The 67396-nt window shown below is 46.9% G+C and overlaps 2 protein-coding genes across 2 annotated transcripts in view; one reads left to right on the top strand and one right to left on the bottom strand.

Annotated features, from left to right (window-relative positions):
• Positions 1-9824: 9824 nt before the first annotated feature.
• On the bottom strand, positions 9825-39712 carry anp32e (acidic (leucine-rich) nuclear phosphoprotein 32 family, member E). Its single transcript, XM_080182721.1, has 7 exons — positions 39441-39712; positions 23514-23663; positions 22206-22328; positions 18568-18721; positions 17133-17290; positions 15380-15440; positions 9825-13201 (listed from the first exon to the last, which is right to left on the bottom strand). Exons 1-7 carry the CDS (start codon positions 39492-39494, stop codon positions 13134-13136), a joined length of 768 nt encoding a protein of 255 aa, XP_080038847.1. The 5' UTR covers positions 39495-39712; the 3' UTR covers positions 9825-13133.
• Positions 39713-59010: 19298 nt separating this feature from the next.
• The window catches only part of itga10 (integrin, alpha 10), a 102673-nt gene continuing 94287 nt past the window's right edge, over positions 59011-67396 (top strand). Inside the window, 1 exon segment of the mRNA XM_080182728.1 lies at positions 59011-59660. Within this exon segment, the coding sequence (XP_080038854.1) occupies positions 59609-59660 (52 nt within the window). The 5' untranslated portion in view covers positions 59011-59608.

The raw sequence follows: 67396 nt of genomic DNA, 5'->3' as shown, positions 1-67396 counted from the left end.
TAAATTAGAGACTGAATTTAATAAAGGCTGGAAAATAAAATTGGATATGTATATTTTTAAAATGTTGATTTAAAACTAAAAACTTGCAGTTGGATTAAATAAATTGGGGGTTGAGTGAGAGAAAAACAGCCTCACCTCAGATGGGACTCGAACCCACAATCCCTGGCTTAGGAGGCCAGTGCGTTGTCCATTAGCTAGTGGCGTTTACTACTAAATAAACCTGTTGGACCTTAACCTGGTGTTGTGAGACTTGTTACTGTGTTTACCCCAGTCCAACACCGGCATCTCCACATGGTAAATGTGGTCACCAGACTATAAGAAGTGATGGGAATTGCCATATACTGCAGGCTGTGTAAAACATGAGGCTGAGCTCCACAGTCTTACATAAGAACTAGGAGCAGGAGTGGGCCATCTGGCCCCTCGGACCTGCTCCGTCATTCAGTAAGATCATGGCTGATCTTTTCATGGACGCAGCTCCACTTCCCCGTCTTACTTTTCGTTAAAAGACTCTTACCTTAAATTCCTGCCAATTCTTTTAAGTCTTTTTTTACGTTAGAACTGGTACCTTTCCTTACTGTAGCTTTGAATTTGAGATAAACAACTCACCCGCTACTTACCATTCAGCTCTTTCCCTTGTAGCCTCTACTCCTCCAGCCAGGCAAGACCATTCTGTGAAGATTAAAAAGTTAGAAAGCGAAAGAGTACATCTTTCCTCTCAGCACCAAATTCCCACTGTACTCCAGATTCCCAAAATACACATGCTCACTCACTCTGGCTGTGTCTCACTCGGGATGTGCCCTCTCCCAACTGCTTGTGAACGAACCTAGATCTTACATTGAGTGATTTGGCATCCACAGGTTCAACACCCTCTGAATGAAGAAACGTGTCATTTCAGTTCAATATGGCCTACCCTGCATCCCGAGATCACGACCTCTTGTTCTAGGACAGCACGGTGGTTAGCACTGCTGCCTCACGGTGCCAGGGACCCGGGTTTGATTCCCAGCTCGGGTCACTGTCTATGCAGAGTCTACACATTCTCCCCCGTGTCTGCATGGGTTTCCTCTGGGTGCTCCGGTTTCCTCCCACAGTCCGAAAGATGTGCTGGTTAGAGTGCGTTGGCCGTGCTAAATTCTCCCTCAGTGTAACCCAAACAGGCGCCAGAGTGTGGCGACTAGGGGATTTTCACAGTAACTTCATTGCAGTGTTAATGTCAGCCTACATGTGACGCTATGAATAAACTAAACTAGATAGGGGAAACATCATGCAAATTTGATATGTTTGAATAAATCCTCCGATTGTAACTACTACCTGTAATTTCCATGCACATTTATCCCTCTGTATCTTCCCGTTAGAGTTGACCCAGTCATGTAATGGTGCCACTACCGTTTCTTAGCTCCATCAAATAGATTCTGTTCTTGATCCCTATGGGACATGCTCTTCCTCCACTACTGTAACATATTTCTCAATCAGTACTGCCACCCCTCTTCCTTTTTCCTTCCTCTGATAGAAAAAGACAGAGAGATAGATAGGAGACAGCTAGATACAGAGAGAGAGAGAGATAAGAGACAGAAACAGAGAGATAGAGAAAATTAGTGGGAGGCAGGTTGGAGTGAATGAACAGACTGATAGTTGAGTGCATTGGAGGATGGAAAGCAAGAGGTCTGTGAGAACTGGGCTGATGTGTGAAAGCGATTAGTCTCGATGTCAATGGCTGCATGTTAGGATTAGGGAGGAAGAGAAAAATCAGCAGTGTTGGAGGGAAGTTAGATTTGAGAGAGAAGGGTGTTAGTTGTGGAGAGAGAGCAGCTGTCGACAGTCATTGCTGTACGATTTACTCACCATCGGTCTTTCTGAGCTAGGTTTCAGAGTTGTGTCTGCAGATCTCTCACGGCGGAAGGAGAACAGGTTTTTGGTCAGTTCTTGATTTGGGCCTTTGCTAAGCTGGCGAGGAGCAAATGGGATGGAGGAAACAGCTGGACAGTTGCGGGGAAACGTTAATATCGGAGTCAAGAGAGATTTACATTCATACAGTGTTTATATCCAATTCAAAGTCTCAGTAAGTGAGACATTCCAGATCCAAGCTGACAAGACAGGCTCACCACTTCCTGTCTTGGGGCTTGATCTACATGATCCAAGCTGATTGGAGCAGGGATTGCACCTTCTCCAAGGCTTGATCTCATTTGCACCTTAGCCAAAAAGCTGAGATGCCACTTTAAAAAAATTGCTTCAAATGAAGCCTCAGTGTAACCTCATGACTTCAATCAAGTGCAGGACAACAAAACTACACTTGATTGTAGCCAAAAAACCGAGGAGCGAAATGTCAGACCCCATACAGTGTTTTCATTGCTTTCTTCTAATTCCTACTCGCTCAGGTAGCACTGCCTTAGAGGCAGTACTGCAATTGGGAACTCAGGATTGTAGGGATTCTTTAAGAAGTAAAACAAAGGGTGACACAGTGGGTTAGCGCTGCTGCCTCACAGCGCCAGGGACCCTGGTTCGATTCCCAGCAGCACGGTGACACAGTGGGTTAGCGCTGCTGCCTCACAGCGCCAGGGACCCGGGTTCGATTCGCAGCAGCACGGTGACACAGTGGGTTAGCACTGCTGCCTCGCAGCGCCAGGGACCCGCGTTCAATTCCCAGCAGCACGGTGACACAGTGGGTTAGCACTGCTGCCTCACAACGCCAGGGACCTGGGTTCGATTCCCAGCAGCACGGTGACACAGTGGGTTAGCGCTGCTGCCTCGCAGCGCCAGGGACCCGCGTTCAATTCCCAGCAGCACGGTGACACAGTGGGTTAGCACTGCTGCCTCACAACGCCAGGGACCTGGGTTCGATTCCCAGCAGCACGGTGACACAGTGGGTTAGCACTGCTGTCTCACAGCGCCAGGGACCTGGGTTCGATTCCCAGCAGCACGGTGACACAGTGGGTTAGCGCTGCTGTCTCACAGTGCCAGGGATCCGGGTTCGATTCCCAGCAGCAAGGTGACACAGTGGGTTAGCGCTGCTGTCTCACAGCGCCAGGGACTCGGGTTCGATTCCCAGCAGCACGGTGGCACAGTGGGTTAACGCTGCTGTCTCACAGCGCCAGGGACCCGGGTTCGATTCCCAGCAGCACGGTGACACAGTGGGTTAGCACTGCTGTCTCACAGCGCCAGGGTCCCGGGTTCGATTCCCCGGCAGCAAGGTGACACAGTGGGTTAGCGCTGCTGTCTCACAGCGCCAGGGACTCGGGTTCGATTCCCAGCAGCACGGTGGCACAGTGGGTTAACGCTGCTGTCTCACAGCGCCAGGGACCCGGGTTCGATTCCCAGCAGCACGGTGACACAGTGGGTTAGCGCTGCTGCCTCACAGCGCCAGGGTCCCGGGTTCGATTCCCAGCAGCACGGTGACACAGTGGGTTAGCGCTGCTGTCTCACAGCGCCAGGGACCCGGGTTCGATTCCCAGCAGCACGGTGACACAGTGGGTTAGCGCTGCTGTCTCACAGCGCCAGTGACCCGGGTTCGATTCCCAGCAGCACGGTGACACAGTGGGTTAGCGCTGCTGTCTCACAGCGCCAGGGACCCGGGTTCGATTCCCAGCAGCACGGTGACACAGTGGGTTAGCGCTGCTGTCTCACAGCGCCAGGGACCCGGGTTCGATTCCCAGCAGCACGGTGACACAGTGGGTTAGCGCTGCTGTCTCACAGCGCCAGGGACCCGGGTTCGATTCCCAGCAGCACGGTGACACAGTGGGTTAGCGCTGCTGTCTCACAGCGCCAGGGACCCGGGTTCGATTCCCAGCAGCACGGTGACACAGTGGGTTAGCGCTGCTGTCTCACAGCGCCAGGGACCCGGGTTCGATTCCCAGCAGCACGGTGGCACAGTGGGTTAGCGCTGCTGCCTCACAGCGCCAGGGACCCGGGTTCGATTCCCAGCAGCACGGTGGCACAGTGGGTTAGCGCTGCTGTCTCACAGCGCCAGGGACCCGGGTTCGATTCCCAGCAGCACGGTGACACAGTGGGATAGCGTTGCTGTCTCACAGCGCCAGGGACCCGGGTTCGATTTCCAGCAGCACGGTGACACAGTGGGTTAGCACTGCTGCCTCACAGTGCCAGGGACCCGGGTTCGATTCCCAGGGGCACGGTGACACAGTGGGTTAGCACTGCTGTCTCACAGCGCCAGGGACCCAGGTTCGATTCAGATGTTGGATCTCAAATCTGCACATTCTCCTCATGTCTGTACAGGTTTCCTCTGGGTGCACCGGTTTCCTCCCAAAGTCCAAAAGGTGTGCTGATTAGGTGGATTGGCTCTGCTAAATTAACCCTTAATGTCCAAAGATGTGTAAATTAGGCGGATTGCCCATGCCGAATTGCCCCTTAGTGTCAGGGGGACAAGCAGAGTAAATATGTGGGGTTATGGGGATAGGGCCTGGGTGGGATTATTGTTGGTACAGACTCGATGGGCTGAATGGCCTCCTTCTGCACTGTAGGTATTCTATTCTCTTCTATTTGATTGGGAGAGAGAGAGACAGTCAAGCCCAATCCTTGTCTGACATTCACACATTTAGGAGCAGGTATCACTGGACAGAGATCAGGATCAAATATCCTTGTTTGGTTTACAGCCATTGGATGCTGAATCAATTTACTGTGCCCACCAACATAGGGTAGATCAGCAGTACAAACATCAAAAAATAGCACCAGACGGTGGTGTGTGATGCAGACACAGTGCTGTATAGTTTTGACCCCTTTTCAATCATTCCCCACACCTCCTTTATTCAGAACGATTCCCTAATGTATTAGGATCCTGACATTTTTCCGTTCCATTTCAAAGACAGTGGGCACAATCTTACCAGTTCACCACGTCAGCTTAAACAACGTGGCAAACAGGGAAGACAGCGTGGGAGGATGGGCACAAATCAGATTACTATCATCCCAGCCCTGGTTGCACCCAGAAAGGAGTGGGGCATGTCAGGGGTCTGCTCAGTTACTTGTCAGGAGGGTCCTGATGTCTCAGTGCCCCTGGACCGGTGTTGGAGTGAGGTGGGGAGGCGACAGTGTCACTGATGATGGGGGATGGGGGAAGGGGGTTGGAGTGGGAGGAGGTTTCTCTGTTCAGTAGGAGAATTTAGTAGAGCCAGTGCACCCTAAACAGTGTGCCTTTCTCTAGGAGGAAACCGGAGCACCCAGAGGAAACCCTTGCAGACATGGGGAGAATGTGCAAACACCACACAGACCCTGCACAATGGCACCCAAGCGCTCTGATGCTGGATTTCCTGGTGTACTTAGGCAGTGCCCCACCCGCCAGCACAAATCTCCCAGCTGTCAGAAAATCTTAAGAGGGCTGGAAGATTGCAGCACCGAGTTTGCCCAAAAGACTGCCGTGGAACACTCCCTTTTCCACACGGTTATCACACTTAGAATTTCAATCATCCATGGAGTTCTTTAAAAAAATCATTCACAGGACATGGCTAGACCCGCATTTTTACTGCCTATCCCTAGTTGACCGTAAGAAGGTGGCTCACAATCACCCTCTCGAACCATCGCAGTCTATGTGGTGTAGACACACTCACAATCCTGTTAAGGAGGGAGTTCCAGGGTTTTGACCTAGTGACAGTAAAGGATTGCCGATATAGCTCCAAGTCAGGATGATGTGTGGGTTGGCGGAGGACTTGCAGGTGGTGGTGTTCCCATGTATCAGCTACCTTTGTCCTTCTAGGTGGTGAAGGTCACAGGTTTTGAAGGTGCTGTTGAAGGAACCTGATTGAGTTGCCACAGTGCATCTTGAAGATGTTACACACTGCTGCTATTGTGCGTTGGTGTGCAGGAAGTCAATGCTGAAGATGGCGGATGGGGTGTCGACCAAACAGGCTGCTTTGTCCAGGATGGTGTTGAACTTCTTACTGTTAGAACTGCACTCATTAGTGAGGAGTATTCCATCACACCTTGTGCCTTGTAGGTATTAGACAACGCTTTGGGGAATCAGGGGTGGTGCAGGGTGCAGTGGTTAGCACTGCTGCCTCACAGCTCCAGGGACCCGGGTTCAGTTACAGCCTTGGGTGACAGTGTGGAGTTTGTATATTCTCCCTGAGTCTGCGTGGGTTTCCTCCATGTGCTCTGGTTTTCTCCCACAGTCCAAAGATGTGTAGGTTCGGTAGATTAGCCATGGTGGAGTTATGGGGATAGGGCCTGGGTAAGATACTCTGTCAGAGGGTCATGCTGACTTGATGGGCTGAATGGTCTCTTCTGCACCGTAGGTACTCAGCACAGAATTTCCAGCCGTGAATCTGCTCTTGGAGCTACTTCATACGGCTAATCCAGTTCCGTTTCTGATGAATGGTGACACCACAGGATGTCAATAGTGGGGATTCAGTGATGGTAATGGCGTTGAGGGGAGATGGTTCAATTCTCTCTACTTGCCATTTATCAGCCCAAGCCTGACTTTGCTGAACATGGACACAGACTGCGTCAGCGTCAGCGGAGTGGAGAATGATACTGGGCAACGTGTAATCATGAGTGAACATCCCCATTTCTGACCTGAAGATGGTTGAACCTCGAATACCACCCTGAGTAACTCTTGCGGACAGATCCTGGGACTGAGATTGACTGCCAACAAAGATAGTCATCTTCTTTTGTGCTAGGTATGCCCCCAACCAGTGCAGAGCTTTCACCCAAACCTCTAACAGTTGTTGCCCTTTCCTCTCTCTCTCTCTCTCTTTGGAACATTAAGCCTGTACCCACTCTAGCTTCTTCTTGAAGGTCTGAGTGGTCATCTACCTTAATTTTCATTTTCAATTCACCAGGGCCAGATCCCTTTCCAATGGCTTGAATTACTAATCTCTCAGTTGAGCATCTTCATCTTGCGTTGTCCATGCTCTCTTTAGCAACTGTAAATCTAAACATAGTGATCACTGTTTCATATATAGTTCTCCCATTGAAACTTGCTCCAGCATTGTTCTTTTCCTTTCTGGATCAAAGTTTAAATAGTACAGAATAGGCCCTTCAGCCCATCGGCTCTGTGCTGACTCCCACCACCCTTTGAGTGAAAGATTTTCCTCAAATCCTCTCTAAACCTCCTGCCCCTTACCTTAAAATAATGCTCCCCTCATAATTGACCCTTCCACTACGAGAGACTTACTATCCATCCTATCTAGACCCCTCAATCATGTCACCCCCCCTCCCCCTCTGCCTTCTCTGCTGTAAAGACAATAACTAGCCTCTCTTCCTAGCTCAAATACCCCAACCCAGGAGCCATCCTGCTAAATCTGGAGATTGTGGATCAAGGAATTTCTCCTCTACATATTTCACAAAGTCCTGTCCCACTTTGCTTCCTGCACTGGTTCCCCAATCCCTCCATCAGTCTGTATTAAGAGAATTCAGGCCCCCATCTCCCCCTGCTAGCTTGCTCACAGATTCCCTCCCCATTGTTTGATGTTAATGAAAGGACAATTTGCTAACCAGTAAATGATGGAGAGAGAGGGAGAAGAGGGAAGGAAGGAAAGGGGGAAAGAGAAGGGAGGGAGCGAGGTAGGGAGGGAGAGAGGTAGGGAAGGAAGGAGGGGGAGAAGAAGGGAGAGAGGGAGTAATTTTAAAGGGCAGGACTTACCACAGAGAGATAAAGCCAAGCAAGTGAAGGTAAAAGCAGAGTTGCCATCTGTGTGGGCAGTTTTCATCTTTCTGGAGAGAGCAGTATTGCAGAGAGAGGTGTGTGTGTCAGTGGGAGGGAGGATGCTGTTTAAAGGGGCGGGGGGGGTTGTTAAGGGAAGTTGCTGTTTAAGGGGAGGATGTTGTTTAGTGGCAGGGCTGTGTTGTTTAAGGGGATAGTGTTACTCCTCTATCTGCTCCATGCTGCCCTCTCCCAGCCTCTGGACAGTCGGTTGCCCCGGGAGTTTGAATGATACCCGCGCGCGGGGCACACCGGGACTTGTAGTTCAACCGCACCGCCGCAGGAGGCCGCCAGGGCGCCGCTGGACTACAACTCCCGGCGGGCCCCGCGCTCCAGCCCCAGTAGATTGTCCCCTGAGTACACTACAATGCACTGTCCCAGAGTGAGTACACTGCACTGTCCCAGAGAGTGACCACAGACTGTCCCAGTGTGAGTACACTGCACTGTCCCAGAGAGTGACCACAGACTGTCCCAGTGTGAGTACACTGCAATGCACTGTCCCAGAGTGTAACCAGACTGTCCCAGTGTGAGTACACTGCAGTGTCCTGTCCCAGTGTGACCACACTGCAATGCACTGTCCCAGAGTGTAACCACAGACTGTCCCAGTTGAGCACACTGCACTGTCCTGTCCCATCCCAGTGTGAGTGCAGCCGACCCCATCTCAGTGCAGACGACCATTTCCCTTACTGCCTAATGTGTCCATTGCCCAGTCTCAGTACACAGCAGACTGGATTTCCTTCTCCTTATTGACCACTGCCCCCAGCCTCAGTGTTCACTGCCCTTGCCCCCCCTCCTTAGTGCCTATCTTCAATGCCCACTGCAGACTGGCATTTCCCTCATTATCCACTGCCTCGCATCAAACCTCAGTGCACTGCACATTGCATTTCTGTTCCCTTATTGTCCACTGCCCATCCTCAGGGAAGTGGCTCTGAGGTGGTGGAGGTCTCGTGGTATTGTCACTGGATTAGTAATAGAGACCCAGTTTATTGGTCTGGGGACCTGGGTTCGAATCCCACCATGGCAGATAGTGAAATCTGAATCCAAGAAAAATCTGGAATTAAAAGTCTAATGATGACCATGAAACCATTGTCAATTGTCAGAAAAACCCATCTGGTTCACTAATGTCCTATAGGGAAGAAAATCTGTCATCCTTAACCTGGTCTGGCCTACACATGACTCCAGAGCCACAGCAACGTGGTTGAATCTGAAATGCCCTCTGAAATGGCAGGCAGTTAGGGATGGGCAATAAATGGGGTGGCACAATGGTTAGCACTGCTGTCTCAGTGCCAGAATTCCAGCCTCAGGTCACTGTTTGGAATTTACACGTTCTCCCCATATTTGCATGGGTTTCCTCCGGCTGCTCCATTTTCCTCCCACAGTCCAAAGATGTGCAGGTTAGGTCAATTGGCCGTGCTAAATTGATCCTAGTGTCAGGGGATTAGTAGGGTAAATATACGGTTGTAGGAATAGGGCTTGGGTGGGTTTATGGTCAATGCAGACTTGATGGGCCTAATGGCCTCCTTCTATACTGTAGGGATTCTGTGATTTCTTCCTGACACTGAAATGCTAGCCCAGCCACCGACACCAACATCACCTGAATGGATAAAAGAAATTTCCCTTAATGCCTGTCCTCAATATTCTGCAGAATGGATGTCATTCCCTTACTGCCCAGCTTTGCACCATGACCAAACTCCCAATCTCAGCATACACACTGCCCCGTTACACACAGCCCGATCTCAGCGTACACACTGCCCCGTTACACACAGCCCGATCTCAGCGTACACACTGCCCCGTTACACACAGCCCGATCTCAGCGTACACACTGCCCCGTTACACACAGCCCGATCTCAGCGTACACACTGCCCCGTTACACACAGCCCGATCTCAGCGTACACACTGCCCCGTTACACACAGCCCGATCTCAGCGTACACACTGCCCCGTTACACACAGCCCGATCTCAGCGTACACACTGCCCCGTTACACACAGCCCGATCTCAGTGTACACACTGCCTCATCCCCATTCTACTACAGACTGGATTTCATTTCCTAACGGCCCAGCACTTGAACAGACCAATGATGAAAGGTCAATGATCTGACCATCCTCTGTCCAGACGTGCACACTGCCAGCTACATTCTCCTTTGCCATAGAAGCAAACGCCACAAAATACACACAGGTGAGTCTTTATTGAAACGTTTGGAACTTTATTTTGTGCAACTTTTAATTTATAAAAACCAGCATCAAGTTTACAGCACAAAACAAACCCAGAGCTGTTCCCAGGAATCTCTACCAATGGCCAAAGTGATCACCTCCCTTCTCCCCCCCCCCCCCCCCCCCCCCGAGTTAAAATGGGATGGGGAAACAGAGAGAGAGGAAGGTTCAGTGGATTACTGTAAGGCAGGAAAAAAGTTATAAATCTGGATGAGTACTAAAGGCTTTTTAAAAAAAAAGTTTCACAAATCTTGTCGCTGACATTAGTCATCACCGGAGCAAAGAGAAAAGGATTTTGGGGGCCAGTATGAAATGGGGAACATTTTCAGCAGTGAGGAAATGGGGGAATGATACACGTCCTGGGAATATCCCTAGAAAAAGCAATTTGAGAAACATTCAGGGACCACCGCAGCGTAACTGCTCTGGTTTAGATATATATGCTGAAGCAGAACATTGCTTCAAATTCGTTATTCCAAATTTAAAAATCCTACAATGGCTTCATCCAAATACAGTATATTCTAAAACCAAAAATAAAAAAAAACTATTCTTCCAAATACAACTTAAACACAAAAGAGGGAGGGGGACTTCTTTAAAAAGCAGACCAAACAGACTATTTACAAAGTGTCCTTTTAAAAACAGGAGTGTGTTACAGTCAGAGCACAGTCAGAATTTATTTATGGAGGACTGGTGGGGTCAGGGGTGGGGTGGGAAAAAGTTAGGAAAGGCTAGGGCTGTCCCCTGGAACAACGGACAGAATAACACCTGCACTCCCCGTCACAAAGCAGCCGCTGGACTCATCCTGGCCAGAGGGGGGAGGAAATAGAAACAAAGGCCTCAGTCGTGATGGAGGAAGTCAGACCTTCCTTCAGCCAATTAGGCTAATACTCAAGAGCAGAACTACTATCCAGATTACTTACCTCAGCGTTCGCTGTCTGTAGGGTCAAAAGAAAAAAGAACAAACACCCAAACCCTGGCCACACTGCAGAAGATGTGGATGTGCCGGCGTTGGACTGGGGTAAGCACAGTAAGAAGTCTCACAACACCAGGTTAAAGTCTAACCTTCTGACCACATTGCAGAAATCAGTGCGACAAGATCACATCATTCCTGTCAGGTGGGTGAAAAGGTTACAGACCCAGTGTGTTAACTGTTTCTCTTGCTCTCTCTCCAGGGGACACCGTCAGACCCATGTGGGGTGGGGGCTATTTCCAATATTTTGTTTTTATTTCAGATTTCCAGCATCCGCAGTACTTTGCATTTTGTCCCTTCACCTGGACAAAAGGGGCAACAGAAATCGTCTCGACTTCTCTCGGTTGATCAGAGCTCGATTCCCAAGGGACTTCTTCGATCTCGAGCGCACGGGAAAATAAATTCTGAAAATGCTCGTTTAAAAGGTATTTCTAAAAACCACAAGATCTACGAATACAAAACCCACCCCTACTGGTGAATAACTGTCTGCACCTATCAAAGAATTCTCAGCAAGGGTTTTACAGTTAAAAATGCATTTTACTGATAGGAGTTGAAGGGAGATGCTTGCACTGGTGCTTGTAATCTACATAAAACACAGCACTTGCAAAAAATTACACCCAGTTAACTGTACATCTTAACCCAGTGTAAAATCCAGTTCCATTCAAATAATAGTTTAGTTGAATGTTGCAGAGTATAATGGCATGCTCTTAGCCCTTTTCTTCCCCCTCCTTCTAGCCCCACCTTTACCAGTCCTCCCCCCCAAAAATAGGTTGAGAAGTTCTCTGATGTAGTTCAAATGCTGTATGGTCATTAAAATAAAAACCTTCAGAAATAAAATGAAGTGAGGGTCACATGGTGTAGCACAGAGCAGATTCCCCTCGGCCTCTTGGAGCAACTCTTGCACCCAACCTCCGAAACAAAACCTCCCCAGGATCATCTCCAGTGTTCAGGCTCTCTGTCTGGGAGACCTTGTATAAAAAGAAAAAGTTCAAAACTCAAGCCAGCAGGAAAACGTTGGAGGGATCTCGTACAGATGCTCTCTAACTGATGTGGGCCACTCTGAATCTCATCTGTTGAGTTGACCTTGGTATCTGGGGAATAGTTTCCGGTCTCACATTTAAAACTTTAGAATTATCTGGGACGTGTGCAGTTGGAGAAGGATGAATTCTTGGCAATATTCTGGTTGCCACCCCTTTACCCCCAATTCCAACTGCAAGCACAGAACACAACTGCAAGTTCACCCAAGAGACAGGCGTTAGTGTCCCAAACCTGGGAGCAGCACAACGAGACTCTCAAAATTTCTCTACACTGTGTAGAAACAAGAAAATCATCTCAGAATAAGCTGAAAGCCCAAGTACACTGTAAAAATTTCCATCATCAAATTTCCTGCATCCACATTATTCTGGAAGCTTCCAGAGGCTGAGGGGACATCTAATAGAAGTCTATAAAATTATGGGAGGCAGGGATAGGGTTGACACTCAGAATTTCTTTCCCAGAGTTAAAATGTTTAATACTTGGGGGGGCACTTAAGGTGAGAGGGGAGAAAAGTTCAAAGGATATGCGAGGGGCAAGTTTTTTTTATATACAGACTGATAGGTGTCAGGAACGCACTGCCAGGGGTTGCGGTGGAGGCAGATGTGATAGGGGGCTTTTAGACAAGCCTGTGAGTATGTAAGGAACAGAGGGATACGAACCAAGGGTAGGCAGAAAGGATTAGTTTAACTTGGTGTCCTATTCGGCACAACACTGTGGGCCGAAGGGCTTGTTCTTGTGTTGTACTGTTCTATGTTTCCCTGTGTAAGCTATCACGGTATAATTCCAGTATCGACAGCAGGGCTGCAGTACCTCCACTGATGGCCAGAAACATTTATGGTTCTTTCACAGCAGGTTTGGGCACTGGAATTTAGGACAAAAAGAAAATAAGACACTGTAGAATTTAAAAATAAAAACTTCTCGTCCTGTCCTGCCACCCCTCCCAAAGCATGCAGCATCGTAAGGAGATAATCAGACTTGGAGACCCGCACGCACTGAGTAAAAGTACAACAAACCTCGCAACGAGATTCCCATGGAACGGAATTACAAAAAAAAATTACCAATAAAGGGCTAGACAAGTGTATCTGGAACATTGCCAGTAAAACTGGAATGGTTTAAAGTATAAAATAACTTCCTTCGCCCAGGACTCCTCTACCCCACCCCACCAATTCCCTTCTCCCCCTTCAACTCCCATTGTGACAGTTACCATCTAAAAGAATAGCAAGAATGCGACAGAGTTGTATTGTAATGAAACAGGAGTTTGGTCACACTTTTGAGGGAACTACTCATCCTCCTCGCCTTCGTCTTCTGCCTCTCTTTTTCGCTTCTGTCCTTGAGCGACCGTTTCTTCTGCAGAGAAAGGGGACAAAGAAAAGCAACTCTCAGAAGCTGCATCCTTCAGACTTGCATGCGCCCCCCCCGCCCAAACAAACCTCAGTAACACTAAATCACAAACTCATTAGTGTCCCTCGTCTGTAGCCAGTTATCATAGAATCCTACAGTGCAGAAAGAGGCCATTCAGCCAATCACGTCAGCACAGACTACAATCCCACCCTATCCCCATAATCCCACACATTTACCCTAGCTAGTTCCCCTGACACTGAGGGACAATTTAGCACAGCCAATCCACCCTAACATGCGTGTCTTTTGGTGTGTGAGAGGAAACAAGAGCAGCTGGAGAAAACCTATGCAGACATGGGAAGAACATGCAGACCCTGCACAGACAGTGACCCAAGCTTTTCCTCAAATCCCCCCCTAAACCTCCTGCCCCTTGTGACCGACCCTTTAACGGAAGAATCAGATGAACTAAACAAGTGCCGATATTTGTACCAGTCTCAGAGGTTGGTTAGAAGATTCTTGAAACTTCATTGTTTCACAGGTATATAGTTCAGGAAGTCTGAAATTAGCCGACCTGCAGCTGGCAGGAAGCACAAGGTGCGATACGAGTTTACGGTCACCCATTTTGTCTAACATTAACAAAAATTTCACATGATAAAGTAACTGGCTTGTACACAGAGTCAAAAGGTTTACAGCATGGAAACAGGCCCTTCAATCCAACATATCCATGCCGCCCTTTTTTTTTAAAACCTCCAAGATAATCTCAACTGCCTGTGTTTGACCCATATCCCTCTATACCTATCTTACCCATGTAACGGTCTAAACGCTTTTTAAAAAGACAAAACTGTACCCATGTCTACTACTGTCTCCGGCAGCTCATTCCAGACACTCACCACCCTCTGTGTGAAATAATTGCCCCTCTGGACCCTTTTGTATCTCTCCCCTCTCACCTTAAACCTCTGCCCTCTAGTTTTAGACTCCCCTACCTTTGGGAAAAGATATTGACTATCTCGCTGATCTGTGCCCCTCATTATTTTATAGACCTCTATAAGATCACCCCTCAGCCTCCTATGCTCCAGAGAAAAAAGTCCCAGTCTATCCAGTCTCTCCTCATAACTCAAACCATCAAGTCCTGGTAGCATCCTAGTAAATCTTTTCTGCACTCTTTCTATAATAGGGTGACCAGAACTGTACACAGTATTCCATGCGTGCCTTACCAACATCTTGTACAACTTCAACAAGACGTCCCAACTCCTGTATTCAATGTTCTGACCGATGTGTAAATAATCAGTTAATGTATTCCCTTCAATTTATCCGTGCAGGCTTGGAGGGCTGAACGGCCTGTTCCTGTGTTGTAATTTTCTTTGTTCTATATACAGCTCACAGTAGGTGAAGTAATGAAGACAATTACACTTCAACAGGTATAAAAAGCTACCCTAATTACCCTGGCTAGCTGGTTAGTTTAAACTCTAAGCAGTGCCTTTCTAACTGATGTGTGGCAGCAGTGATGGTGAACAGTACTGGAAATTGTCCTGGAGACTGCACAAATGCTTAACAGGGACAGGATGGAGTCAGTTTGGGAAATACAGGGTTATTATGGAGCAGGGGGTGATGGGATTTATTGGCTAGCTTTAGCCAAGAGCCAACACAGGTATATAACCATAGAAAAGTTACAGCAGAGAAGGAAGCCATTCAGCCCGTTTTGGCCATTCCAGACTGAGGAACCCTGGTGTCCTTTCCATTCCATTCCCACCTTCCTACACCTGGCCCATAGCCCTGTAGCTTACAGCACTTAAAAGGTGCAGATTCCAGATACTTTAAAAAGACTTAAGGGCCTCTGCCTCCACCAATCAGGCAGTGGGTTCCAGACTCCCACCACCCTGTGTATAGAAGTTCTTCCTCATGTCCCTTCTATGTTCATCTTGAATCCATGTCTCCTGGTTCTAGGATTTTCCAGCAAGGGAGATAATCTTATCCTGTCCAGTCCATCTCTTTTCTTCAATCACATCATCCCTCAGCGTTCTTTGTTCCAAGGAAAATAACCCCAGCCTATTCAATCTTACGTCACAGCTACACTTTCCTGGTCCGTCTAACATCCCTGTAAAGTTGGTGGGCTGAATGGACTGTTGATGCAGAGCACACGATGCATTCACATCACCTGGAACAGCTCTGTACAGATATAAATCTTACCTTGTTCATCCGCCTCCTCTTCCTCTCCTTCATGTACGTAATCATCATCATCCTCATCATCCTGTAAGAAACACAGCCTGCATTTATATATGCCACTCATAACCTCAGCAAGTTCCAAAGTGCTTTGTAACTAAATACTTTTGGAAGGGTAGTCACTGTTGTAACGTAGGAAACGTGGCAATGGGCAGCACAGTGAGTTAGCACTACTGTCTTACAGTGCCAGGGACCCGGGTTCGATTCCCAGCAGCATGGTGACACAGTGAGTTAGCACTACTGTCTCACAGCGCCAGGGACCCGGGTTAGATTTCCAGCAGCACAGTGACACAGTGGGTTAGCACTGCTGCCTCACAGCACCAGGGACCCAGGTTCGATTCCCGGCTTGGGTCACTGTGCAACCTCCACATACACATTCTCCCTGTGGATTTCCTCCAGGTGCTCCGGTTTCCTTCCACAGTCCAAAAGATGTGCTGGTTGGGGTGCATTGGCCATGCTAAATTTTCCCTCAATGTACCCAAACAGGTGATGGGTAACCTGCATCAGGAGGGTGTGGATTTGAGCATACAGTCCAGGCCAAGACTGGAATTCAGTACAAGGGAACACCACATGATTGGAGGCGTCATTTATTAAGTGAAATATTAAACCAAGTTCTGCAGCTTCAGACAGCTTTTTCCCAAAAATCTATTTGCATGTATTCAAAGAAAAATAATAGTAACTAGTATCTGAGCTGGTTATTTATCGCATTCCTGCTTGTGGGATTTTAAAAGTTAAAGCTTTTATTTATTAGTCACAAGTAAGGCTGTGTCCTGACAGTGCCAGGGACCCGGGTTCAATTGCCAGCTTGGGTCACTGTCTGTGTGGAGTCTGCACATTCTCCCCGTGCCTGCACGGGTTTCCTCCAAGTGCTCCGGTTTCTTCCCACAATTCAAAAAACATGCTGGTTAGGGTGCATTGGCCCAAACAGACGCTGGAGTGTGGTGACTCGGGGAATTTCACAGTAACTTCATTGCAGTGTTGACTAATAAATAAACAAACTTAAAAAAAAACTTTTTAAAAAAGCCCTGCGCATTTACTTTGCCAATCCCCCTAATCTATACATCATGGGAACTAAGGGTCAATTTAGCATTGCCAATCCCACATCTTTAGACTGTGGGAAGAAACCAGAACACCCGGAGGAAACCCATGCAGACAGAGGGAGAACGAGCAAACTCCACACAGACAGGTGGTCAACAGAGGTCGGAATCGAACCCGGGTCCCTGGCGCTGCAAGGCAGCAGCGCTAACCCACTGTGTCACTGTGCTGCTGAGAATCAAACCCGGGGTCCCTGGCGCTGTGAGGCAGCAGTGCTAACCCACTGTGTCACCGTGCTGCCGGGGAATCAAACCCGGGTCCCTGGCACTGAGGCAGCAGTGCTAACCCACTGTGTCACCGTGCTGCCGGGGAATTGAACCCGGGTCCCTGGCGCTGTGAGACAGCAGTGCTAACCCACTGTCACCTTCCTCTTGCTTCTGAGCATGTTGAAATTAACTAACCCCATCAGGAGTTTGCTATAGGGTTATTAATGGAAATTGGATCACATCAAAACAGAGGTTGGGTGGGGAAGCAGAATAACTTAGTTTATAGATGGATGGATGAGACAAGAAATCAGGACAGTTTTAAATTAAAACCCTTCCTGTTCTGCAGTGGTTCCTGGAAAGGGAATTGAGGGGGGACTGGGCAAAGGGGCTGATCGCTGAGCCGACTTCTGTAAACAAACCTGAATTTCTTCTTTCAGGAGATAACTCAGCCCAACCTCCCCATCCGGCTCTTGTTCATCATCCTCCTCATCTTCATCCTCTTCTTCCTCATCCTCGTCCTCATCATCGTAATATTCCTCTGCAGCACCAGCTCCATCTTCATCCTCCTCACCTTCCTCTGCAGGAGAAACAAAGATTGTTTTTTTACATAAAGCTGTCATTCCACAGTCCGGAAGGACCCAAAGATCAGCTTCCAGTCTGTATGGAACGTGATACGAAGCTCACGTCCACTGGATTACAGGAGGAACCAGCAACTGATCTGGGCAACATCACTAAGTTTACAGGTGCCACGGCTTGAGGGATTATTGGAAATCTGGAAAAAGCACATCTGGAAACTCAAGATGCGAGAAGTTTCAAAACCACTGGCAGAATAGAGACGAGAGCCGGAATTTTACTGGCACGCCCGCCCTGATTCTGGCGGTGGGAGAGGCTTGGAGAATGGCATTCTCCACTGGTCTCGGGCGGAAGCACCAGTAAAATTCCACCCTATATCTGAACAACAGGTTGGCCAGGATCCCGCATTACAACTACTGAGGAACAACTGCGGACTGGTAATCAGCAGGTACGCCGCGCGAGCCAGAGAGTGAATTATACTCAGCCATGATGCTCCCCAAGTCAAATCAACCAGTTACCTTCAAAAAGAACAGCCATTTGGGCCGATGTACTGAGAGACGGAATACAGAGATTCTAAGCTCTGCCAACGGAAGCGAAAGTGGAAACATCCCAGAGAGACAGAAAGAAAGAGAGAGAGAGAGAGAGAGAGATAGGGAGGAGGAGGAAAAGTCCCCATAGTCCCAGATACAAGAGTGCTCTCTCTCTCTCCTTTCAGTGAGGGAGTTGACTGTGGCGATTTAACCCGAGGAACACCACATCTCAGCACATCTTTGTACATAACCTCAGCCGGGATAGGAATTGAACCTTTATTCATTCATGGGACAAGGGCGTCGCTGGATGGTCCAGCATTTGTTGCCCATCCCTAGTTGCCCTTTGGAGGGCAGTTGAGAGTCAACCACATTGCTGTGGCTCTGGAGTCACATGTAGGCCAGACTGGGGTAAGGACGGCAGACTTCCTTCTCTAAAGGGAACCAGATGGGTTTTTCCGACAATGGGTCATCAGTAGATTCTTAATTCCAGATATTTTTTATTGAATTCAAATTTCATCATCTGCCGTGACGAGATTTGAACCCAGATCCCCAGCTAAGTTTCTGGATTAATAGTCCAGCAATAACACCACTAGGCCATCACATCCCCAACAACCCGCACTGTTGATGTCGCTCTGCATCACTAACCAGCTCTCCAGCCAACTGAGCCCCAGTGAGAGAAAACTCCACCATAAAAGAGCAGCAAGTGACGTGGAAGTGATTCCCCTCCACCCTGGAGATATAAATCTCTTACCCTCATCAGACTCTGGAGCCTCCTGGTCATCGCGATCAAAGCCATCCAAGTAAGTTATGTGAGGGAGGAGCTTGAAGATACTCTCTCTGTAGTCATTGGGGTTGGAGATGTCACAGTTGTACAGGTCCAAGCTCTTCAAATGAGTCAGGTTCTTCTGAAAATTAAAAAATAAAAATCAAAGTTAAATAAAGGACCCAAACAAAATAAGATTGTGAAACCTTGGTGGGCAGCGCAGTGGCACACAGTGATTAGCACTGCTACCTCAGCACCAGGGTTCAATCTCAGGCTCGCGTTACTGTCTGTGTGGAGTGTGCACATTCTCCCCGTGCCTGCATGGGTTTTCTCCAGGCGCTCCAGTTTCCTCCCACACTCCAAAGATGTGCTGGTTAAGTGGATTGGCCATGCCAAAATGCCCCTAGAGAATTAGCTAGTGTGTATGCATGGGGTTATAGGGATAGGGCCTGGATGGGATTGTGTGATCCATGAACAGGCTTTTGGGAATGTGTTCGGATCAGCAAAGATCAATTTTCAGACTCCTATTCCATATAACAGGCTCTCTGTCTGTTTCACACACTCCTTTTCTAGCAATCTGTGAAGAAACTGAAGACTTGTCTCTGTGTCCTTAAGACTCTCCAGCCTATTGCAGCCAGGAGTGCTGTTAATCAAAGTTCTCTGTATCATAAGACCATAATGTGGAGATGCCAGCATTGGATTGGGGTAAACATAGTAAGGAGTCTCACAACACCAGGTTAAAGTCCAACAGGTTTATTTGGTCGCAAAAGCCACTAGCTTTCGAAGTGCTGCTCCTTCATCATGTAAGTCATAAGACCATGAGACATAGGAGCAGAATTAGACCAGGAGCAGACTCAATGGGCTGAATGGCCTCCTCCTTTACTGTAAGGATTCTATGATTTGTACCTAAAGACAGTAGTCAAACTAAGGCATGTGCAAACAAACTGTCCCATTACATAGCCCACCAAGAGGAAATTTAAAGCAGTCTTAAATCCTTTGGTCAGACTTGAATCACCAACTATCAGATCAAAGCAAGTCAATCAAGTGAGTTTGGAACAGTCTAAAGTAGCACAGGACTGCTGTTAAATGGAGATACTGGCTCTCAGCTTGCACTTTACCTCACCGTAGTCTGCAACCAGACTAAAATACACAAGGTAATACAGAGAGACACAAGGAACTCTGCAGTTAAAGGAGTTAAAACTGGAAACAGTGAGGACGTGGGGAATAGACAGCTGGCATATATGGAGAAAAGAAAGACTTATATTTCCATTGTACCATTCACAATCTCAAAAATGTCCCAAAATGTTTCACAGTCAATAAGACACAAACTAGAAGCAGGAGTGGGCCATTCTGCCCTTCAAGCCTGCTCCACCATTCATAGAATTCCTACAGTGCAGGAGGCGGCCATTCGACCCATCAAGTCCACACTGACACCAATCTCACCTGGGCCTTACTCCCCACTACACCACACTTTTACCCCGCTAATCCCTCTAACCTACACATCCCAGGACACTAAGGACCAAAAAACCTAACCTGCACACCTTTGGACTGTGGGAGGAAACTGGAGTACCCAGAGGAAACCCATGCAGACACGAGGAGAACGTGCAAACTCCACAGACAGTGACCCAAGCCAGGAATCAAACCCAGGTCCTTGGAGCTGTGAGGCAGCAGTGCTAACCACTGTGCCATCCAAACATTTTGATCATTGAATTCAATATCTTGATCCCCCCTTCCTCCCATATCCCTTGATTTCTTTAGCCTCAAGAGTTATATCTAATTCCTTCTTGAAATCTCACGTTTTGGCCTCAGCTACTTTCTGTGGGAGTGAATTCCACACATTCCCCACCCTCTGGGTGAAGAAATTTCTCCTCACCTCAGTCCTAAAAGGTTTACCCCTTATCCTCCAAATTTAACAACAGACAAAATTCACAGCTTGGTAGCAAGGGGCAAAGATGGGAAATTTGGAGATCAGCTGATCACCATATCAAATGATCCACTGGGTGAAGGAACATGTTACAGTAATGGGGAAATGCTGCTGCAGGCTAACTTAGCACTTACTGCTCCAGGGCTGTCTCTGCCCTGACAGGGAGCATTTTGCATCTGGTCACCTTCACTGGGGATCAGTAGACTCGATGGGCTGAGTGGCCTAATTCTGCTCTTATGTCTCATGGTCTTATGACTCACCTGATGCAGGAGCACTGCATTGAAAGCTAGTGGCTTTTCCTACCAAATAAACCTGTTTGACTTTAACCTAGAGACTCCTTACTGTGTGGGACCCCAGTCCAACGCCGGCATCTCCACATTATGGTCTTATGATACAGAGAACTTTGTGATTAACAGCAGTCACAGCACTCCTGGCTGCAATAGGCTGGAGAGTCTCGAGGACACAGATACAAGTCTTCAGTTTCTTCACAGATTGCTAGAAAAGGATTGTGTGAAACTGACAGAGAGCCTGTTATGTGGAAAAGGAGACTGATCCAAACACGTTCCCAAAAGCCTGTTCATGGATTACACAAATCAGGTTACATACATTCCCACAGTGCAGAAGGTGCTCATCCGGCCCATCGAGCCTGAAACTGAGAACAATCCCACCCAGGCTCTATCCCTGAAACCCCACCTATTTACCCTGCTAATCCCTCTAACATATACATCCAGGGACACTAAGGGGCAATTTAGCATGGCCAATGTACCTAACCCACACATCTTTGGAGTGTGGGAGGAAACCCACGCAGACACAGGGAGAATGTGCAGACTCCACACAGACAGTGACCCAAGCCGGGAATCGAATCCTGGCGCTGTGATGCAGCAGCGCTAACCACCTGAAATTGGTGTAACAAGGGCAGCATTAGATTCCTTGTTAACTCAGTGTGCCGCAAAGAGTTTAAGGTTTGCTGGACAGAAGTTTATAGAATCCCTACTGTGCAGGAGGAGGGCATCTGCACTGATCATATCCACTCCAGGCCTTATCCTCATCATGCCATGCATTTCCCCTGCTAGTTCCACTGATGCTAAGGGGCAATTTAGCATGGCCATTGCAATAACCCACATATCTGTGGGTGGAAACAGGAGAATCCAAAGGAAACCCATGCAGACACGGGGAGAACATGCAAACTCCACACAGACAGTGACTCAAGTCAGGAATCGAACCTTGGTCCTTATTTATAAACAGATGGCACAATGTTTACTACTGCCAACCACTGGTTTTATATTATTTTTAATTTTGAATGAAGCCCAGTAGGGGAATCTTTGGATATTATAAACCCAGATCCTGCAGTAAACAGATCCAACAATGGCAAGGGAAGGTCAGGAACTGACTGCTGGCCAGTCCCGCCCCAGGATGGAGGTGGATTCCAGCCTAACAGCTCCCATCCCAGGGGACGTGAAATCCACAGCTTCACACCAGACAACACATCTCACATTTTCAGACATTCCGGACTTGGGCAGGTCACAGTCAGACTGATCCTGGAAATATCAGGAAATAAACACTCTCCAACAAGTGCTGCAGATGTGTGGAGCAGAGTTTCCAGCCTGCTCAGAACCAAATCTCCCCCTTTCCACGCTCTGTGCTGTGAGCATGTCCTGCATCAATGTGCGCTCACCATCAGACCTGAGCAATGGTCACTTACCAGAGGCTCTACCGTGCTGTAATCTTTGATCTTATTGCTGCTCAGGTTGAGGTACACAAGGTTGGGACATTTCTCCGTCAATAAGTCTAGTCCTCCTGAGATGGAGTTATCACTGAGTTCCAGCTGTGTGCACAGAGAGAGAGATCAGAACGACTTTCACAATAAGGTTTCGTTATCAGATATCTGGTAATGGTCACAACACTGAATACAGGAGTTGGGACATCTTGTTGAAGTTGTACAAGACATTGGTAAGGTCACACTTGGAATACTGTGTACAGTTCTGGTCACCCTATTATAAAAAGATCATTATTAAACTAGAAAAAGAGTGCAAGAAAGATTTACTAGGATGCTACTGGGACTTGATGGATTGAGTTATAAGGAGGTTGGACAGACTGGGACTTTTTTCCTCTGGAGTTTAGAAGGCTGAGGGACGATCTTATAGAGGTCTATAAAATAATGAGAGGCACAGACCAGCTGGATAGTCAATATCTTTTCCCAAAGGTAGGAGAGTCTAAAGGGCATAGGTTTAAGGTGAGAGGGGAGAGATACAAAAGGGTCCAGAGGGGCATTTTTTTCCACACAGAGGGCGATAACTGTCTGGAACAAGCTGCCAGAGGCAGTAGTAGATGTGGGTACAATTTTGTCTTTTAAAAAAGTGTTTAGACAGTTACATGAGTACGACAGGTATAGAGGGATATGGGCCAAATGCAGGCAGTTGGGACTCGCTTAGGGGTTTAAAAGAAGAGGGTGCATTGAGCAAGTTGGGCTGAAGGGCCTGTTTTCATGCTGTAAACCTCTGTGGACTCAATCTTAGAAACTGGCATTTATATTTTATTCCTTTAGCTAGAAAAGGGAAGGAAGTATTGTTGAACAATACAAGGCATTAGTGAGGCGGCACCTGGCCTGTTGTACACAGGTTTGGTCTCTGTATGTGAGGAAAAATGTAGTGGAGGAAGCTCAGAGGAGGTTCACTGGATTGATTCCTGAGGTAAGGGATTTGAAGAGAGATCAGCTGATTACCATATCAACAAGGGGGAAGGAACAGGCTACGGTAACAGGGAAATACTACTGCAGGCTTATTCAGAATTAATCTCTCCACAGATACTGTCAGACTTGCTGAGATTTTTCCAGCATCTGTAGTATTTTACCTTTACAGTCAATTATTTTAAAGTACAATCACTATTATAATGTAGGAAACAGCAACATGGCCATACAGAAAATAGCTTAACCAGTTAATTTCTTCCCCCACCACAATCCTGTACCCCCAACAAACCATGTTTCTGACAGTCTGCTGCTGGAAAAGTTCACCTTTAAGAGTTTGTGGAGGTTTGGGAGTTTAGCAAGAGACTTGAGTCCCACGTTGATCATACTGAGATACTCCAGCTCCTTAAACCCATCATCAAAGCCATCGATCTCTCCTTCATTGCTGCGACAATTGTCAATTACTAGCTCTGCGACCTGAAATCAGAGAGGCAGAAAGACAGGCTTGTGACAGCTGATCATTTCATTTCCGTGCAATCAAACTCCTCTCTGCCGCAGTAACTCACAGGAGGTGCCCATGAGTGTACACTGATCGAGACACCTAGAGCCCCATTACTATCCGCTAACCTCCCTACGGTTCCTTCCCCAAAATCGTGCTATCCACTCACCTCCTCACCACCTCACTTCCAGCCGCTAACCTCCTCCTCCCTTCTTGCTGTGTGTAGGGGCTATAAGCTAGGGGCTGTGTTAGCACAGTAGTAAAGTCTGTTGCTACCCCTCGCCAATGTGGCTGTGAAACCAGAGGGTACCTTGGCCTTTGGAAATGCATCATAGAAGCACTTCATATGGATGGCACAGTGGTTAGCACTGCTGCCTCACTATGCCAGGGACCTGGGTTGGATCAGTATGTGTGGAGTCTGCACTTCTCCTGTGTCTGTGGAGGTTTCCTACCACAGTCTGAAAGATGTGCTGGTTAGGTGGATTGGCCATGCTAAATTCTCCCTTAGTGCACCCGAATAAGCACCGAGAGTGTGGCAACTAGGGGATTTTCACAGTTTGATTTGATTTATTATTGTCAGGTATATTTGGATACAGTGAAAAGTATTGTTTCTTGCACACTATACAAACAAAGCATACCATTCATAGAGAAGGAAAGAAGAGGGTGCAGAATGTAGTGTTACAGTCACGGCTAGGGTGCAAAGATCAACTTAATGCAAGGTAGGTCCATCCAAAAGTCTGACAGCAGCAGGGAAGAAGCTGTTCTTGAGTCGGTTGGTATGTGACTTTGGACTTTTGTATCTTTTTCCCAATGGAAGGTGGTGGAAGAGAGAATGTCCGGGGTGCGCGAGTCCTTAATTATGCCGGCTGCTTTTACCAAGGCAACGTGAAATGTAGACAGTCAGTGGATGGGAGGCTGGTTTGTGTGATGGACTGGGCTACATTCATGACCTTTTGTAGTTCTTTGCGGCCTTGGCAGAGCAGGAGCCCACACCAAGCTGTGATACAACCAGAAAGGATGCTTTCTATGGTGCAGCTGTAAAAGTTGGAGAGAGTCGTAGCTGACATGCCAAATTTCCTTAGTCTTCGGAGAAAGTAGAGGGGTTGTAACTTCATTGCAGTGTTAATGTAGGCCTATTTGTGACACTAACAAATAAACTCTTTAGAAGAACAGTGGGAAATTGGCAATAGGATCCCTGGGCAATACAGGACTGTGTTCCTATCTGCCTACACGAGGGGCCATTGGATCACCTCACATCGAGGTATCTGATACATCAAGTTCAGGTGCCTGACCTCTTGGGTACCCTGTTACCAGGGTCAGAAAATTCCATCCAACAACACCAGTCATTCCAACAAGAAACCTAGTCATAGGTCAGAGCAAGAGAAGCTTCCAAACAGATTGCAGTGTTGCAATCTGTTTCAATAGATTGATGTTTCTCCAATTACAGCATCAACTACACTGTCGTTCCTTCGAATACCAACTCTCTTCTACCTCACCCTGCCAACACATTTCAGAACTTCCGTTCCCCGGACTTCAAATCCATGGGATTCTTTAGCAACACCTTTCTCTCACAGTCCGAGTGTCTGAAATCCCAAACCTGTTGTAACCGAACCCCGTCACCACGTGGGTGTTCGTCTTACCTAATCCCATATTTCCTAATCATGACAAGTTGCTGCATTTTTGGGTTTCTCAATCATAACTGCAGATCAGGAATCATTCCAAAATAAAAGGTGGAATGGTTTGTTGGTTTAGGATTACACATGTCTGGGTCAATGTCCCACAGTAAACTGGTCGACTCGTGCCCAATAACAGATGGAAATGGACTCCTTCACTACGGTGTCTGATGTTTGTCCAGTTTGTAAACAGTATTGTCAACACCAATTATTCGATGGGAGTCTCTGGAATTTGAACGTAAGTTCCTGTTATTTCTGGTTTAGTTTTTTTAAAAGAAGTTTGTTTATTAATGTGACAAATCGGCTTACATCAACACTGCAATGATTTTACTGTGAACTGTCACACTCTGCCATTAATTGTTCTACTATCACATTCGGATACACTGAGGGAGAATTTAGCATGACCAATGCACCCTAACCAGCACGTCTTTCAGACTGTGGGAGGAAAGCGGAGCACCCGGAGGAAACCCACGTACACATGGGGAGAACGTGCAGACTCCGCACAGGCAGTGACCCAAGCTGGGAATCGAACCCGGGTCCCTGGCGTTGAGACAGCAGTGCTAACCCACTGTGTCACCGTGCTGCTGGGAATCAAACCCGGGTCCCTGGTGCTGTGGGGCAGCAGTGCTAACCCACTGTGTCACCGTGCTGCCGGGAATCAAACCTGGGTCCCTGGTGCTGTGAGGCAGCAGTGCTAACCCACTGTGTCACCGTGCTGCTGGGAATCGAACCCGGGTCCCTGGTGCTGTGAGGCAGCAGTGCTAACCCACTGTGTCACCGTGCTTCTGGGAATCAAACCTGGGTCCCTGGCGCTGTGAGGCAGCAGCGCTAACCCACTGTGTCACCGTGCCCCCGGGAATGGGACCCGGGTCCCTGGTGCTGTGAGGCAGCAACGCTAACCCACTGTGCCACCATACTGACATCTGACATCCCTACACCATATTTTCACATTCGCTCAACAAATCAGTGACCTAGTAAAAATAGAAGAGGTTTACCATCTGTCAGTGATGGGGAATTAGATTATGAATTACAGCTTTGTGTACACTGTGCAGAGAACAGGCCCCAGGATGTCTTCTACATTAGAAATGGCGAGTGATGAACATTAGAACTGCAGCCCAACTGCGACACACTGAGGCTCTGCTGGAGTTACACAGGGAAGCACTCAAGGCTGCTCCATTGCTGTCAGACAGATGGCTGGAGATAAGATGGCTGCACTAATGACACACCCCAACGCCCAGACTCGCCAGTCTCTCCTTCACCCAATGAGCAAAAACACTCAGATTTCCAATGGGTGACCAGAAACCAGAATGGTGTGCGGAGCTTATTGGCTTCATAGCATCCCTACAGTGCAGATGGAGGCCATTCAGCCCATCGAGTCTGCACCGACAACAATCCCACCCAGGCCCTATCCCCGAAAGCCCACATATTTACCCTGCTAATCCTTCTAATATACACATCCTGGGACATTAAGGGGCAATTTAGCATGACCAATCAACCTAACCTGCACACCTTTGGTGCATGGGAAGAAACTGGAGCACCTGGAAGAAACCCACGCAGACACGGGGGTGGGGGGAATGTGCAGACTCCACACAGTGACCCAAGCTGGGACTCAAACCCGTGTCTCTAGAGCTAGAAAGGCAGCAGTGCTAACCACTCTTCCACCCTCACAAGTTGTATCCATCAGGACATATGCTTAACACCCTTTTAAATAAAAATCATCCAAAAAGGCCACTAACGGTCTCCCTCTTCTGAGTACGAGTCAACCATTAGGAAAGCACAGTTTACGAGCCTAAGGACTGGTGCCCAGACTCACCCCATTGTTGGGAAATTAAACACGCGCTTACGTGGGAGTGTTTAAAATCGGACACAAAAAGACACACTTTGTTACTGACAAATCCATTCCAGCATACCGGGCATTCCTCTCGCAGTCTTGAATACATTTCAATTCTAATACTTAAGAACAAGAATTGGTGTCAAAAGTTTTCATCTTGCATCCAGCAGAACCAACACAAGAATGCCAACTTTTAAAAGGATCACAACAATTTATACCACAGGGTGCCGACTGGTCAGCCAGTCGACCCGGATTCAAACTGCACATTCCCCTCAGTTCTTTGTGACAACTGCAGCACAGACCGTACGTACCCAGCTCACACCTGCAAAACTCAACAAAAATATCCAACTTCCGGCGCGATTCACAAATGAGCAGCACTCGAACACTCCCGAGTGTGTCAACACTAACAGCAATATAAGTGTGAAGAGGTAACTGAGAAGATAGATGAGGGCAGTGCAGTTGATATTGTCTACATGGACTTCAGCAAGGCCTTTGACAAGGTATCGCATGGTAGGTTGCTGCATAAAGTTAAATCTCACGGGATCCAGGATGAGGTATCTGAATGGATACAAAATTGGCTTGATGACAGGAGCCAGAGGGTGGGTTGCAGAGGGGTTTTCAAACTGGAGCACTGTGACCAGTGGTGTGCCTCAGCGATCGATGCTGGGTCCACTGTTATTTGTCATTTATATTCATGATCTGGGTGAGAATATAGAAAGCATCGTAAGTAAGTTTGCAGATGACACCAAGATTGGTGGCATAGTGAAGAAGGTTATCTCAGATTGCAAAGGGATCTTGATCGATTGGGCCAGTGGGCTGATGAATGGAGTTGAATTTAGATAAATGCAAGGTGATGCATTTTGGTAGATTGAACCAGGGCAGAACTTACTCGGTTTAATGGTAAGGTGTTGGGGAGAGTTACAGAACAAAGAGTTCTAGGGGTACATGTTCAAGTGGAGTCACAGACGGACAGAGCGGTGAAGGCAGTGTTCAGCATGCTTGGTTTCATTGGTCAGAACATTGAATACAGGAGTTGGGCCGTCTTGTTGAAGTTGTACAAGACATTGGTAAGGCCACACTTGGAATTGAACATCGAACATAGAAAAACTACAGCACAAACAGGCCCTTTGGCCCACAAGTTGTGCTGAACATATCTCTACCTACTAGGCTTACCTGTAACCCTCAATCTTACCAAGTCCCACGTACTCATCCAGAAGTCCCTTAAAAGACCCTATCAAATCCACCTCCACATCACCGCCAGCAGCCAATTCCAAACACCCACCACCCTCTGAGTGAAAAACTTATCCCTGACATTTCCTCTGTACCTACTCCCCAGCACCCAAAACCTGTGTCCTCTAGTGGCAGCCATTTCAGCCCTGGGAAAAAGCCTCTGAGAATCCACCCGATCAATACCTCAACATCTTATACACCTCTATCAGGTCACCTCATCCTTCGTCTCTCCAAGGAGAAAAGACTGGGCTCTCTCAACCTATCTTCATAAGGCATGCCACCCAATCCTCTGCACCCTTTCAATGGCTTCCACATCTTTCCTGTAATGAGGCAACCAGAACTGAGCACAGTACTCCAAATAAATACTGTGTACAGTTCTGATCACCCTGTTATAGAAAGGATATTATGAAACTACAAAGAGCGCAGAAGAGATTTACTAGGATGCTACTGGGACTTGATGGTTTGAGTTATAAGGGGAGGCTGGATAGACTGGGACCTTTTCCTCTGGAGCGTAGGAGGCTGAGGGGTGATCTTATAGAGGTCTATAAAATAATGAGGGGCACAGATCAGCTAGATAGTCAATATCTTTTCCCCAAAGGTAGGGGAGTCTAAAACTAGAGGGCAGAGGTTTAAGGTGAGGGGAGAGATACAAAAGGGTCCAGAGGGGCAATTTTTTTTTCCACACAGAGGGTGGAGAGTGTCTGGAACAAGCTGCCAGAGGTAGCAGTAGAAACAGATACAATTTTGTCTTTTGAAAAGAGTTTGAATATGGGCCAAGTGGGGGTGGAAGTGGGATCAGTGTAGATGTAACGTAGCTGATGCAGATTTGATGGGCTGAAGGGCCTCTTCTTCATTGTATGAATCTAGCAATCGTAACTCGAGCCAGATACAACAACCCAAAGTCCACTGTGCTCTCGGGAAACTGAATTCCACAGTCCCTCTTCACCTCCATCCTAAATGGAAGACTGATTCTAGATTCCCAAGCAAAGTGAAACACCTTCTCAAGCCTGTCCCTGTCAAGCCCCCTTAGAATCTTAGCTGTTTCAATAAGATGGGCAGGTTAGATGGATTGGCCATGCTAAGTTAACCCTTAGTGTCTGGGGGATTAGCAGGGTAAATGTGTGGGTTTACGGGAATAGGGCCCAGGTGGGTCAGTGGTCGGTGCAGATCAGATGGGCCGAATATCTGTAGAGATTCTATGATCAGCTCTCATTCTTCTAAACGCCAAGGTGTACAAGCCCAACCTATCCTTGTGAGATAAACCCCTTTATCTTACTCTGAGCTGCTTATAATGCATCTGTATCCCTCCTCAAGGAGACTGAGACTCTGCACAATACTCTGTGTAATCTCGCCAAAATCCTGCATAGATTTTAAAAAAATGACAGCAATCTCCATCACCTCAGACCTCACCAACCTGCCACCTGGCAGTACAGAACACTTTTGTCTTCCCCTCAAGCACAGCATTAGCTGCTCAACGATGATGGACATTAGTACAGCAGGAACCACACCCTCAGTATTACACAGCGATGGACCACAGAATCCCTACACTGTGGGAAGAAGCCATTTGGCCTTTGGAGTCTGCACCAACCACAATTCCACACAGGCCCAATTCCCATTTACCCCAGCTAGTCCCCCGATACTAAGGGGCAATTTAGCACGGCCAATCCCCCTAACCTGCACATCTTTGGACTGTGGGAGGAAACCAGAGCACCCGGAGGAAACCCACTCAGACACGGAGAGAACGTGCAGACTCCACACAGTGACCCAAGCCAGCAATAGAACCCAGGTCCCTGGAGCTGAGAGGCAGCAGTGCTAACCCACTGTGCTGCATTTCCTGCTGGCTCACTTGCTTAACCAGCTTGGAGTATCAGAAGAGTGCTCCAGCTGCCAACAAGGCCTTCACAAGACAGACCACACACACCCGATGGCTCAGCGAGCAGCAAGAGCCTCACAGACCGTGAAAACTTTTGGCTCAATTCCAAGTGTGTGGAGTCAGTTGGTGTCAGTCCAACAGCATCAACAACTGGACTGAGGGGCAAACAGCCAGGGTTCCTGTTCTGACCAGCCTTGCAATGTCTGTTGGAACATGTACGTGTGGGACACCAGGCAGAGCAGTTACACCTCATCTCAGTAAGTAGTCTCAACACCAGCTAGCATGAGCTTTCATAGTGCTGCCTCTTCATCAGGCACTCACCTCGTGCGACCAAATAAACCTTGTTAGACTTTAACCTGGTGTTGTGAAGTTACTTACTGTGCCCACCCCAGTCCAATGTCGGTAACTCCACACCACGGCTACCTCATCTCAGGATGAAAGACTGACTAGTTTGCCCAAAATGGCCGATTTCTGTTCCTAACAAGTTCTTCAGAATCAATTCAATGGCAAGAAAGTTGGTCACAACATCAACTGCAGCGATTGGAGGCAGGTCTGATCAGTCAACGCTGGGTGTGTCTCAATCACTGCGGCAGGCGTTGTACGAGATGGAGATCCCTTTCACCCCCTCAACTACCTCTTCTATCAACAATACCGGGAGCGTAAGTGCAAACGGAAGACTAATCAGCCCAAAACAAAATCATCGAGAGGAAGCCTCCCACAAAATGACCCAGCAATTTGGATGCAAGATACATGGAATGTGTTGTAGAAACAGAAGGCCATCTGTAAATTGTCCAGTCACACACTGTATGGTGCACCATTAAACCATATAGACCGGGGAAACACCAAGGATCAGACCAGGTTGAGAAACCCATGGATCTATGATAACTATTTATTGGTGTAACATATAGGCTTACATTAACACTGTAATGAAGTTACTGTGAAAATTCCCCAGTCACCACACGCTGGCACCTGTTCACGGAGGGAGAATGTAGCACGGCTGATGCTAACCAGCAGTCTTTTAAACCGGACAGAAGACATCAATGAAGTAAACTACTCATCGTTATTCCATTGGCACTGACAGGGGGGAACAGGACAAGATGCATGATGATCAGACGTCACAAAACCGTTCCCAATAAACTCTCAAAGATCCATCTCCACCCTTACTTAGTGTAAGCCTACTTGTAACACTAATAAACAAACTTTAAAACTTTCCATATGTAACAGTAAGGCAAGAAAGGACAAGGGCAGAACAACTTGCACAAACAAGTTAATAAATATTGGGAACTCACACTGGGACATTGATAGGACCAGATAAACTAGGCATACTGCCCTGAGGAAAGCAAGCACACAGTTCCCAATAAATGTGCTGGGAATGTATGTGAAGAGAGAAGGAACACCCAGCCAAGGAGCCTCGGGAATCTCTGGCAGAGGTACAAAGGCAGCTAGGACAGGAGAAGACAACCAAGTTCACAAAATGGATTATTTGCAGGCAAAATGAGCAGCTCTCTCTCGAGTCAACCTTCCTGACCCAAGGTAGAGATGAGCTGAGAGTTTCAGATGGAGATCACTGAGCGTACAAGTCCTTTCTGAGACAACTCACCCCGGGCTTCCCTTACTTGGTGCACCCTATTGAAGGTCTCACAGGACTAACCAACCTGTAGTCAATGCTGCTTCTGCCAAGGTGACAAATCAGGGGCTGGGCACCTTCAGAGGTGCAGAGCTTCCTGCTTTTCTTTTGACAGTGCTTGGTACACCAGACCAACATTACTGGTGTTAAAGTGAAATCAGATTCAGCTCCCACTGCCAACATCAATATGACATCAGCTGTAGAAGTCAACACTCCACAACCACTGTGGTGAGAGGCTGTTCATCTACAATTCATACTGGGGGGTGGGGGCGGGGGTTAATCATTGACCAGAAACTGAACTGGACTAGCTATTTAAATACTGCGGCTATCAGGACTGGTCAAAGGCTAGGAATCCTGTGGTGAGTTACCCATCTCCTGACCCTCTCCCTCTAAACCAGCACATTCCCCGCTCCAACCTTCTCTTCCCTCCACCAAAGCCTACACACCATCCACAAGGACGCAAGTCAGGAGTGTGATGGAATACTCCCCACTTGCCTGGATGGGTGCAGCTCCAACAAGACTCAAGAAGCTCAACACCAACTAGGACAAAGCAGCCCCACCTGATTGTTACCCCTTCCACTAACATTCAATCCCTACACCGTTGATGAACAGTGGCAGCCATGCATACTATATACACAAGATACACTGCAGCAATTCACCAAAGATCTTTCGACAGCACCTCCCAAACCCACCACTGCTGACAACCAGAAGGACAAGGGCAGCAGATACCTGGAAACATCACCACCTGGAGGTTTCCCTCCAAGTCACTCACCATCCTGACTTGGAAGTATATCGGCTGTTCCTTCACTGTCGCTGCGTCAAAACCCTGGAACTCGCTCCTTAACACCTCAGGGACTGCAACAGTTCGAGAAGGCAACTCAGGGCAATAGGGATGGATGAAGAAGGCTGATCTAGTCAACAATGCCCACATCCCATAAAATCTAAAAGTTAACTCCAATTAACTCCAAAGACAGCTGCATTGACACAACTCCACTTGACCAGAGGTTACACCAAACAAAATTAACCGTGCTTCCCCTAGTAGATCAAGGCAAAGCTCCCCCCGCACCTCATCTTTCAATGTCCTTCGCAACTCTCCTCCCCAACTCCTGCGCTCATCTTGTCTACAAGACTGACCTCCTGCTCTAAATCAACCACTAACCCCCCCCACCCCCAATTCCCTAACTATTTTTGCAAATGGCTCCCCCTTCCTCTCAATCATCATACCCCTGCTCAAAATTCTACCCGATTTCTGACCCCTCTTTTCTCTGCAGTCCTTGAACGTGCTGTCTCTTCCCAGATTTATACCCACCCTTCCAATAGATATAATTATTCCCTCCCACTGGGGGATGCACCCCTGCCACCATACTGAAGGTACCCAAAGTCAGAACGGACATCCTCAGTGATGCTGGTAAACTACCCCTCCCTCCTCGCTCTGTCTGCAGTCTTTCATAGAATCTCTACAATGCAGGAGAGGCCATTTGGCCCATCAAGGCTGCACCAACTTGATATCTTACCCAGCAACCCCCTCCCTGTTGACTCACACATTTACCATAGCTAATCCCACCTAATCTACCCTTCTTGAAACACTAGGACAATTTAGCATGGCCAATCTACCTAACTATACATCTTTGGATTTTAGACCATAAGACATAGGAACAGAACTAGGCCCATCGAGTCTGCTCCACTGTTCAGTCATGGCTGATATTTTTCTCATCCCCATAACCCCGATCCCCTTATTAATCCAGAACCTATCTATCTCTGTCTTAAAGACACTCAGTGACCTGGCCTCCTCTGCAGCAAAGAGTTCCACAGATTCCCCACTCTCTGGCTGAAGAAATTCCTCCCCATCTCTGTTTTAAAAGGATTGTCCCTTTAGCCTGAGGTTGTGCCCTTTGGTTCTAGTTTTTCCTACTAGTGGAAACATCCTCTCCACGTCCACTCTATCCAGGCCTCGCAGTATCCTGTAAGTTTCAATAAGATCCCCCCTCATCCTTCTAAACTCCATTGAGTACAGACCCAGAGACCTCAACTGTTCCCCCGTGACAAGCTCTTCATTCCAGGGATCATTCTTGTGAACCTCCTCTGGATCCTTTCCAAGGCCGGCACATCCTTCCTTAGATACGGGGCCCAAAACTGCTCACAATACTCCAACCTTTAACAAGGTTGATTACAGTATTCCATTCCAATGCTTCGCCCTTCTTGGCACTGCAGGTTAGGACAATCCCTGCTTATTCTATTCTTATCTATTCAGCTGTAGTCAGAATCAGTTCCAACAGCCTCTTCTTGTTCCATTAATGGTGGAGTTCCCCAAGGATCTATCTTTGGATGCTTGCTGGGCCAGCATCTCATCTTACCCGCCTCCGCTGCAAACTCCAGCTCCTAGAGTAGGTACAGTGGTGGAGGCTATCATTCAGCCCATTGAGTCCACACCGACCACAATCTCACCCAGGCCCCTATCCCTGTAACCCGATGTATTTATCCTGCTAATCCCCCTGACACTAAGGGGCAATTTAACATGGCCAAATCAGCCTAACCTGTACATCTTTTGACTGTGGGATGAAACCGGAGCGGAAACCCACACAGACTTGGGGAGAATGTGCAGACGCCGCAGAGACAGTGACCCAAGGCCAGGAATTGAACTTGGGTCCCTGGTGCTGTGAGGCTGCAGTGCTAACCCACTGTGCTGCCCTTGGCTCATTCAAAACCCTCTATCCAAACTCATACCAGGGCCTATTCCACCATCACTCCTCTGCTCACTGACCTGTCACCTGGCCCATCAAAACTTCAACATTTAAAATCCACCCCCATGGCTTCACCTCTCTGTGTAACCTCCAGCCCAGCCCCCTTGAGAGGGGGTTATACAATCAAGAGCCCAATTTTAACTTCTTGCATGCACTCAAACTTCCCTCACTCCACAGGGAATCCCTACTTCCCAAGTCTCTTCACTTCTCTCTCTCTTTCCTCCAAGATGCCCCTTAAAATCCATCTCTTAGGGCCAATCTTCCGATCACCTGTTCTAGCATTTCATCATAAGGTAAAAGAATGGAGGTTTGTCTGATTATCGGTGCGGTGAGATTTCACTCATCTCTACACGTGCAGATGTTTAGCATAGACACCTCTGAATCCCTATAGTGTAGGAGTCCATTCAGCCCATCGAATCTGCGCTGACCACAACCCCACCCAGACCCTATCCATGTAAACCCAGCTAGTCCCCTTGACAGTAAGAGACCAATCCCCTTGACACTTACGAGGCCAATCCACCTAACTTGCATATCTTTGGACTGTGGGAGGAAACTGGAGCACCTGGAGGAAACACACGTAGACACAGAGAGAACATGCAAACCTCAAGTGACCCAAGCCAGGAATCAAACCTAGGCCCTTGGCGACGTGAGGCAGCAGTGCTAACCACTGCGTCGCCAGTTGAGTAGGGTGGTTCCCAAGACTGAACATGCTGCCAAGTGGTCCTGTCTAGATTCATTCACAAAGTGTGGCTGCCTGAGGGATGTTGTGGGGAGGACAGGGAACTATTGATACCAAGAGATAACACACCCAGGGGAGCATTAAACAAAGACAATGGCTGTTGTCACGCAAGTCATTGCACAAAACTTATTCAATTATTACGATGACTGCGAGATTCCACTTTTAATAGATTCCATCCCTGCCAAGTGCACCCTATTGCTCAGCTACAGTTCCACAGAACACTCAGAAGACAGGAGCAGGAGGCCATTCGGCCCTTCGAGCCAGCGCCGCCATTCATTACCATCATGGCTGATCTTCCAATTCAATAGCCTAAACCTGCTTTCGCCCCATAACCTTTGATCCCATTCACCCCCTGTGCGATATCCAGCCACCTCTTGAATATTTTCAATGTTTTGGCATCAACTACTTCCTGTGGGAATAAATTCCACAGGCTCACCACTCTCTGGGTGAAGAAATGTCTCCTCATACAAGTCCATAAGCTATTTCGACATTAAAGACCTCAAGAGCCAAAACCAGCCCTCTCCTCATCCAAAAGAAACACCAGATAGAGGACAGAAGCAAGCACCCCACATAGACAGTAACCCAGATCCCTTTCTGCAAAGGGAGGAGTGGCATTGCTGAAGCCTGCACCTTAATTGTTGCCCTGGGAGAGATCAGTTAGAGACCAAGGTTAAACTGGGGGAGCTTCGAGTCTGCATCTGGTCCCATGCCACATTGAGTGATGGTGCTTTGCACAGGGACTCTCGCAGGAGTATGTTGGCCCAAGTCTGCTGATCAGAGTTCATGTCTATCTTGGCCAAGCAGCAGATCCAGCTGCAATTTCTTTTCTTTTCATGGGTAAGATCAAGCATCTAAGCAAGTCCAAGGTGCCTCACTTCGTCAGCTTGGATCCAGTTTGTTTCCTTTGTGGGGACCTTGAACTGGATTCAATTGGAGATTGAATTTGGTTTTTGGAGCAAGCAGGGAATGGATTTGGGTTTGCCTGCTCCACTCTGGGCACTGGCTTTATTTATTAGTGTCACAAGTAGGTGTACATTAACACTGCAAATGAAGTTACTGTGAAAATCCCCTAATCACCACACTCTAGCGCCTGTACACTGAGGGGCAATTTTAGCTTGGCCAATGCACCCTAACCAGCACTGTGGGAGGAAACCGGAGCACCCAGAAGAAACCCAAGCAGACACGGGGGAGAACGTGCAGACTCTACACAGACATGACCCGAGCCAGGAATCGAACCTGGGTCCCAATGCTAACCACTATGCCACCATGTCAACAGCATTGTTGTCCATCCCTAACTGCCCCTTGAACCAAGTGCCTTGCTAGGCCATTTCAGTGCTGTTAAAGAGTCAACCATATTGCTGTGGACCTGGAGTCACGTGTAGAGCGGGTAAGGCCAGCAGATTTCCTTCACTAAAGGACATGAGGGAATCAGGTGGAGTTTTTGCAGAATGTTAAGTTTGTGGTCACCATCACTAAGGCAAGCTGTCAATTCCAGACTTCTTTGCAAATTGAATTAAAAAAAAACAACCAGGTGCCATGGATTTGAACTCATGTCCCCAGAGTATGTGCCTGGGCCCCTAGGTTACTGGTTCTGTGATATGACCACAGTGATGGCGGCAAGATGTACGATCCAGGTCTTCCTAGAAGGATTCATTACATTGAGATGGACGAGTTACAACTCTACAATAACAGCCGACATTTGTATAGTGCCCTCAATTTAATGGGAGCATCAACTAGTCTGGGCGGGGGTCCCAAAATTGATCAGTGACCAGCACAGGGGGTGGGGGGCACAGAAGCAGGATGCAGTGCAGAACCTTAGAGGGAACAGTTACAGCAAGCGATCACTTGAGAAAATCAACTCTGAACTGAATGCTGAGGATTAAAAGAATTGCTGAAACTCATTGGTGTATCTTCACCCCCTCACAATTTTAAATGAATAATACTGAATTTTCAAACTTTTTGAATGGGCCTACATCGTGCTAAGTTGATCCTCCTCCTAGCTATGACTGCAACACTGCATCCTTTCCCTTCTTTAAGTTCACTGAATCCCTGCAGTACAGAAGGAGGCCATTCGGCCCTGTACCGACCACAATCCCACCCAGGCCCTATCCCCGTAACCCGATGCATTTCCCTAACTTGTCCCACTGACACTTAAGTGACAATTTAGCATGGTCAATCAACGTAACTCGCACATGGGAGGAAACTGGGGCACCCAAGAAACCCCATGCAGACATGGGGAGAACGTGCAGACTCTGCACATAGTCATCCGAAGCCAGAATTGAACCTGGGTCGCAGGTGCTGTGAGGCAGCAGTGCTAACCACTGCACAACCGTGCCGCACATGAACGGTAAACTTTCTCTGTATAACGTGCTAGAAACACTACTTTTCACTGTCTCCCAATACGTGACAACAACAGATCAAATTATATGTACACACAAATTGATATCATACATCTTTTAAAATATCAGAGAATGGACCCAATCTTTTGGGGTCCTGTAATCAAACCTCGCAATACAAAAAAAATGGAGGCAAAAGAAAGGGGGGGTGGTTTCAGAATTGTACCCACACCCAGAACCCTGGTGTCCAAACCTACTCAAACGCCACAGTCCAGCTGGTTAAAATGTCAGTAAACCTTTCAACTTCCAACAGTTAAAACTCACAGCCACAATACAATCCAGAAAACAATAATTTGCCTCAAACTCACCCAGCTTCATTCCCCCCTTTATGATTCCCCCTCCCCCCCTTTATGATTACCCCCTTGGAAAGACATCACAATAAATAAATGAAAGGGACGCATACACAGACTCACTGATTAGGGTGGAGAGAATTTACAGTGAAGTGGGGTGGGGGAAGAGGAGACGGCAAGGGAGAGAAATTAAAACAGAAATAAGACGTGGGGAAGAAAAGAGAGGGAAATAATAAAAAAAAAGGAGAGGGATTGTCAGTGGGAGGGAAAACTCAACCATCCTTTATGGGCTGTTTCTGTGAATAACTGTGAAAATGCAAAGAACCTCCCCAAGTCTCAGCAAGAATAAAGTTGCACCTCCAAAAAAAAACATGAATTAAAATGTCCATTAGTCCAAACACAATAAAATTATATATTTTTTTAAGAATTACAGGGGGAAATTATAGAAGGAAGGAGGGGGTAAAAACAAGGGAGGTTGGGCAAATTTAAGGGAAATTATAACAATCTTAACCCCAAATGTGGTGGATAAATAAGTGATACTTTGGACGTCCAAAACAAAATCATAAATTAAAATGTTCATTAACTCAAACTCAAAAAATTTATTTTTAAGAATTGCAGGGGGTAATCACAGCGTGAGGGGGGGGAGGGGAAAGGGGGGTAATCACAGCGCGAGAGGGGGAGGGGAAAGGGGGGTAATCACAGCGCGAGAGGGGGAGGGGAAAGGGGGGTAATCACAGCGCGAGAGGGGGAGGGGAAAGGGGGGTAATCACAGCAGCAGGGGGGAAGGGGAAAAGGGGCTAATCACAGCAGGGGGGGAGGGGAAAGGGGGGTAATCACAGCAGCAGGGGGAAGGGGAAAAGGGGCTAATCACAGCAGCAGGGGGGAGGGGAAAGGGGGGTAATCACAGCAGCAGGGGGAAGGGGAAAAGGGGGTAATCACAGCGGGGGGGAGGGGAAAGTGGGGTAATCACAGCTGCAGGGGGGGGGAAGGGGAAAGGGAAAGGGGGCAATCACAGCAGCAGGGGTGGAATGGGAAAGGGGGGTAATCAGTGGGGGAGGGGGATAATCATAGTGGGGAGAAGGGGAAAGGGGAGTAATCATTAGCAGGGGAGGGGGAAAGGGGGGCCATCATACTGAGGGGGAGGGGAAATCATGAAGGGGAAAAGGGGGGAATGAAGCTGGGAGAGTTTGAGGTAAATTATTGCAATCTTAATCCTGAAATGTGAGTAAATAAATCAGTCCTTTGCTCCTGTAAAAAAAAAAGGGGGGGGTTTGAAATCACCAAGAGAAGTGACATGTGGTGTTGAAGCTCACTCCATTAATGTGTAATAACCCACTCCTCCTCCCCCCCCGTACCTCGCCTGGGCTCCTGTTCCTCAGCTCCAGGTTGATCCTTTTCTTCATCTCCATTTTCTCCAGCTTGCTCCTCTTCTTTCCACAAAAATAATAAAAAAATAAAAAACTTCAGGGGGAAAATAAAAACAAAAAAAAATAAATAAAGCTGCTTTGCTCTCTCTCTCTCCCTTCTCTCAGGCTCTTTCCCCCCCCACCCCCCTCACACACAGAGAGAGAGAGAGAGGCTCCAGCCAAGGACAAACAGCCTTTATCTCCTCACAGCGACTCAGCCTCCATTACACACTCAGCCCAGCCTGGCTGCTTCTCCCGCCTCCGCCTGCCTCCCATTGGCCGCCGCCTCAGCCTCCGCCCCTGTCCATTGGTCCAACTCCACGTCCATCAGTCCGCCCGCCTTTAATTCCCGATCGCTATTGGTCAACCGTTACGTCCATCATCAGACTGGGATGGGCGGGATTTGGGGCGCCACCCGTGATTGGTTCTGACCACTCCGACCCCGCCCACCCCGTGAGTTTTGTCGCTTTCTATTGGGAGGTTCCGTTGGATGGTACCCATCTCCTTCTTCCGCCTCCCCCGGGAGAGTAGCTGTCAATCAAGAGACGGCTCCCGCCCTCGCCCAAGGCGCGCTACATCATTGGTCGAGGCGGCAAAGAAGGGGCGACGTCCGATTGGCAAGCCTCCGCCGTCTCTCCACCCTTCTCTCCTGCTTCCAGTTCCGATTGGTCCAGCTGACGGGATGCCCAAGCTCGATTGGACAGCAGGGACACCCATCAAAATCGAATTGGCCCTTTGACTCCGCCCACCGTTCAAACAGCGCCAAAACAGATCGCGGGCCGGGGGGGGGTGGGGTTCGGATTATTGGTGAATAGCGGAGACCCCTCTTGGGAGGGAGGGGGCGGCGGTGTTAGTGTATTGGTCAATTGTGGGGACCCCTCCCGGGTTGGGGGCGAAGGAGGAGGCGGCCGTTGGGCGGACAAGTAATGGCGGCGGCGCTGGAAGAAATCTCCTCATTGCAGACTGAGTGAGGCAAAACTGACCGCTATGTGTGGAGATATGGCGTATTCAGAGTAATTGGGGGCAAAAATACCTCATACTTTGCCCCGAATCTGTGGAGTTTGTTTTTTTTAAATATTAATGTTGGGGAGACCCCCCGCCCGACCCCGCTCCTCGTTTTTAATTAAACCCCATCAGAAATGTCCCAAAAGCTGGGATGGTCTTGGATTTGGGAGGAAGTGTTGAAGATGGGGGAGGCCATTCGGCCCCTCGAGCCTGCTCTGCCATTCATTACGATCACGGCTGATCATCCAACTGAATAGCCTAATCCTGCTTTCCCCCCATAACCTTTGATCCCGTTCACCCCCACCCCCACGTGTCTATCAGAAACCTATCTACCCGTGTCTTAAATATATTTAGCAAGGTAGCCTCCACCACTTCAACGGGCAGAGAATTCCAGAGATTCACCACCCTTTGAATGAAGAAGTTCCTCCTCAACTCTGAACCCTTATCTTGAGGCTGTGCCCTCTAGTCTTGCTGTCCTTTCTAAGCAGAAAGAATCTCTCTACCTCTACCCTATCCATCCCTTTCATTATCTTATACGTCTCTATAAGATCCCCCCGCATCTTTCTAAACTCCAACGAGTACAGACCCAGTCTATTTAGTCTCTCTTCATAGTCCAACCCCCTCATCTCTGGTATCAGCCTAGTGAACCTCCTCTCCACTCCCTCCAAGGCCAAAATATCCTTGCGCAAGTGCGGCGACCAAAACTGCACACAGTACTCCAGCTGCGACCTCACCAGTGCCCTGTACAGTTGCAGCAAGACCTCCCTACTTTTATATTCTATCCCCCCTCGCTATGAAGGCCAGCATCCCATTCGCCTTCTTGATCACCTGCTGCACCTGCAGACTGGGTTTTTGCGACTCATGCACAAGGACCCCCAGGTCCCTCTGCACCGTAGCATGCTGCAGCTTTTCGCCCTTTAAATAATAATCCCTCCTACTATTATTCCTGCCAAAGTGGATAACCTCACATTTGCTAACATTATACTCCATCTGCCAGGTCCTCACCCACTCACTCATCCTCCCTGCATCTACCCTGTCTAGTCCTGTTAGAATTTTATAAATCTCTGAGATTCCCCTCTCATTCATCTGAACTCCAGTGAAAACAATCCTAACCTAGTCAATCTCTCCTCATACATCAGTCCCGCCATCCCCGGAATCAGCCTGGTAAACCTTCACTGCACTCCCTCGAGAGCAAGAATGTCCTTCCTCAGAAAAAGAGACCCAAAACTGTATACAGTACTCTAGGTGTGGCCTCACCAAGGCTCTGGGGTGGGCATAGTAAGTCGTCTTACAACATCAGGTTAAAACCCCTTGTTGAAGGAGTGACGCTTCAAAAACTCATGCTACCAAATAAACCTGCTGGGTTTTAACCGGGTGTGTGAGACTTCTTACTGCGTCCATCCCAGTCCAACGCCGGCAACTCCACATAATTGCAGGAAGCTGCAGGATTGATGATTTTAAGTTTTTTCTAAATTAGTGTCACAAGTAGGCTTACGTTAACACTGCAATGAAGTTATTGTGAAAATCCCCTAGTGGCCACACTCTGGCGCCTGTTCGGGTGTGGAGATGCCGTGTTGGACTGGGGTAGGCACTGTAAGAAGTCTTACCACACCAGGTTAAAGTCCAACAGGTTAATTTGGTAGCAAACGCCACTAGCTTTAGGGGCTTTGCACCTGACAGGGGCAAAGCTCCAAAAGCTAATGGCGTTTGCCACCAAATAAACCTGTTGGACTTTAACCTGTTGTTGTTAGCCTGTTCGGGTATAGAGAGAGAATTTAGCATAGCCAATGCACCCTGACAGCATGTCTTTCAGACTGTGGGAGGAAACCCATGCAGACATGGGGAGAACATGCAGATTCTGCACAGACAATGACCTGAGCTGGGAATTGAACCTGGGTCCCTGGTGCTGGGAGGCAGCACTGCTAACCACTGTCATCCTTCATTCCTTTCATATCCAAAAAATTTGTCAAACTTAATGCTGAGTACACGCATTGACTGAACCTTCTGGGATAGACAATTTCCCAGATTCACACTAGTTTAAATAAATAATTTCTCATCTCAGTCTGAAATGGCAATGCCTTATCCTAAGACTATGATATCTATTTCTAGACTCTCCAGGGGAAACAGCAGCTATCCTGTCACGTCCTCTCAGAATTTTGTATGGTTTCAAAGAAATCATTGTAGCTCACTAATGTCAGGTGAAGTTAGGATTATTCTGGATGTGTTGCCCCTGACGTTTAAAAAGGCCTTTTGACATACAATGCAGAGGTTCAAATGTAAGTAAGGTATCAGAAAGGTCCGTGGAAGCATCCTGCCACAAAGGGTCAATCATTTCAGGAGAAGAGGGACGGATGAGGGCCAATGAAAGCAAAACAAGCACTAGCCCACCTTTCATGATGTTCAGATATCTCAAAGCAGTACACAGCCATTGGGGATTTTTTAAACATTGTATTAGGAGCCAGATCAGAAAACTCATTGTGAAGTTAGCCTAGACCCCAACTTTTGACTTTGGCATTAGAGTCATAGATGTTTACAGCATGGAAACAGACCCTTCAGCCAAACTTGTCCTTACCACCCTTTTTTTAAACCCCAAAGTTAGTCCCAATTGCCTGCATTTGACCCATATCCCTCTATACCCTTCTTACCATGTAACTGTCCAAATGCTTTCTAAGAGACAAAATTGTACCTGCTGTACTGCTGCATCTGGCAGCTCGTTCCAGGCGCTCACGACCCTATGTGTGAAAAAATTGCCTTCTGGACACTTGTATCTCTTTTCTTGCCCTCTAGTTTTAGACTCCCCTACCTTTGGGAAAAGATAGTGACTAGCTGATCTGTGCCCCTCATTATTTTGTACACCTCTACAAGATCACCCTTCAGCCTCCTATGCTCCAGAGAAAAAAAGTCCCAGTCTATCCAGGCTCTGCTTATAACTCAAATATCAAGTCCCAGTTGCATCCTAGTAAATTTTTTCTGCACTCTTTCAAGTTAAATAATATCCTTTCTATAGTACGGGGACCAGAACTGTACACAGTATTCCAAGTGTGGCCTTACCAATGTCTTGTATAACTTCAAAAAGAGTGAGCATAAGGTATTTTGCTCCAGTTATGGTGCAGTTGACCCACGAGGAAGCTTTTATCAAAACAAACTTTATTTAAAAACACAATATAACACAAGGATTTCTAATACTTTTACAATTAAAACATGACAAAACGTAATTCTTAACAGCTAACTAGCTATTGTTCCAATTTACCAGCATCCCATAGGCATAAATCCCTTCTCTAGAACCAGTTAGGACTGAAAGCAGATATACCTATGTGGATAGTAGATTTCCAGCCTTTTAACGCCTCTGGACAGAGAACCAGACCGCGGTTTCCAGAGAAGGATATATCCTCAAATAGCAGAACTTCAGAGAAGTAAACATGATCGCTGGCAGTCCCCAGTTTCCAGACATCAGAGATGGAAAGGGCTACCTCTCTTTGCAGCTTCCAAAATAGCAACTTCTCAGACAAAGATACTCATTCCCTGGCAGATTCCAGAGAGGGGGTAAAGAGAGGCACTTCTCTCTAATAACCTAAAGCAACATCTAAACAGGAACGGAGCTTGAATTTTCTGTGTAAACCAGCTCCACCCTGTTATATGACCTTACCTGTCAATCAACATAATCAAATCCTACACTGCTAAACCCCAGGGGAAATTACTAAAAACAACAGAATGGCATTAGACTGGATTAAAACAAACATTCTAGCAATTAGGAGGAGCAATTATGCTGCTGCAGTAACAAGGCAGAGCGGCCGGACAGAGACAAAATGGCATCGGTAATAATAAGACCGGTAAAGTAGATCCTGTACAAGAAACATGACAAGTACATTTCTTGCGGTACATTATCATCACAATTCTCAGTGTTTTAATTCAAGGATATATAACAACCAATTTGGACACAGCAAGGCCCCAGAGCCAGAATATAGATAAGCCACCAGATAACATGATTTATTGATGTTGATTGAGGGATGAAAGTTAGCCAGGAGAAACCATTTCCCCATCTCCACATTGTGGCATTTGAATTTTTATGTTGCGTTGAGAGGGCAGACAAGGATTTTGGTTTAACATCTCATCCAAAAAATGGCACCTCTGACTGTGCAGCAGTACTCCCTCAATACCTCACTGCAGTGCATGCTATCCTGGAATATGTGCTCCAGTCTCTGAGCTCACAACCTGACCTTTGAGGTGTATACTACCACACTGAGCCAGCCCTGACAAACAAGGCAAGATTATGTTTCCATACATGTACACCTATCAAGTGTGATACCTTTCCTGAGGGGTAAGACCTACGTTTTGGGTGTGGGAGCTATTGTTTCTGCTTCCCCACATTGTTGGAGATTGTTATCGACTTCAGGAAGCATAGTGGAGAACCTGCCCCTGTCCATATCAATGGAGATGAAACAGAAATGTTCGAAAGCTTCAAGTTTTTAGGTGTCCACATCACCAACAACCTGTCCTGCCCCACACCCCACCCCTTGCTGACACTATAGTTAAGAAATGCCTCTCTTAGTAGACTAAGGAAATTTGGCATGTCCGCTATCTCTCTCATCGATTTTTACAGATGCACCATAGAAAGCATTCTTTCTGGTTGTATCACAGCTTGGCATGGCTCCTGCTCTGCCCAAGGCCGCAAGAATGTAGCCCAATCCATCATGCAAACTAGTCTCCCATCCATTGACTGGCGACACTTCCCGCTGCCTCGGGAAAAGCAGCCAGCATGATTAAGGACCCCATGCACCCCGGACATTCTCTCTTCCACCTTCTTTGGTCGGGAAAAAGATACAAAAGTCTGAGGTCATGTGCCGACTGACTCAAGAACAGCCTCTTCCCTGCTGCTGACAGAATTTTGAATGGACTTACCCTGCATTAAGTTGATCTTTCTCTCCACCCTAGCTATGACTGTAACACTACATTCTGCACTCTCTCCTTTCCTTCTCTATGAATGGTATGCTTTGTCTGTATATCGCGTAAGAAACAATACTTTTCACTGTATGTTAATACGTGTGACAACGGAATCGTAGAATCCTACAGAAGGAGGCAACTTAGCCCATTGAGTCTGCACTGACCACAATCACAACCACATATCCACATAGTCCCATGCATTTACCCTAGCTAGGCCCCCTGACACCAAAGGGCAATCCACCTAACCCACACATCTTTGGAGTGTGGAGCACCCAGAGGAAACCCACGCAGACAAGGGGAGAATGTGAAAACTCCACACAGACAGCGACTCAAGCCGGGAATTAAACCCAGGTTCCTGGTGCTGTGAGGCAGCAGTGCTAACCCACTGTGCCACTGTGACAAGTCAAATCATGCATTTAAATTGGACAAAATGGTGGATCACAGCCTGAGCACCAAAATGTGTAAGAGAATCCAACTCCTCCATCTGTATTGGACACAGTATTTTCCTGCTCTGGTGGCCATTTTGTGCTGCTTGCAGCCATTTTGAATCCAGTTGTTTGATGGACCTGCCCTGAGATTGCAATCCTTAGTCGAGTTTATTCATTTTGGACAGCCGTCAAACAGAAAAATTCAGCAGAATCCGTAAAGGATAAAACAAACTGACTGTTTTGTGATTTCAGTCAATCATTGCATTAACAACGTGATGATAATTTGTTAAAACAAATCGTAGGGATCGATTTACAGCAGCTCCTTTTAGTGCTGGATACAAAAAAAACTCAGTAATTGTGACTACTCATTGTTCCTTTAAGAGGTGAAAGAAAACACACAAATAAAATGCAGTTGATTATAGAATCCCTCCAGTGCAGAAGGGGACCATTCTGCCCATCGAGTCTGCACCAACAACACCCTATGCCCATAACTCCACCTTTTCCCTCCTAATCTCATTGATACTAAAGGACAATTTAGCATGGCCAATCCACCTAACCTACACATCTTTGTAAATTGGGGAGGTTGGGACTGTTCTCCTTGGTAGAGAGGAAATTTGATAGAGATGTTCAAAATCATGAGGGGTCTGAACAGAATAGACCAGGAGAAACTGTTCCCACTTGTGAAAAGATCAAGAATGAGAGGACACATCTTTGGACTGTGGGAGGAAACCAGAGCACCCAAAGGAAACTCACACAGTCACGGGGAGAACGTGCAAACTCCATATAAACAGTCACCTGAGGTTGAACTTGGGTCTCTTGTGCTGTGAGGCAGCAGTACTATCTACCGTGGAGACATGCTTTCACTGAGTTCATGGCAGGTATGAACAGTATGCTTTGTCTTATAGCACGCAAGAAACAATACTTTTCACTGTGTATTAATACATGTGATAATAAATCAAATCAAAAAGATGATTAGATGATACCTTCAATTGATTTGAATTATTTTATTCAAGTAATTTAGGCTATGGTTTGTTCTCTCCCACGCTGGATCTAAGTCTTATCTGCTCTTTGGATATTTTCTTAACCAGAGTTTCAAAATTAGGGGGTTCTACATCAGTCTTTTATTCTTACAATTCAAGTTGAAGTGTTACTGAGTACTGATTTACTTTGGTTTTCAACCTGCCTTAATAGCAGTGAAATTACATTTCGAATAAAAGTAAGATGACAACAAATGGAGCTGGAAGTGTGCAATACAGTCCTGGTCACCCTACTATAGAAAGAATATTATTAAACTAGAAAGTGCAGAAGAAATTTAGTAGGACGCTACTGGGACTTGATGGTTTGAGTTAGAAGGAGAGGTTGGATAGACTGGGACTTTTTTCTCTGGAATGTAGGAGGCTGAGGGGTGATCTTATAGGGGTCTATACAATAATAAGGGGGACAGATCAGCTAGATAGTCAATATCTTTTCCCAAAGGTAGGGGAGTCTAAAACTAGAGGGCATAGGTTTAAGGTAAGAGGGGAGAGGTACAAAAGTGTCCAGAAGGGCAACTTTTTCACACAGAGGGTGGTGAGTGTCTGGAAAAAGCTGCCAGAGGTATAAATAGAGGCTGGTACAATTCTGCCTTTTGAAAAGCATTTAGACAGTTACATGGGTAAGATGGGTATAGAGGGATATCGGCCAAATGTGGACAATTGCTCTAGCTTAGGGGTTTGAAAAAAAGGGCGGCATTGACAAGTTGGGCCAAAGGGCCTATTTCCATGCTGTAAACCTCCAAGACTCTAATACATAATCCCACTGGCTGTGCCACAACAAACTCTACATTACTTTCAGTAAGCAGAAATTTAAAAGTTGCCCACTGCCAGATTCAGCTCTTCTCAATGATGAGTTGTTTCTTCTCGGATGGGACAGTACAATAGATCTTGGCACTCTTGAGTTGGCAGGTGATAAAAACCAGCCAGTGAATCCCTGCCTTTAACAATTATTCAGGATTGGATTTCAAACAGCTGTTCACACCAGGATTGGGAGAGGCGTTGATGAGAACTAGGTGAGCGCGCATGTGGAACTGAATGTCACATCTTCACCTCACGTCACTGTGATGCATCATGTAGATGAAGGATAGAAGGAGGATCAAAAATGGATCCTTGGGGTAGCTAGCTGTGAGACAGCTGTGGCGGGCATGGCGAGGTGGGCTCATTTCTGCTCATTGTCTACTACTTGTAACTCGCTCACCTGATGAAGAAGCAGCGCTGCAAAAGCTCATGATTCCAAATAAACCTGTTGGACTTTAACCTGGTGTTGTGAGACTTCTTACTGTGACCACCCCAGTCCAATACTGGCATCTCCACCTCATACAATTTGTAAGGCTCTGACTAAGCAATGGAAGCCAATCACAGATGGCTTTGAAGAGGATGATCTAGATGACTTCAGCAAGTTGCAGAGCAGACAAGTAATGATATTGCACTATTGCCAAAATCTTGGAGGCTGTCAGTTCTGGGGCTATGGTAGAGCTATGGAATTGAGGGAGAAAGATAACAGTGGTTAGCACTGCAGCCTCACAGCGCCAGGGACCCGGGTTCGATTCCCAGCTTGGGTCACTGTCTGTGTGGAGTTGCACGTTCTCTCCGTGTCTGCATGGGTTTCCTCCGGGTGCTCCGGTTTTCTCCCATGGTCCAAAGATGTGCGGGTTAGGTTGATTGGCCGTGCTAAATTGGCCCTAGTTTCAGGGGGTGTAGCAGGGTAATATGTGGGGTTACGGAGATAGGATGGGATTGTTGTTGGTGCAGGCTCAATGGGCCAAAAGGCCTCCTTCTGTACTGTCGGGATTCTATAAATCAAACTGGAGGAGCGCAGGCTGATGAATTCTTGTCAGTGTGATCACTGGATTCAGTTCTGTCATCAGGTTGGTTGTAGATTCAGCTTTGATTAATTAAACCGAAATCTCCCCTGAGATAAACAGACTGCGCTATCTCAGACTAGAATTCATTCCAACTGGGAATTCCTTTGCCTGCCTCAGTCTTTCCCCTGAAGCCTGAGGTATGTATTTTGATGTGATGACACCCTAAAAGAGTGTCTGGAACTAGGCCCGTCAAGGTTGGCTGATGTTTCCCCGAACAAACCAAGCCCAGCAGATCAGTTACCTGAAGAGATTATCTCATTCATTTTATTTCATATTTGAATCCAATGCTGCTGATGATAATACAATCAAATAAAGGCCAAATGAACAGGAAGGATGAACCCTGAGGATTAGCAAATGCTGCATAAAGATGAGCAGCTCAGAAATAAAGTGCTTCTGAATTCAGCTTCACAGTTTGGTGATGTTCTTACAGATCGAGGTGCTAGACACCAGGATTAGAGCATCAGGAATTCCAAAGTCTGTCAGTGAGTCACAGAGCTCAGAGAGCTGATTGGTTTTCTCAAGAAACCTTCACTCATCTCTCCCTTCAGCCGCTCTCCCTCCCTCTGAATGTGTTCTTTCTTGACTTGGCCAACGTTGTCTCCCTGATAACGCTGCACGAAAGAATGTCTTGAGGCTTGGTACATTGGGGAGACCGTACAGGTGCTACAACAACGGATGAGTGAACACTGCTCGACAGTCACCAGTCAGGAGTGTTTCCTTCCTGTCAGGGAACGTTTCAGTGATCACGGGCATTCAGCCTCTGATTTTCGGGTAAGCGTTCTCCAAGGTAGCCTTCACGACACACAACACAGAATCACTGAGCAGAAACTGATACCCAAGTTCTGCACACTTGAGGACGGCCTCAACTGGGATCTTGGGTTCATGACACACTATCTGAAACCCCTACGACTTGCCTGGGCTTGCAAAATCTCACTAACTGTCCTGGCTGGAGACAATACACACCTCTTTCATCTGCACTTGGCCCTCTCTCCACTCACATTGTCTGTACCGTTAAGACTTGATAACGTGTAAAGACTTGTATTCCAACCATTATCTTGTAAATTGAGTTTGTGTCTTTATATGCCCTGTGTATGAACACAAGTCCTCACTCACCTGATGAAGGAGCCTGAGACTCCGAAAGCTTGTGCTGCCAAGTAAACCTGTTGGACTTTAACCTGGTGTTGTGAGACTTCTTACTGTGCTTACTCCAGTCCAACGCCAGCATCCCCACATCATTCTTGATGCCAGCAGAGAATTGCAAAATAACATGACATCCAACAGGCTAGCAAACCAAAGGAAAAAAATCATTCACTCGAAACTTTGGCACGTCAGCTACGACTCTCACCAACTTTTACAGACGCACCATAGAAAGCATGTTTCTGGTTGTATCACAGCTTGATATGGCTCCTGCTCTACCCAAGACCACAAAAGGTTGTGAATATAGCCCAATTCATCACACAAACCTCCCATCCGTTGACTCAGTCTACACTCCCTGCTACCTTGGCAAAGCAGCCAGCATAATTAAGGACCCCACACATCCTGGACATTCTCTCTTCCTCCTTCTTCTATCAGGAAAAAGATACAAAAGTCTGAGGTCACGTTCCAACTAACTCAAGAACAGCCTCTTCCCTGCTGCTGACAGAATTTTGAATGGACCTACTTCGCATTAAGTTGATCTTTCTCTACACCCTAGCTATGACTGTAACACTACATTCTGCACTCTCCTTTCCTTCTCTATGAACGGTATGCTTTGCTGTATAGTGTGCAAGAAACAATACATTTCACTGTATGATAATACATGTGACAATAATAAATCAAAATCAAATATATCCAGCTGCCTCTTGAATATTTTCAATGCTTTGGCATCAACTACTTCCTGTGGTAATGAATTCCACAGGCTCACCACTCTCTGGGTGAAGAAATGTCTCCTCACCTCCATTCTAAATGGTCTACCCTGAATCCTCAGACTGTGACCCCCTGGTTCTGGACTCCCCCCACCATCGAGAACATCCACCTTGCATCTAGCCTGTCTAATCCTGTCAGAATTTTTATAAATCTCTGAGATCCCCTTTCATTCGTCTGAACTCCAGTGAAGACAATCCTAACCTAGTCAACCTCTCCTCATACGTTGGTCTCGCCATCCCCAGAATCAGCCTGGTAAACCTTCATACACTCCCTCGAGAGCAAGAACATCCTTCCTCAGAAAAGGAGACCAAAACTGTACACAATACTCTAGGTGTGGCCTCACCATGGCCCCTGTATAATTGCAACAACACATCCCTGCTGCTCCTGTAGTCGAAACCTCTCATACTGAAGGCCAACGTGCCGTTTGCCTTCTTTACCACCTGCTAATCAGGCCATCATGTCTGTGACCTCACACCATTTAGATGGTGTTAGATCATGAGTGATTAAACACCATTTTCTCACCTTAATCCTTTGATTCCCTTACAAATTAAAAATCTGTCTATCTCAACCTTAGACATACTTATGACGCAGCCTCTACAGCCCTCTGTAGTAACCTCTGGGCGGCTCCGTGGCAGAGTCGGGTCCGATCCCCGGCTTGGGTCACTGACAGCGAAATCTGCATGTTCTTCTCGTATCTGCGTGGGTTTCCTCTGGGTGCTCCGGTTTCCTCCCACAGTCCAAAGATGTGTGGGTTAGGTGGGTTGACCATGCTAAATTGCCCTGTACTTTCAGGGGCATTAGCAGGGTAATGCATGGCATTACAGGGATAGGGCCTGAGTAAGATTGTGGTTGGTACAGACTAGATAGGCTAAATGGCCACTTTCTGTACTGTAGGATTCTATGATGATAAGGGGAGAGATACTGGGATGATCTCCAGTTGAGCAGAGAAGGTTGTTGATAAAGGGTGGTTCGTTTAAAGTGTCACAAATTTAGGAGTGAGACCAAAGGAGAAATTTCTTTGTAATGTAGGTTATTGGTTTTGGCCAATGGCTGAGGAAGAGTACAGGGTACCTCTGAGGAGACATGATGAATCAGAGGAAGATACAAGGCCACAGGGAATGTGTATGGCAGTAGTTTTCATTTTGGATTATCGCTGCTAAGGACTGACACAGATATGATGGCCTCTGTATGAACTCTAAGTATCTGTCATTCCAAATTTTAATGTTGGAGTGTCAAAAAACTCCTGAATTACAAACACCACATTAACTCCCAACCTACTCTGTGCCTCCTGCACCACAATATTTCCATCTGCTGCACATCTGTCTCACTTTGCCTCTCTTTTACTTTCCTCTCATCCATCACTTTCTCTTATTTGCCTCAATTGTAACAGCAGAATGAGTTGTGAGGATGTTGGAATGACATTCTGCTAAGGATAATTTCTGATCAGCAATATTTGTGCAGCTCGTTGGTTAGCAATGTTGCCTCACAGTGCCAGGGACCGGGTTCAAATCTGGACTTGGGTCAATGTCTGTGTGGAGTTTGCATGTCCTCCCTGTGTCTGTGTGGGTTTCCTCCGGGTGCTCCAGTTTCTTCCCACACTCCAAAGGTGTGCAGGTTAGGTGGATTGGCCATGCTAAATTGACCCTTTAGTGTTGGGGATTAGCAGGGTAAATATATGGGGCTACGGGGGTAGAATCTGGGTGGGATTGTTGTCAGTGCAGACTCGATGGGCTAAATAGCCTTCTTCTGCACTGTAGGGATTCCATGGGATGACCAGTGTTCTGGAGTTTGATTTTTTATTTTGAGGGAAGAGTGTTAAACAAGGCACTGGGAATTGCTACAGGATTTCTAAGGTCCATCTGAAACATTGGTAGATGGGGTTTTGGTGCTGTACTGAAGTGTTAACCTAGATTTATATGCTCAGTTCCTGGAGTGTCCCTTGAAGCTATAATGTACTAATTGAGAGCTGAGTTTATTACTAACTGAGCCAAGCTACCACACAATAAATACGGAGAGAGTGCTGAGAGGATTCACCAGTGTTTGGGCGGCATGGTAGCACAGTGGTTAGCACTGCTGCTTCACAGCTCCAGGGTCCTGGGTTCGATTCCCAGCTTGGGTGACTGTCTGTGTGGAGTTTGCACATTCTCCTTGTGTCTGTGTGGGTTTCCTCCGGGTACTCCGGTTTCCTCCCACAGTCCAAAGATGTGCTGGTTAGGTTGATTGGCCATGCTAAGAAATTGCCCCTTAATATCCAGGGATGTGTAGGTTAGAGGGATTAGTGGGTATAATATGTAGGGATATGGGGTGGGGCCTGGGTGGGATTGTGTTCGGTGCAGATTCGATGGGCCGAAAGGCCTCTTTCTGCACTGTAGGGTTCTATGATCTAAGCAATGCCAAAAGCAATGTTTCCTATCTGCAGTCACTGGTGCAACACGTAAATACCAATAAACCACTTCAAATTAAACTGGAGCATTTGACAACCAAAGCTACCATCTGAGCTTGGATCTCCAAACCCATTCACACAAGGGCACTAACATGATATCAAACAACTCTGTATCTGGATCCTAACCAGGCTGACTACCTCTCGTTTCACAACCCTGTTACACCAGAAAGTGATGTGGAGATGCTGGCATTGGACTGGGGTGGGCACCGTAAGAAGGCTCACAACACCAGGTTAAAGTCCATCATATTTATTTGGTAGCACGAGGGTGCCATCTCAGCAGCCCAAATGCAGTGTGGATAAGTGAACTGTCTACGTGACCCTTAGATTATGGCTGCCCCAGGTATTGTCCCTCACACTGTGCAGAGTTTGTTGATTTCTATTAAGGACGGGGTGGCACAGTGGGTTAGCACTTGCTGCCTCACAGCCCCAGGGACCCGGGTTCGATTCCCAGCAGCACGGTGACACAGTGGGTTAGCACTGCTGCCTCACAGCCCCAGGGACCCGGGTTCGATTCCCAGCAGCACGGTGACACAGTGGGTTAGCACTGCTGCCTCACAGCCCCAGGGACCCGGGTTCGATTCCCAGCAGCACGGTGACACAGTGGGTTAGCACTGCTGTCTCACAGTGCCAGGGACCCGGGTTCGATTCCCAGCAGCACGGTGACACAGTGGGTTAGCACTGCTGCCTCACAGCCACAGGGACCCGGGTTCGATTCCCAGCAGCACGGTGACACAGTGGGTTAGCACTGCTGCCTCACAGCCCCAGGGACATGGGTTCGATTCCCGGCAGCACGGTGACACAGTGGGTTAGCACTGCTGCCTCACAGCGCCAGGGACCCAGGTTCGATTCCCAGCAGCACGGTGACACAGTGGGTTAGCACTGCTGCCTCACAGCCCCAGGGACCTGGGTTCGATTCCCAGCTTGGGTCACTGTCTGTGTGAAATTTGCACGTTCTCTGCGTGGGTTACCTCCGGGTGCTCTGGTTTCGTCCCGTAGTCCAAAGATGTGCAGGTTGGGTAGTTTGGCCGTGGTAAATTGAGCCTTATTATCAGGGAGATTAGGAGGGTGAATATATGGCGTTACGAGGATAGAGTCTGAGTGGGAGTGTTGCCGGTGCAGATTCGATGAGCTGAATGGCCTCCTTCTGCACTGTGGGGATTCCATGATTGCCTGACAGTAAGGGTACCTTGGATTGGGATGGACAAATTATTACCCTCCCTCTCCTCTGTAATCTCCTTCAGCCTGACATCCCTGTTCCTCAGATCTTGAATCTGCTTCCTGTGAATTCCCTTTCTTCTGTGTATTCCACCATTGGGGGTGCCAGAGGTTCCCATTTTCCTAGCCCTAGACCTTCTGTAAATCCTTCCACTCTATTAGTTATTGACCTCCCTTTAAAGATCTAAAAGTCTGATTGTTCCCAGTCTCTGGAACTGTGTATTTGACAAATCATCGAGGAGGAGGCTGACTTAGGGCATGGGAGGCTGGCTGATGGTGATTGATTTGCTGAGAACTGGTGGGTCTAAGGCAGCAGTAAAGCTCTGTTTAGCAGATTGACAGAATGTCTGGGACCAGCACGGTGGTACAATGGTTAGCATTGCTGCCTGTCAGTGCCAGGGCCTCAAGTTCAATTCTGCCTTTGGGTCACTGTCTGTGTGGAATTTGCATGTTCTCTCCATCTCTGTGTGAGCTTTCTCCAGGTGCTCCAGTTTTCTTCCCAGTCTGAAAGATGTGTGGGTTAGGTGCAGATGCTGGAATCTGAAATTGAAAGGGAAAATGCTGGAAAATCTCAGCAGGTCTGGTAGCAGCTGTAAGCGCAGTAAGAAGTCTCACAACAGCAGGTTAAAGTCCAACAGGTTTATTTGATAGCACAAACTTTCGGAGTGCTACTCCTCACCTGAAGAGGAGCTCTTTTCTCTCAGATCTTTTCTCTCCTTACACATGCTGCCAGACCTGAGATTTTCCAGCGTTTTCCTTCTGGTTTCTGCGTGTTAGGTGGATTGGCCATTGGAGTCTGAAAGATGTGTAGTTTGGGGAGATTAGCAGGGTAGATGTGTGGGGTTACTCAGTGCAGGGGTAGGACTCTGTCAGAGAGTCAGTGCAGACTCAGTGGGCTGAATGGCCGCCTTCTGCACTGTAGGGATTCTATGATTTAAAATGGTGTTCCCACAGTATCTAGGTTACAGCTTATTTTTCACAAACAGTGCTTATTTAGCAGACAAGCCACCAGTAAGGGGCACTGTAGCTCCACCTGAGATCCAGTTTCAAAATGAAATGATCCGATTCTTGAGTAACGGTAATCGGCAGTGTTATTCTCAGCTTTACCAATATCTTTCTTTTCTTTCCATGCTTCCTTCTCCCCGTTTGAGTCTGAGATTTATTTTCAGCGCTTGGGTGCAGTAAGGGGCTATTTTTAAACTCTCAGCCCCCAGATTTATATTCTGACTGTTTCTACCATGTTGGTATCAATACAAGCCACAGCGCTATTTATACAACTATTTCCTAATGTTAACCTTTCACAGCCTCAGGACATGCCAAAGCACTTTATAGCCAGTTAAATCCATCTGTGATATGAGAAATGAAGCAGTATATTTACACACAGCACCATCCTCACAAACTGCAATGACACAATGACCAGGTATCTGTTTTAGTGATGTTAGCTAGGGGATAAATGATGTGTTGGGTCACTTCTCCAGGGAGAATTCCCTGCTAACCTTCACATTAGTGACCAGGGAATCCCATGTCTACCCACAAGGCCTCACTTTAACACCTCATTCACAAGATGAGATAGCACACAAACTACATACATTTTTCACTGTATACTAATTCATCTGACAATAAATAGGAAGATGGCACCTCCAACAGTGTAGCACTCAGGTGCCATATCAAAGGTTACCACACATGGGGCATGGTGGTTAGCACTGCTGCCTCACAGCACCAGGGACCTGGGTTCAATTCCAGCCTTGGGTGGACTTTTGTGCATTCTCCCTATGGCTGTGTAGGTTTCCTCCGGGTGCTCCAGTTTCCTCCCACACTCCAAAAATATGCAGGTTAGGTGAACTGGCGATGTTAAATTGACCCTAGCATAAGGGAATTAGCGGGGTAAGTATGTGAGGTTAAGGGAATAGGGCATGGGTGGGATTGTGGTCAGTGCAGACTCGTTGGGCCAAATAACCTCCTTCAGCACTGTTGGGATTCTATGATTAGAGCATGATGCGTGGGGCGGGGTGGTGCAGTTGGGGGAGGTAACATATTAACAAGAATTGATTCATAGGACCATGTAGAATCATACAGTGCAGAAAGAGGACATTCAACCCATGGAGTCTGCACCGGCCACAATCCCATCCAGCCCATCCCCATTTACCCTAGCTGGCCCCTCTGATTGTAAGGGGCAATTGAGCATGTCCAATTTACCTAACCCACACATCTTTCGGACTGTGGGAGGAAACCAGAGCGCCCAGAGGAAACCCACGCAGACACGGGAGAATGTGCAGACTCCACACAGACAGTGACCCGAGCCGGGAATCAAACCTGGGTCCCTGGTGCTGTGAGGCAGTACTTACTAACCACTGTGCCACTGAAGAGAGCAGGGATAAATAGATTTTTTTGGTTTGGCAAGGTGCAACTAGCAGAGTGCCGCAGGGATCAGTGCTAGGGCCTCAGTTGTTTATTATCAATGTCAGCGACTTGGAAAGAGGAACTGTATGCACACTAGCTAGAATTTCCAGTGACACCAAGATAGATAGGTAAGTTGTCAAGAGAAGATAGAGAGTCTAGAAAGGAATGTACTGGATAAGTGGGCGGCACGGAAGTACCATGGTTAGCAATGCTGTTGCACAGCACCAGGGACCCTGGTTCAATTCCTGGTTTGAGTCACTGTCTGTGTGGAGTCTGCACGTTTCTCCCCGTGTCTGTGTGGGTTTCCTCCAGGTGCTCCGGCTTCCTCTCGCAGACCGAAAGAAGTGCTGGTTAGGATGCATTGACCTGAACAGGTGCCGGAGTGTGGCGACTAGGGGAATTTCACAGTAGTTTCATTGCACTGTGAGTGTAAGTCTTACTTGTGACTAATAAATAAACTACTTTTTACTTAAATGAGTGGGCAAAAGGCAAGCAGATGGAGTGTAACGTGGAAAGTATGAACTTGTCCACTTTGGCAGAATGAATAATAAAACAAGAGTAATTTTTAAATGGAGAGAGATCACAGAATTCCTGAGGTACAGAGGGATCACAAAAAGTTAGTGCGCAGATACAGCAAGGAATTAGGATGACACACTGGAATGTTCTGGGTTATTGCAAGGCGAGTGGAATTCTCTTCCTCAGATAGCCCTGGTCAATGAATATTTTTAAGGATGACTTGGATAGATTTCTGATAGAAAAAGGAATCCAGACTAATTGGGGGTGGGGACAAGGGCAAGGTGGAGTTGGGATCATAACTAGATCAGCCATGATTTTATTGATTGGCAAATCAAACTCAAAGGGCTGAATGTTCTACTTCTGCTCCTAAATCCTATGTTTGTTCTGTACTGCCAGCATCTCCGACAGTATGGTACTCCCTTAGTACTTCCCTGGAATGTCAGCTTAGGTTTTGCGCTCAGGTCGACTGCATGGGACTAGAACCTGCAACCTTTTGACTTTGCAAATTAGAAGTACCCTAGGGTGCTGCACAAGCAAGTAGAAGGAAATGGACGCTGATACTGGAAAGGAGAGCTTTAAATGAAGAAGGTGAGCTTTGTAAGAAGGGAATCTTATCTTCCCTCTCCATGTTTGTGACATTGAGTCAATTGTGCACAGAAAATCAGATAAATCTTTCTTCCTAAACGAGGTAGTGGGACATGGAACATTCAGCAAAAGGAAATGCTGTTTTGGCTAATTCTTTTTATAGAGAATCATAGAATCCCACAGTGCAGTAGAAGACCATTTGGCCCAACAAGCCTGCACTAATAACACACTATCCCCATAATCCCACATACTTATCCTGGTAATCCCCCTGACACTATTTACCCTGCTCTCATCCCCCTGACACTAAGGGACAATTTAGCGTGGCCAATCCCCCTAGCCAGCACATCTGTTGGACTTTGGAAGGAAACTGGGGCACCCGGAGAAAACCCACACAGACACAGGGAGAATGTGCAGACTCTGCATAGACGGTGATCCGAAGCTGGAATTGAACCCGGGTCCCTGGTGCAGTGAGGCAGCAACGCTAACCACTGTGCCACCGTGCACTATCCATTGACCAAGAGCTAGATACACATCTGGCTAAGATTCAGGTTAGCAGCAATCCCAACAGGTGTAGACTAACATCTCAAAAAATGCCACATGGTCATGGATAAATATTTGGGAGAGTTGCTCAACAACCTTCGGGAACTAGAGAGTATTTAAACCAAGATATAGCTCATGCGATTAAGTAGATTGGACAGGGTCTGTGACTCCAGAAGCAGCAAACAGATGAGATGGATAACAGGTCAATCTATTTATTTGGTATGTTGGCGTGAAGCTCCCTGTTGTAATCTGAATCATGCTTTGGAACCTTCTGCATTCACCTAGAGAAGCAAGTGGGCCCTCATAACATAATATCCCGTCCAAAAGGCAGCATTTCCAACAATGAAGCATACCCTTGGCACTCGAGCACATTCTTAGCGTGTCTAAAAGATCTCGCTGTCAACTGCGACTAGTGGATAAAATTATAATTTTCCTTTGAAGCATCCTCCACAAGTGTGCAGCTCCAGGGCAATTAGCCAGAGGAACCCACAGAAGCAGTTCAGGAGCAGGGACGGTCTGAGACGGTGACTGGACGATGTGTAGCTTTGCACTGCCTGTGGGTGGGGCTGTGCTTATGCCTCAAGACCACAGCCTGTATATAAAGTGGGTGATATAAAAACAGTCAGGGACACATCTCAAAACCCTGCTGCATTCAGTTAGGGAATAGGGAATGTGACAGAGGCTGAGAGGAGGGAGCAATAAAGACCCTAATATATTTAGAGAAAAGGGGTTAAGCAATTGATGTATTTGGAAAGAGAGGAAAGGAAATTAGCAGTGAATCCGAAAGAATATATTTTTTTCTAAGTGAACTATATAATTAGAGACAGTGATATTTTTGTGCAGGCTAAAAGACGAACGAAAGAGAGAAGGGTAAAGGATTGCAGAGAGGAAAAGAACAGAAGGAGATACTAAATAGATCTGGGAAGAATAGAAATAAAAGACAGATATATAGGAATTTTAATTCAGTTGATAGAAACAGAAATAAAGTTTAAAGATCAGGTGAAGTGTGAAAAACCGAGGCAGAGGAGAATAAGCGTGCATCATAAGAGAAGGAAGCACTTTACACATTGTGCCACTGTCCTAGTAAACCTCTAGCTCTCTGACTCCAGCCCATGCTACAATCCTTCGACACTACAGGCAGGTCAGTACATTACTTCAGGAGTGTTGGAGGGAGTGAAAGATCTGGGACTGTGAGGGCCATGCCTGCCAGACTCTGTTGATCTAACACTTGTTTATACCCATGGAGTTAAACAGATCATCCTTTGTGCTCTACCTACTGGTTTTATGGAAAGGTAAGGGACAAGTTTTTTTTTCTCTTCCTCTCTCTCTTAACCCATCCTCTTTTTTTTCCCTGCCCTTATATCACTTTCCCTCTTTTTACCCTTTCCTCATTCCATTCCTGGTTGTTCATATTATTTCCTTAAATGCACAGTTTCTCCGGATAAGGAACGAGAAGGAGTGGTGGGGTTACTATACAGGTAGCTCATGCTGCAAAGGACATCTTCATTTGTGTGGCTGTAATCCCTGGGTTAAAGTCTCACAAGACCGTTTAAAGAGTCAAATAACTCCACAGGTTTAATGTTCTTTTATCCTGGCTGTCTTTTACTGTGGCACTTTTTCCTGTATTATTTTAATGGAGGGGAGTATATTTGATGTAATGTACTGAATTGATGAAGGGAACTGATTGACCCTCAGCGTGAGTGCTGGTTGGGAGCAGTAACTGTACTTAAAGATAAAAAGGATCTGGGTCGGTATGAGTAAAGATACACTAACAGAGTCTGGCTGAAGGGAACCACTGGGCTAAGAATTAAACAGTGGACTAAGATAAACAGATATATTCTTGGGCTTGGGAAACAACCTATACTCTTGTGGCTCCTTTCATCAAAGTGATCCAAGGGTCGCTTACTAGAACTAGGGGGCATGGTCTCAAAATAAGGGGGAGCAGATTTAGGACTGAGTTGAGGAGGAACTTCTTCACCCAGAGGGTTGTGAATCTGTGGAATTCCCTGCCCAGTGAAGCAGTTGAGGCTACCTCATTAAATGCTTTTAAGGCAAGCTTAGATAGATTTTTTAACAGTAAGGGAATTAAGGGGAGCAGGCGGGTAAGTGGAGCTGAGTCCACAAAAAGATCAGCCATGATCTTATTGAATGGTGGAGCAGGCTTGAGGGGCCAGATGGCCCACTCCTGCTCTTAGTTCTTAGGTTTATTATCAGACAAAATTTTGACACGAGCTGTTAAGAGATATTAAGGTGGATGACCAAAAGTTTGGTCAAAAATGTTAATTTTATGGAGTGTCTTAAGAGAGAGAGACATGATTTTCATAGCTAAATTTTAAAGTTTATTCATTAGTGTCGCAAGTCGGCTTACATTAACACTGCAATGAAGTTACTGTGGAAAATCCCTTAGTTGCCACACTCTGGCACCTGTTCAGGTACACTGAGGGAGAATTTAGAATGGCCAATGGACCCTAACCAGCATGTCTTTCAGAGTGTGGGAGGAAACCAGAGTACCCAGAAGAAACCGATGCAAACATGGGGAGAACATGCAGACTCCACACAGACAGTGACCCAAGCTGGGAATCGAACCCGGATCCCTGGCTCTGTGAGGCAGCCGTGCCAACCACTGTGCCACTCTAAGTAGAGTTGAGGCAGAGATGAAATTAGCCATGACTGTTGAATGGCGGAGCAGGTTTGAGGGGCTGAAATGTCCACTCCTGCTCCTAGTTCTAACGATAAAGGGGAAGGGAAAGTTCCAGAACTCAGCTGCATGTGTGCTAACTCACACCAAGTCCCATCCACCCAGCACCCCTGTGCTTGCCAACCTCGCTGGCTGTCAGAAAACAAACAGCTGCAACTTATTATCAGGTTAATTCAGTTGGTGTTTGTGTGAAAACCTACAATTTTTGGTTGTTTTCCCTCCACAGCCGGTCTGGTAGTATTTGTGACTGGGAGGGGTCCCATGGGACGGATTTGCAGAATGTGGGGCTTTGGCAGCGCCAGAAGTGAAGCAATTAAAATTGGGAAGAGGACAGACTTTGAGAAAGACTGATGCTTCAGAAGGTTATAGGGCCGGAGGAGATTACAGAACTAGGAAGGCACACAACCTTGAAGGCACTTTTAAAAGCAGATAGAAATGAGGCATTACTTAACTGGGAGCCAGTGAAGGTCAGCGCACACAGGAGTGGTGGTTGAACAAGGACTGAGTGAGAGCTCAGGCACAGGCAGCTAAGTTTTTTGGATACTCTTACGGATGGTAGGAAGTGGATTGCTGTGGCCAGGACTGTGCTGGAATAGAAGTCTAAAGTAAAGTATATTAGTCACAAGTTGGCTTACATTAGCACTGCAATGAAGTTACTGTGAAAATCCCCCAGTCGCCACACTGCAGCGCCTGTTCAGGTACACTGAGGGAGAATTTAACACGGACTAATGAGCATGTCTAAGTTTAACGTTTATTTTGTTAATGTCACAAGTAGGCTTACATTTACACTGAAATGAAGTTATTGTGAAAATCCCTAGTCACACTCCGGCGCCTGTTCGGGTTACACTGAGAGAGAATTTAGCACGGCCATTGCACCCTAACCATCTAGTCCAGAGATAACAAAGACGACGGGTGAAGAAGGTTCAGTGCAGAGGGGCTGAGGCAGGGAAGGGCTTATTAGTTATTTGTTTATTAGTGTCACAAGTAGGCTTACATTAATACCGCAGTGAAGTTACTGTGAAAATCCCCGAGTTGTCACACGAGGAGAATGTTCAAACTCCGCATAGACAGTGACCCAAGCTGGGAATTGAATCCAGGTTCCTGGCGCTGTGAGGCAGCAGTGCTAACCACTGTACCACTGTGCCATCCCAATACCCCACTAATCCCCTTAACCTATACATTTTGGGACACCAAAGGGTAATTTAGTTTGGTCAGTCCATCTAACCTGCACATCTTTGGATTGTGGGCGGAAACCCTGGAAGGAATCCTGGGCAGAAGGGGAGAAATCAGGATATTGAATTTGATGATCAAAATGAATGGTGGAGCAGGCTTGAAGGGCCGAATGGCCTACTCTTTCTTCTAGTTTCTATGTAAGCCCACGCAGATATGGGGAGAACATGCAAACTCCACACAGACATTGACCCAAGGCGGGAATCAAACCCAGGTTCCTGGCGTTGTGAGGCAGCAGTGCTCAGCACTGTGCCAGGAATTTTGAATAAATGGTGATAATGGTATCTGTCCCAATCAGATAGATCAGCTTGAAAGTTTGATAATGGTCTTTTTATTAAAGAAATACTATATTTGGAGTTGCTGTCAAAATAGCCTTAACTGAGTTCCAGTACATCCAGAGGAGTGCACAGGCTGAAATAACAGCGTGCCAACAGTGGAACCTTGCAAAGATGGCTTTGTTAAATCAAGAGACAAGGGGGGAATGTGAGGATCATCATATCACTCGTTGGACCAAATGGCCTACGTCAAATGGTACTTGCGTCTTATGATCTTATCACTGTAGGGCACAGCGATTAGCACTGCTGCCTCACAGCGTCAGGGACCTGAGTTCGATTCCAAACTTAGATCATTGTCTTTAATGTTGCAGCTTAATGAATGATTTCTGGAAATCTAAGTACAGTACACCTACTTGTTCCCCTTTATCCACAGCTCATGTTACTTCTTCAAAAAAAAACTCCAGTAAATTGATTAAACGTGATTTGCAGAAAACCATATTGACTTTGCCTGATAAGCTTGATTATTTTTTCCCAGTGGCCTGCTTTAATGTCCTTAATAATAGCTGCTAACGTTTTTCCTATGGCGGTGCAGTGGCACAGTGGTTAGCGCTGCTGCCTCACAGTGCCAGGGACCTGGGTTCAATTTCCGTCTTGGGTCATTGTCTGTGCAGACCTGCACATTCTCCCTGTGTCTGTGTGGGTTTCCTCCGGGTGCTCCGGTTTCCTCCCACAGTCTGAAAGACGTGCTGGTTAGGGTGCATTGGCCATGCTAAATTCTCCCTCAGTGTACTTGAACAGGTGGCGGAGTGTGGCGACCAGGGGATTTTCCCAGTAACTTCATTGCAGTGTTAATGTAAGACTACTTGTGACAATAATAAAATAAACTTCAAACTTAGGCATGCTGGTTAGGTGTATTGGCCATGACACATTCTTCCTCAGTGTATCCGATCAGGTGCCAGAGTGTGGCGACTAGGAGATTTTCACAGTAACATCAGTGCAGTGTTAATGTAAGCCCACCTGTGGCACTAATAAGTAAACTTTAAAAAACTTTATTCACCTGTGCTCTGCTTTTGTAACTGTTATGTAAGTTTTCGGTAACACTGATGTACAAATTGTGATGGTGGGAGGCTAATTAATGGCGGTACATCAGAAGATCTGAGGAGACAGACGAACATAATGCTTCTTCCATGTGTGTTTGAGGTAAAAGGAAGTTGAACAGAACTTTCTATTCCCCAAACAGCCCGTGAAAATAAACAGCTGAGGCTTACTTGTTATGAGATGAATTCATTCCGTGTTTTTCATGAAAACCTAAATTTTGGTAATTATTGCTCCAAACGTCACTCCAGCAGCGTTGCTGACTTTTTTTATTCATTCGTGGGACATGGACCAGCATTTGTTGTCCATCCCCAGTTGCCCCTTGAGAAGGTGGTGGTGAGCTGCAGTCCACGTGCTGTGGGTTGACCCACACTGCCGTTAGGGAGGGAATTCCAGGATTTTGATCCAGCGACTGTGAAGGAATGGCTGATGTATTTCCAAGTCAGGATGGTGAGTGGTTTGGAGGGGAACTTGCAGGTGGTGATGACTGAGAAGACCTGCTGGTGTGATGGAGTGGCTCTGTTCATATTCAACCAGGAGATTCAATCTCCCCAAGGGACATTGCACCCCCCCCCCACCCCCGCATTGCCTCTGATCTTCCAGGGTGGGGCCTCTGAACCCACCAGTGGGGTGAGCATACCTGTTCCCCATTAGTGAGAGCAGTTGTAAACCCCATTGGAGGGAACCACTCCCTCTGTGGGGGAGGGGCAGGGAGTCACTAGCTGGCCACTAATCATGCGGAAATTCGAATTTCCGTTTGATAATCAGCTCCGTGCCAGAAATTGCCACGGAGCTGATTGCACTAAAAATGGTGCTTGGGAGACTCACGACCAAACCTCGCTAAAGGCTGGTGTCTGCCGGCCACCTGAACTGCTCAATCAGCAAGGCAGGCCAGGAGAATCCCACCTAGATACTTCAATCAGGTCGCCTCTTACACTTTAAAATTCCAGCAGGTACAAGCCTAACCTCTCACTGACTCTGTCTCCACTTCCCGCTGCCTCAGCAAAGCAGCCAGCATAATCAAGGACCCCACCCACCCCAGACATTCTCTCTTCCGTCGGGAAAAAGTACAAAAGTCTGAGGTCACGTACCGACTGACTCAAGAACAGCTTCTTCCCTGCTGTTGTCAGACTTTTGAATGGACTTACCTTGCATTAAGTTGATCTTTCTCAACACCCTGGTTGTGACTGTAACACTACATTCTGCACCCTCGTTTCCTTCTCCCCCATGTACTCGATGAACGGTATGCTTTGTCTGTGTAGCACGCAAGAAACAATACTTTTCACTATAAATACATGTGACAATAATAAATCAAATCAAATCAAAAATCAGAAGACAACCTGCCTATTCCAGGTATTAGCCTCGCAAGCCTTCATTGAGCTGCCGACATGTTTACATTCTTCCTTAAGTGGGGAGGCCAACACAGAACCCCAGATATGATCTCACCAACACTCTGTATAATTAAAACATAATTTCCTCACTTTGTATTCAATTTCCCTGGCAATGAAGGATAGCATTCTATTTACGTCCCTAATCACTTGCTATACATGCAGACCATCCTTTTGTGATGAATGCAGTGGGATACGACAACTCTTGTTAAAATGTTGTCAGTAATTAATCAAAAAGATAGAATTGTACTAACATCATAAATGTAAATGAATATCAGTTAACTTGACATGGGCAGGGGGACACAATGGTTAGCACGGCAGCTTCACAGGGCCAGGTTCGATTCCAGCCTTGGGTGTCTGTGTGGAGTTTGCTCATTCTCCCCTTATCTACATGAGGTTCCTCCGGGCATTCCAGTTTCATCCTACGGTCCAAAGATGTGCTGGTTAGGTGCATTGGCTATGCTAAATTGCACCTTTTGTGTCTCAAGATGAGCGGGTTAGGTGCATTGGCCATGCTAAATTGCTCTTTTGTCCAAAGATGTGTAGGTTAGGGGGATTAGCAGGGTAAACACATGGGATTACAGGGATTACAGGGGTGTGGACCTGGATAAGATGCTCTGTTGTTCACTAGGCTGATACCAGAGATGAGGGGGTTGGATTATGAAGAGAAGCTGAATAGACTGGGTCTGTATTTGTTGGAGTTTAGAAGGGTGAGGGGGGATCTTATAGAGACGTATAAGATAATGAAGGGGATGGATAGGGTAGAGGTAGAGAGATTCTTCCCGCTTAGAAAGGACAGCAGGACTAGAGGGCACAGCCTCAAGATAAGGGGGGAGCAGTTTAGAACGGATTTGAGGAGGAACTTCTTCACTCAAAGGGTGGTGAATCTCTGGAATTCTCTGCGCGTTGAAGTGATGGAGGCTACCTCGCTAAATATATTTAAGACACGGGAAGATAGGTTTTTGGTAGGCAAGGGAATTAAGGGTTATGGGGAGAAAGCGGGAAAGTGGAACTGAGCCACTTCAGATCAGCCATGATCTTATTGAATGGCGGGGCAGGCTCGAAGGGCTAGATGGCCTACTCCTGCTCCTATTTCTTATGTTCTTATGGAGAGTCAGTGCAGACTTAATGGGCTGAATGGCCTCTTTCTGCACTGTTATGGCTCTATATTGATGGAATTCATTTGTATTTTAAATACCCATATCCCTTTGCATCTCAGAACTCTGTGATCTTTCACCATTTAGATTATGTGCTTTTTTTTAATCCATTGCTGTCAAAATGGACAATTTTACCTTTTCCCACATCATACTCTCTTTGTCAGACCTTTGCCCACTCATTTAACCTATCTCTATCCCTTTGTAGCCTCTTCATTGTTACTCACAGTAGGTGGGTTGAGGTGGAAGAATCAATCCGCACTGGTCTTTAGGTTTAAGTTGGTTTATTGTCAGATTCATCCTCAGCGCTATTAGCTTACAAGAAGCTCTCCACCAGAAGTGTTCCAGCTATCTCTATAGGACTATCACATGTTTAACTAGCAAAGGAACAATTTCCTTAAGGTCATAGTCACACACTGTGATCAGTAGCACATTGACACCTATGTCCTCTTCACTTCCTATCTTTATGTCATCAGCAAATTTAGCAACCTTTGGACCCTTCATCCAATTCATTGATATAAATTATAAGAAGTCGAGGCATCAGCACTGATTCCTGTAGCACACCACTCGTTACACCCTGCCAACTGGAAGAGGCCTGCTGCATTGTTCCAGTGAAGCTCAACGTAAACTGGAGGAACAACACCTCATCTCCCAGCTAGGCTCATTACAGCCTTCCAATCGCAACATCAAATTCAACAACTTCAGATTATTCGCTCTACCCCACCCCTTTGTTTTAATTTGTAACTTTATTTAATTTGTAACTGTTCTCTACCTTTTATTTCTTTATTGTCTTCCTTTGTTTTTCTTTTTGCCCACGGCCCCCCCTCCAGTCTTTCCTCCTAATTTATCCTCCCTTTCCTTACATTCCCTTGCCCTTTGCTCCCCCCACCCCAAACATCTTCATTTGTGATGTGGAGATGCCGGCATTGGACTGGGGTAAGCACAGTAAGAAGTCTCACAACACTAGGTTAGCGTCCAATAGGTTTATTTGAAATCACAAGCTTTCAGAGCACCCAATGAAGGAACAGCACTCCGAAAGCTTGTGATTCCAAACAAACCTGTTGGACTTTAACGTGGTGTTGTGAGACATCTTCCCCTGTCACAGTTTACCTCCTGATTTCAGTTTCTCCACCGTTTGGCCATTCACACCCTTTATTCTTTCTATGGACTGCCATTAGCAGCCTTTCC

The sequence above is a fragment of the Carcharhinus amblyrhynchos genome, unplaced genomic scaffold (genome assembly GCF_965287045.1).
Source record: "Carcharhinus amblyrhynchos unplaced genomic scaffold, sCarAmb.v2.hapA scaffold_85, whole genome shotgun sequence".
Lineage (NCBI taxonomy): Eukaryota > Metazoa > Chordata > Chondrichthyes > Carcharhiniformes > Carcharhinidae > Carcharhinus > Carcharhinus amblyrhynchos.
The sequence above is the reverse complement of the archived record's forward strand: the minus strand, read 5'-3'. Positions and strand labels throughout refer to the sequence as shown.

Bases quoted from the DNA above. Each gene is read 5' to 3' on its own strand.
- anp32e (XM_080182721.1), bottom strand. From the start codon at position 39,494: ATGGAGATGAAGAAAAGGATCAACCTGGAGCTGAGGAACAGGAGCCCA. The intron at 22,329-23,513 runs GTGAACTTTTCC...CTGTGCACACAG, and splicing joins ACCTCCACAAACTCTTAAAG to CTGGAACTCAGTGATAACTC. The intron at 18,722-22,205 runs GTAAGTGACCAT...TTTAATTTTCAG, and splicing joins ACAGCACGGTAGAGCCTCTG to AAGAACCTGACTCATTTGAA.